Consider the following 69,712-nt stretch of genomic DNA (forward strand, 5'->3'; position numbering starts at 1 on the left):
CAAACACCTGAGCATCCCCTGCGGCCCTAGAGCAGCCACCCCTGCCCAGGCGCAGCGGTGAGGCAGGGAGCGGTGGCACAACGCGTCTCCCTCAGGGGTGCATCCATTGGTGCAGGGCTGACAGAACAAGCCCCGACAAGGAATACATCCCTCACACTGCAGAAGCTGGACCAGACTGGCCTACCTGACTGTTGTTACGCAGATCCTTATCTTCTCTTCTTTCTGCTTGCTACTAACTCCATCATCATTGGAAGACAGTTGAACTCACTTTTTCCGTTTACAGGAGATAGGTTAGGCAGTCCAAAAGTCTCTCAGCCTTACCCCTCATTTCTCAGTTTCAGACTCATTTTACCAGTTATGACAATCTCAGTTCCCAGAGGCAGATTACCATTTTGATTACCTAAAACTTAACTGATTCATTTGTAAATAGGCATAATTTTGTTTCAAAGTCATTAGTATTTCAGGCCATACTTCTACTGGAGACTCAGTCCTTCAGCTTCTGTACTGATCTGTACATTACTTGCTTTTTTGTACTAGAAAAATAATAGTGAGAAAAAATGCTTCATTATCTAGATCATACTTTTAAATATGTTGCATAACCACAAGATTATTGAAACCTTTTTTCATCTAGGTTTAAGTTCATAGCTACCATGTTTGCTTTTATTGTTTCCTTTTGCCTTCTTTCCTCACTCCTATCAGACATGTATCTGCATTCAGGATAATGTTAAAAGGCATCCACATACCAGCAGCACATTTTCATGGGAACCTTAGGCCAATTTCTTTGTTGTCTTGTGAGTAATTTGGATTGGTTCTGTTAGAGCATGGGAATCGTGAATCTTCTTGGGGAATGCTCCTAAATCCCTAAAAAGGCACATAGATATCAAAGGAGATTTGCTCCAATCTACCTAGTAATTTATCAAGCAGAGAGGACAGCTGAAGGCAACAATGGCTTTCTTGTGCTACAGCACCATATCCGAAATACTTGCTTTCCTTGTCAGCACAGGGCTTCAGACAGAAACCATACAGCTTATCGGGAATTATATTAGATATGTTTGGCAGAGTGGGAACCAAATCAGTGTCTCCCACATCGTATATATCATTCCTCCTGGCAGCTTGAATGGCTTTCTGAAACAGAGATGCAAATTCACCTGAAGGCACTCCTAACTATTCTGACCTGCTAAAGAGCTGATGTAACTGCCAGCTGATTCAAAACCAGATGAGTTTACCACTGACAGCCTTTCCCCTACACTCAGCTATTGAGTCCAGCATCAACAGAGTTTGCCCGTCTAAGAGATGCTAGAATGGTTAAACTGGAGTTTCCTCTTAAGCAATCCCAAAGCTGCTCTCAGAGATGTTGTATATGGACAGTGAACTTTTTCCACCAGTTGTTATCTGTTCATTGCTGTTTTCCTCACATGTATCACATGAGAACAAGAAAGGTCCCGGTCTAAAATTCTAGCCTGTTTCATATACAGTTTAGAAATGTGAACAATTTGGTAGTATAAATCATTATGTCAATTTAAAGAGGAATTCTTACAGAATGTCAAATCAACTGCTGCAGCATACATGGCCACAGGCTGAAAAATGCAATCCAGCAGATAGTCATTTGCTGTCTTAAGTGATATGACATAGGAAAAAATATATTATTCTGTTAAGGCTTCAGAAGTTCAGTAAAGCCAAAAATAGCATGCAGCTTTGCTTTGCAGATAAGAAAGCACAGTTATACACTTAAAGGTGAAGAAACTGACCTCCGATTTCCAAACTTTTTCACAGTATGGAGTAGGTTAACTGTAAATATTGTACTACGCACCTCTCAAGTTCTCCTATATTTCTTCCTTTTTCTTAAGTCCATAGTATCCTTCTAGCAATCACTTATCAGAAAGATGAATACAGAAGAGAAATTTCATGTATTTAAGCTTTCATCTAACGTGACAGTGACTTAATTCCTAGGAGATGGGGAGGTACACCTACTCTTCCCTGCAGTTTCATCTTGCCTAACAACTTTTCTCTTTCAGTGGAAAACAAATGCCAGTGCTGCCTAACTACAGAGCTCACTGTAACTCACCAGAACACAGTATTTCAATGCCACAGCCCATCCACAAACCTCATTTCAAGCTCTCATTTTGTAAGTTCCCTTGCAAATCCATTGGGTCAATGTCTTAAGTACTCTGCTATCACATCATCCCTAAGTGCAAAATCAGCTGGATAAAATAGGGACCTAACTAATCCCATTGTCACCCCTCTAAAATACAGACCAATCTGGTCTTTCTCATTTTCTCACAACCCAAAACCAAACTACTGATAGTTATTAAATAAGAGAAAACTGCAGGAAGCATATGACTCCTTGTGCTGCTACTGTAAATCATGTCTGTTTGAATACTTCCTTCCCCATCTGATCTAGAGCTCTACAGCTGCAGTCTGACCACACTGTCCAAAGTTGCTCTGTGTCTTGGATTATGTCTTGGCATAAAGTCTTGAAATTTAAATTGTTTCCTCTGCTATTCTTTTCTAGAATTTGGCAATGGGTCTTCTTAGTATTTGGAGACAAATACTTCTCAATTTTGAAGAAAAGGAGTCTCCAAAATGGTACACAGTGCAAACACACCATGACATGCTAAGAGTAAATAAAATTTAAAGAAATCTTCTGCTTTGGGCTACGAAATGAATAAAGTCCTTTGTATCTGTGCTCACTCACACATTCGCTATATAGCATTCCCACCAGATATATTATATGACTTAGCTAATTTACTAAGCAAGACATACAGTGGTGAGCGAACAGGCAGTAGCTGGTTTGTTGTATTTCACCTGTTCTGAGCACAGGGAAACAAATACTCTCCAGCACTTTACTGTCCACTAGGAGCAATTGATATTTTTAAAGCATAAAGATATTTGTGGGGGGTTAAATATAAAATAGGGGATAACAGTAGAACAGCTGTCCACTATATTATCAGTTTCACATGTATGCACACTGTCAGGAAAATTTTGAGGTTTTCCAAGAAGTTCTGCCCAAGTAAGGAGTAACAGATCAAGCCAAAATGTAAAAAATATTCTTTCATCTGTAAATCTCTCTCAGCTCTTTTTTTGGGTTTAGGCATCTCTTTTTAATGGTGTTGAAACTATTTTGAGCTATTTAGCAACTTTATAGCAAATATTGCAAGGAGAAGAATCTTCTGTTGGACCAACTGCCAAGTTTTCACACAAGGGCTTTTCCACATATTAATATTTGATAAGGAAACTATCCTAAAAAGTTGTAAACACAGCTGTTTCCATTCTAGGATTGATGTCTTCTATGTTGGGCAAGCTCAGTGCTCATAAAGTACCCTAATATTACTCCTTAGTAATTTTTACTTATTCATAAGCCTGCTTCCCTGTCTAATCATATTGTCTGATAACATACAATGTTCTTTCGGTCACTTCTGAGTCTCACCACTTTCCAGATTTTTAAAACAACCTCCACTATTGACATGCATCATTTGTTTGCAAGGACTTAACAACAGCTCTTCATAAACTGAGAGCAGCCTTTGCCTAATAGGTTGGCAAAAAAAAAAAATCAGTTACACTCTGTGTAAATGGCAAGAAAGGTATCCATGAAGTAAATTCAGAATTTACACCTGAAGATGCTGCAATTACCCTGTCAGGCTGTGTGGATTTCCTTCTAGCTCCGGCAGACTGTAACTGTTTACTTAACCTGGGTATTGATTGTAGTTAGACTGCTGGCTCACTTCCTTTGACTGCGATTCTCATTTTGGCAGTTTCACGTACATCACTTAAAATTCCTCTCTGCAGCCAAGTTGTTCACATTCTTTCCTCTGGGTCATAATCTACTATCCATGACCATATTTTAATTTCTGCATGATGATGATGATGGGGTTTTTGTTACATTTTCTGTTCTTTGTAGAAGAAAAAAGGGGCAGTTTTTAGCAAGAATGACCTTGAACCACTGTCCTCTACAATTAGTATCGTACTAAGTTTTGTTGGAAGAGAATAGCTCTGTGACACAAGATAAAAGTGAGAGACTGTGGCAGTGTAGCTGTAGAATGAATTTTCCACGTTTTATGAATGACTATATACATATCACTTTCTATCAATAAGTATTAAAGTGTTAATTAGGTCCCATGTAGATCCCAATTTATGTCAATAGTTCAAGTGTAAACTTGAGGACTAAAAAAACCTTTCATATGAAAACTTTCTTAATAGTCATCCTAGTAGTAATAAACTAAGGCAACAGGCACACAAAGTTTCTGTCTAAAAAAAAAAAAAAAAAAAAATATCTATCAATACAGATGTATTCATCCACGATGTGCCTCCTGAAAATTGGTTTAAGTAGGCTCACCAATCTGCTGGCTCCCTTTGGTAAAGTTTTTTAGGGTCACTGAAAGCGTGTGTGAACAATAAAAGATTGCTATGTCCTTATAAAGCAAGTCTGTAAAGGCTAATAATCCTTGAAATAATTGCAAGCCCTGTGCCTAAAAGGTCAAACAATGATCACAGGTTTGCACAGTATTTTCAGAGCCTGTACATTACACAGCTGAAATACAGAATTCTTCAGTTTAAATGGGTTATAAACAGACATCCATAAATGAGTAACATTCATATCAGCCACAGTCTTTTCAGTTATTTAACAAACAGGACCACTCCTGGTCACTGATAAACAGGTTAACTGAGGTCCAATATTAATTTCTTTCTTTTTACCTAAAGTTCAGAGTTCCCAAATTAGGCATCAAGAAAATTAAAAACAGAACTCAGATTCATGTATCAAATTAATTCAATAAGACTTTAAAGGTATGCTAAATATTAATATATTTGTTGCATACTTTTGGACTAGGAGATACTCTCATATTTCATGCCATGAAGTACAGATTGCTAAATATACTAATCATCAAAAAACAAGAACAGCAGCAACTATCTGGAAACACAAAGCCATTCCTTCAGCAGAAGAGGCAATGCGAGATTAGAACAGATGGACTCTATCTGACAACAGTGCAAAGTACTAAAAAAAAAAAAAAAAATCAATGCTTTCATATCCAATAAAGCTTGGCAACTGTTTTTAGATTTTGTAAAAATTATGAAACTCAGTAACGCTTCACCTGGAATATTCTCATGTCTAAAATTTGGCAGAGTCACATAACTTAAAAGGATAGCAAGTCTCTAGATATTGATCAGGGCTTTGTACATCTACAATGTCATAAAAATGATCTGCTGCTATAAAAGAGATAACATGATTATGAGTACACTACATTGTAATTTCCTTTGGGCAGTCAGAAAGCAAAGACAGTCTGATAGCCTCTGGAAAAAAAAAAAAGCTTGGAGGATATCCACTGTCTGACAGATAGATTATTTTACAATATTCCAATTAAAGCACCTTCCAAACATAAACTAATAACAACAAAAAAAATAACAGAAGAGGTTAACAGTTACCTTTCAACCAAAACACAACGGGCAGCTGAAAATCTAAGCAGCTCACAATTTATCTGAGAGCCTTAATGCTCTGACTCCTTTGCCAGCTCAGGCATGGAACACAAATAGTTAACCTTATTTTGAGCCATTATATGGAGCTTACTATAAAGCTTGCTCTAATAAATGGCATGATATGAAGGTCAGCCCTTAATTCACCATCAAAATATCTTCTGGGTGTAAACATAATGACTTCTGCTTATACACTATACAACCCTGACAAGAAGGCTACTTGACAATGCATTTCAGACCTAGAAAAATGTTCTCATTTGCGTCAAGGTGCCGAATGTCAGCAGATTCACTAATATGCTTATTATTTGCACTGCAGTGGTGGAACAGAGTAAAACACCATGAGCCCTCCATACCCTGCTACTGCCTGGCTAGGGAGCTGATGAAATAAAACAAGATTTAATCCTGTCCATATCACTGTGCAGTTGGTGAAACTCGACAAGTCAACATTAAGTATTCGAAGTGGTATTGTGGCCTAAAGGGATCACATGCAGCCTGCACATGAGAGCGAAGGAATAGCTTGGTTCTGCTTCGGTGTTTGTAAATTTAATTTGTTCAAGAAAAAGCAACTCTGGAAGGGATTACTAGCTAGGATCAACGCTCTTACCAAAGAAAAAGGGAAATGCAAGCAGGAATAATATTGACATTTTTGTAATAGCTTTTTGGGCTTAAGTGAATAAATAAAAGTTGGAGGCAATTGCAGCTCGGCCTTGGCATATGTGAATATTCCACTCGGTGTTCCTATGTAGGAGGGTCTGGAAAGGTTGAGTATTTAATGAAGATTGTATAAATATCTAGAAACCACCATATTTTACAAAATATTTATTTAGCGAAATATTGTCAAGTATTGTCTCAGTGCAATCGCTGTTTCTTAAAGAAGTGGAGCGATAATATTCATGGCATAGCAACATCTGACATATTGACTCTTAATTACTGCCAAGATCTAATTCCACAGGTTCAGGGAAGAAAATCTGGTTAAATGTGTAAATCCCAGGTGCCCAGGAAACATGGATCCTGTTGGCATACGTGTGCACATACACACATTGAAATGAAGAATAACCAAGACCTAAGCAACGCACTTTTGAAATAACAGTACAAGAGAAACCTGTAAATCCCCTCTGGTAAGGGTAGCTCTGTATTTACACTACCTGCAACATCTCTGAATAGCACAATTATTCAACTGTTTAAAGTCATCTCTGGTCCTAGAGCAGAAAATGAGCAACAAATTCTTGAGTCCATAAAAAGCTCTTTTTGCTAAATACCGCAGGGGGAGAGGTGCTGGAAATCCCACTGGGACTTGGCATGGGAGGGAAGTTGCCTGGAGTTACATTTACTCCCTGGGCCCTTTCAATAGAGATTAGACACAACTGGGTAGAGGGTGGGGAGGCAGGTGAAAGTGATGGCAGAACCGTCTCCTACTTTATTTTAGCATGGGTCCTTGCAATCTGTGATTAAAGCTCCAAATAACTCTTAAATGTAATGCATATTTTCCTAGAGAGAAGGACAATGAATACCTTTTCCTCACAGATCGGTACTTCAAATAAAAGGCACAGAAAGATAAGCACTGCCAGCGAGGAATCTAAAAATATGTCTTGTTAAGCTTGATTAATGAGCTAATAAAAAGCTATAATAAGAAAAAATCCAATTAAAGCATCTTGTGAGATTTCTCTCAAACAGAAATAAAGAACCCAAGAGAGTGGTAAAACTTTGAAAAATTAGTATGATCCAGATGACAGCCTTAGTATTCAAGCCTACAGTACATCAGTTTTATACTTTCTTTGACTGGCTGTCCTTTATTTATCATCTCTGATGTGTGCTGTCTGGAATTCTGATCCTCACTGAGTTTCCTTTTATTTTGTTATTGCCTTACAAGTATAACATCTGAATTTAAACACCGACGTATTAAAAATTCAGGCATTATATGCGTTGTAGGTGCTTACTCTATTCAGAAAACCTGTAGGCCTCTGGCACAATGCGTGGTACTTGGAAACAGTGAAAGAAAGGCAAAACCAGAGGAAACAAAACTCATCCATCACCTATATAAAGTCAGAAAACAAACTAGCTACAGTTGTCTTATCACTGATATACAAAAGATGGAGCAGAAACAGCAGAAAACTTATATTCTGATACTCACTTTTCGTCAGTATCTGGTACCTGAGGGTAACCAGAGGGTACAGAAGCAGCGAGGACACTGGAAGGAACTGTAAAAGGCACAGAAGTGGGGAGAGCTACAGATTTGGTGCTGGATGAGAAGCACCTGCACCACAAGAACTCTTGCCCGCACCTTGCAGAGCCTGGAGGTGAGCAGCACCCGGCCGCGGCAGGGCAGGGAGGGTCTACACGGGGTCGAAAGGAAAAGAAGCCCGAGGATCTCGTACCAGGGCCAGTCGTTATTTTAAAACTACAGAAACTTATTTGAACTTACTGAAACATACCGTGCCATCAGCGAGTATCCGAGCTCCCAGCAAAGGGGCGTCCCATCTCCCTCTGGTGGCTGGTCCACGGATGAGAGCAACCGACCACGGCGAACGCTGGTCTGGCAGCCAAAATGTGTGCCATCACTTCTGTGCAAGGGTCCACCGCCCCCCGACCCGCAGGTCCCTCGGAATTTTTGGTGATTTGGGTTTTTTTAAACAAACATGAAAATGTCTTAGTATACATTCTCTGCCTATTTTTTTTTCCCCCTCTTTGCACAGTTCAGTGAATATTTAGTGTTTATTTTCTTTTTCTTTCAAGTTGTGGCTCAAGACTTCATTGAAAAGCATGAAATACCAAATGAATTTCCTCATCAATTACCAGGAGCGTTTCACGAACGAACGCTTTTCAAAATACTTTCATTTTATTACGGGTTTTGCCTTTTCTAATTTGACGGCGAGGGAGCCAAGATTATGTTGTACCTGCGTTTAAGTACCCCCCCAGGACTCTTGAAGCCGACGTTAACAACGAAGTTCCCACTGACTTGGGCCGTTCCGGATGGAGCCTTCGGACCCCTGCGGGCACGGGCCTCGGGGCCCTGCGGGGGAGCTGCCTGCCCAGCGCGGCGGGTGGGTGCCCAAGGCAGCGCTGAGCCCCACTGCAGTGACACAGCCGCCCCCCTCCACCTGCCCGCTCCCTCCTACACTGCAACTACACCCCTTACTACTCCTGCGACCAGTAGCACTGCTCGGTACTTCCGCTTCAACACCGGCAACTTCAAAACCCCTCAATTCTGACGTTTCTATTTTCTGCAGCTTTACTATTTTTGAGTGCTTGAGGTCCCTCTCCCCACTCCTCTGCAGATGTGATGTGGTGTCAGTTTGTCCTCGCACGTAAACCTCTGGCCTCAATGTCAGACACTCCGCGGTGACGGAGGGAGCGAGTAAGCCTCCAGCTACAAAGGAGCGAGCGGCCGCCCAAGCCGCGCTCCCCGGCTGCTGCCCCGCCGCCTGGGCTGCCCCGGGAAGAGAGAGACCAGCCGGAGGAAGGGGGGACGCCGGGGCAGCCCGTCCCTGCGGGCACTCCCGGGGCCCCCGAGGACACAGGCCGGCGGCCGTTCGGCTGCCCCGGGCTCTCCGAGCCGAGGCACAGCTCACGCTTTTCCCAGCGACCCAGGCCAGCGGCGGCAAGGCTGCCCGAGCCCGCCCCGCGGGTGGCTAACCGAGGGCGGCTCGCCGCGGCCCCGGCCGCCCCGCCCAGTCCCTCCGCAGCCCTGGCGGCGGCCAAAGCGGGGAGCTGGCGACACGCGAACGAGCCCCACGCCCCCACGAGAACGTCTGTGGGCGTTGTGAGCAGCTGCCGCCGCCGCCTCCTCCCCCCTCACGGCCAGCCTCCGCGGAGAGGCTGCGGCCTCCGCCACACTCCCGCCGCCCTCTGAGGGGCCGGCCCGCCGCCGGGGCCTGCCGGGAGGCACGTCCCGTCCCGGCTCCGCTTCCCGCTTCCTCCCGGCCCGGCAGGGCAGTGCAGGGCAGCGCACGGGGACCCTCCCGCTCCCGCCGCCGCTGCCACCCCTGCGCACTGGGCGCGCCCCCGGGCCGGGCCGGGCGCGGGGAGCGGCGGGCGGCCGATTGCGGCCCCCCGGGGAGCGGCTCTGGCGGGGCCGCCGCCCGCGTGGGCAGGGAAGGATGGAGGCAGAGGGCCGGGTACCGGGGCCGCCGCTCCCCCCGCCTTCCCCCGGCGGCGGGGCAGAGGCCGAGGCTGAGGCCGACCCTCCCGCGGGTGTCCCCGGCGCGGCCCCGGGGCCGCTGCTCGCCGCCGCCGCCGCCGAGGTGCTGGCGTTGGACGATGAGGAGGACGACCTGGAGGTGTTCAGCAAGGTACGGCAGCGCCCTCCCCGGGCCGGGCCGCGCCGGGGGCGGCCGGGCTGCTGGCCGCTCCCTCGCTCGCCGGCGCCTTGCCCTGCCGTGCGCCGGGCCGGCCGGGGCGCCGCGGGGGGACGGGATGGGATGGGACGGGACGGGACGGGACTGCCCCGCCCGGGGCGGCGGCGATGGCGGCCTCGGCCCGGCTGCCCCGCGCTTGGCCGGGCAGGCTCCGCTCCCTGCGCCCGGACGCGGCAGCGCCAGGGCCGGGCAGGTCCGGCTGTCGGCCGCGGCCCGAGGAGAGGGCGCCCGCGGCCCCGGGGGCGACCGAGCGCGGCCCCAGCCGGCCCTGCGCCCGCAGGCAGCCCAGCCCGCTCAGCGGAGCCCCGGGCAACAAAGCGGGAGGGTTGCTGCTTCAGAGGAGCTGTGCGAGGCATGACTGCTCTTACCTTAAACTTACAAAGCAGTCTGGACGCGCTGTAACCTTTGTCATGTACCGTGTATGTATCTGCAAATTAAATAAACAGTCGATTTAGTAATTGCAGTTCTATTTAAATATAAATAAATATTTGCAAGTTTCAGTTTCAGTTTTCTTTTAAAAGATGAAAGGAAGTCTGGCACCTTCATATACGAGGTTCGAGAAGGTAACATCTGTATTTTGATGAAGGGAATAAACTGAATGTAACTGACAATATCTTAGGGTCCACCTGCTGAAAGCACCCAGAGTTAGCTAGGTACATGGGCACCAGTCTTGCCAGTATTGCTGATTTTAATTAAACCAATGCAGTACGGTATGGCTACCACCTGTATTGTTTCTCATTTTGTACTGATTTCGTTAAGATGAGACTTACTCTTGTCTCTCAACCATTAAAGAAGAGAGCATGTCATGGATCTATTGGTCTTAGCAAGGCAGCATTTATAATATAAGGACATGGAGATAGCTAAGGGGTGGGAAAAAATATATATAGGGGCTAAGGCCCTGCTCACCTTCTGAGACTTCTGAACTGCTGTGTGACACTGGAGAGAAACAGCAGATATGTTTCCTGTTTGAAAATTTGACATCAAATGTATTTTCAGTAGGACCAATTGTTGTATGAATTAAATGTGTATTTTTTATATTCCTGTAAATGAGATGCATTTTTTGGTATGCATGAATAAAAACATTGGAATAAGAGCTTCATTCTTGGGAGCTATGTATTTAAACTTCAACTGTAGTAAAATTCTTGAAATCCATTAATTTTAAGACCAGAAGGGACTATTAGGTGATTTAATGGTCAGTAACATGCAACAGGTCAGACTAAATTTCACCCAGTTATCTGTGTTTTTCTGAAGCGTAAATATGGTTTAGCTAAATCATATTTTCTAGAGAAGCACCAGTCTTGATTTGACATAAAGAGATGAATGAGTCACTGAACTTGCATGCAAAAGCAGTGCTGAAGCCTAATTTTAGTTGTTTGTTTCTTACTTTGAATCCTTTTGCTTTTACTAGGTAAGCTCAGTCAGTTCTGCATGCAGGTATCAATACAGTGTATCAACAGTTAACGCTGCTTGCTTGTCAGGAGCGATGATCCTTGGGAATAAAAAATAAAACCAAGCGTGGTTTACAAGTTACTGCTGCTATATGGCAAATACCTGTATCTTTAAATTTCTGCTGCCTAGATTCATGCCAAATATTTCTTACTTATGTTAAATCTTAACTACTATTAATGCATGCCACATGATAACTTACTCCTGCAAACAAGAAAATTTGTCATACTATGTGAAAATACAGCATTCTTTCCAAAGCTTGGACACCTGCATGTAGTGGTTATACATAGACCAGAAGTTCACAGTTTGCTTTCAGGTGCAGTTTGAGGGCTGACATTTTGAGGAGATGAAAATCTGTGAGGTTGATTGGGCTTTACATCCCATTTGTTCACGTTCCATAGATTCAAGGGAAACTGACAGGCTAAATGTAGCTTCAGACTAAGTTTTGTAAAACCAATTTTTCCATAATGTACTGTTCCAGGACCCCACCTAGTTTTAAATTGTATCTTAATGGGGTTTCTCATGTCACTCTCTTTAAGGTAGTGGTGTAGCATTTGCAGGCCAAGCAGGACAGCAGCGACAGTGCAGGGCTTGGTGCCTGACGCTGACATCGACTTCATCTTTCTCAGTTTAGTCAATGAAATGTACCAGCTACTAAAACAGTGAAAAATGAGATTCTTAAAAATTGTCAACCTTAATACCCTAAGTTATTACTCAAGATGTAAACACAGGGCTTTTATTTTATGAAAATTCATAGACGTTTAACCTGATAGTGTCATAAACCACTGACCCAGTATCCTGTGACATATCTCAAATATTACAGACTACCATCTTCTTTGGCAACTCTGATAAAGCATTTCATGATGTGACTTGCATTTCACTTTATCCTAGTTTCTGTTTCCATGGAAAAAGTTCTGAGGTCTTTTTAGCAGAGACAACTTCTGGGGGCTGAGTTATGAGTCAGACAAATACAATGTTTTCAACCTGCTTTCTTCCATTAGTTTCAAAGTATAGAGTACCACATGTATCACAATACCCATGCAGTTAATCTTTGCCTTCCTTGTTAACTGATATGGTGACCTAACACTGACAAAGCTGTCAGCACTGTGGTTAATACTTAAAATCTTTAGTAGTTCTTCCCTCAAGCTCTGTTTTACAGTGTTTGTCTCCATGTCATAATTACAGAAAACTTAATTAATGGTATTTCTGGAAAAGATGTACGTGCCACTTCAGAATTGCATGGAGGCTAATTTTTCTTCCAAAACAAGTTGATTAAGGACTTGAGACTGATCTATAAATGAGTTTCTTTGGCCAAGAAACTATTCTGTCTTCCTGAATCTCTTTGCTTCTTTGAAGAATGCTCCAACAACTAAGCTATTCGCTTACAAGACAAACTCTGCCACCGCGTCCTTTATCTCCAGACCTGCTTTGTATCCCTGGCCTCTGAAGATTGCAAGCTCTGGATCCTGCCTGGGAGGGAGGGATAGATGAGGCCTGGAGGCAATCCTGAGTCAAGGATCTATGCTCTGGGGAGGAGTGGTATTTAAGCAAACCCCTAGGCTTAATGTTTTCTACAGAGAGCTACAGGCTCAGCCTACTTTGAGGCTGCTCTTGCTTTGTAAGTGTTTTTTTTCCCTTATTGGAGTCTTACTGACCCGTTGCAGCCAATTGTGAGAGTGAGATTGGGTAGCTACAAGTATTAGAGGAAGGAGGCCCAGAACAAGGCTCTTATGCTGCCAGGAGCTCGTTGATTTTCTATCCATTTGGTCTCCTGGCCAGTAAATCAAAATGCATAAACCTATTTGCTGATCGGCACACACAATTCTGCCAACTGCTGTCAGTAGTGAAAGGGCTTGGAAGGGAGAAATGGGTTACTGCAGGTAGGTGGAGCTGGGGAAGGTGTGGGAAAGGACCTTGATTCTCTTTGCATGGATGACGAGGAAAAAAGTTTTTTTTTTAAAAAAAGTTATACAACCCAAGGGCTAGAAGAATTGTTTCTTTTTCCTGTTCCACAAAACTACTTTTGCCCTCATTTGTATGCACACAAAAACATAGTTCCAACCACAAAATTACAGCTGTATAGAAAATAGAAAATTATCATCTTTTTTTACCATATTTCTGTGATGACATCAGACTTATGTCACATGAACTTCAAGAACTGCTGGAAGCAAACCTGAAGTATCATGAGGATAAAGAAAGAGAAACGTGTTTGTTTAAAACTCACATGCATTTATTCATGTGCAGATGAACACTAGAGCTGTATTCAACAGAACCGAAGACCTGCTTATTCTATGGATTTTTATTGCCTGTGTTTTGTTTCACAAACCACATATTCATAAGACCTTCCATATAAAAAATATACTTTCAGAAACCTGTCTGTATAGAGCAGTTTTTAGTAGCAACCTAGAAGGAGGAATGAAACATTAAAGTATTAATGACCCATGGAAAATGAGAAAATATGAAACACATTTGCCTTGATCCAATTTAGGCTTTGCACAGTCGTTATTCCTCAAGTTATATGGCGTTCAAGCCCCTTACGTGCTCACATGTGTTTCTCTTTCCCTGGAAATTTCCCGTTGTCTCAGCACTTTGAATCGCATGGGCTGCTCTGAACTAGCGGTCCTCATTCTCCGTTGTAGGGCATGGCCAGCTAGTGCTAGCGGGCAGTGAAAACAGCTTCTCTGTTTATCCTCCACCACTCAGGACAGTGCTGGCTGGATACCAGTATAGAAATCATGCGTAGGAACACAATGAGTAAAAATAAAATGACTCACAGGTATACAAGGAAGCAACTATATAATATTTAAAGCATTGCCTTTAGTCTTCCATCCTGCTTTTTCCTCTCTGTTTGAAGAACTGTACCTAAGTGATGGGAGGAGAACTAGTGTATCAGTGCTTTCCGTGCATAATTCTCAATATAAATTTATATAAATATAAATTCAAAGCAGAGGGATGGCAGTAGGCAATGAGGTTTAAGGCAGGAAAAGAACAAGAGAGGAGAATGTGTTCCAGAGAAAGTTTTGATCCAGTTGAATCCAAAGGATAAAAAGCAACTCTCACCAAGCTCAGCAGCACTGCAGTGGTTTGTTCTTCCCTCCCACGAGATCGGCCTTGGGATGATGCTGTGACTCTAGTTTCTGTGGACTCTCACATTTCCACTCCTGCCATTTGAGCAGTTTTCTCTTTAGCAATATCCCTCTTCTCCTTGCTCCACAGTTAGTGGGGCACCAGAAAGGGCAACTCTTTGCCACTTGGTAGTTACCACAGCCTAATACACTCCTAGAAAACTTCCAGGAAACAGATTAATTTTGAAGTTTGTTATAAAAATACTTCTTGCATTGGATCTATTAGCAAAAGTGTATAAAATGTTTGATATTTAAAACATAGTGATTGATTTTAATTGTCCAGATTTATTATTTTTAGGGATTTCTTAATTTATTATGCTCTTTTATGGTGTTAGTGAATTTAATTTATTTTCCTAGTCACTGTATTCTTCAAGATTTTAGAGCAGTAGATCTTATCCAGACTTGCATCTAAGAAAGAAAATGAGATTTTTTTGCCTGTTTCTAATTTCCACTCAGTTTCTCAGAGTTTGAGTGATCACCATTGAATGCACTGAGCAGAAGCAGCTGCTATGGGAGCATATTCTTAGAGAGCTGTGGTGGAAGTGGTTGATGCTATCGGAAAGTGGTTTTCCACTTCAGCAAAACAGTGGTTTGACTTTTTTTATAAATTAAACAACAGATTTGTGCTGCATCCTTACTGTTTTTCATTTTTAAAAGATTAAATTTATGTCTCTAAAAGTTTTCCATTTCAAACTTTATTTTAAAATGTATGCAAACTGAAATATCCAGTTCCAATAAAAATTCTCATTTGGATTTTGTCTTGTTTTCTTTTAAAATCATCGGTTTTTATCTGCCCTGTTCAAGTTATTAGAAATAATTCAAACTTCGTAAGTCCAGAGTAACTGGCTTCTAACAATTTTAATTAAGATGGTAAGTATCCTACACAATTACTGAGTGCTTGGATTGGTAACTAATTTTAGCATTCATAGGCAAGTTCTCTTTCTACCTATGCATAACATTCTTCTCAAATGGTGGCATTTTGCTCTTCCATCAGTTTTAGAATAAGTCTTATTTCTTACATCCTCACTGAAGCAAATACTGAAAAGCATATTAGATATGCTGTGTACTATATAATTCCTTCATCTGCTCTATGTTTTATCTGGTTTACCAGACTATTTAAAAGCTTGACATTTTAGCCTCTGAGACATATGTGTTTGCATGTGTGTGTTTGTATATAAAGATGTATTGATATGGATGTTCTCATGTCTTATCTGTAGGATACGTCACTGGCTGAGGTAAACTCATTCAGTCCTTCAATGCCAATATCCCCCTCATCAATGATAAACCAGTATAAATTTGAAGATGAATCAGAATTAAGAGATCTCTTCATTACAGTCGATGATCCTGAAAGCCACATTACAGCTATTGAAACATTTATTACATACAGAGTAGTCACAAAGGTAAGCATCTACTCATGGCTATAGTGGCTTACATTGGTAACAGTAGCATTTTCACTCTTCTTGCATACTATTCTCTGGGATAGTACTAAATTTAAATTATACTCTGATTTTGCCATGAGTTATAGAACAGTAAAACCGTATGAAACTGTGCAGTCGATTCGGAAAAAAAAATCAGTATAAGTCTACACACATAGGTGTTTAGGTTTTTTATGCTGATAAAATAGCTAGTAATTCCTCAAGAGCCGTATCAGTTCTATACGAGAATAACATTTTCTATTGTGATCTTCAGCAGGACTATGAAACAGCAGAAAGACTCATTCAGTTCAAAGACACTGTATTAGCCCAAGTATTTATTACTTCTGAATCACTTGCAGGCGAGCAGTCTTTTGTCTTGCATAAACGTTACCTGCTACAAAGTCTTTCAATTCCATTCTTTTGTAATTACAGTGTCCACTATCACATGGACATTCGTTTCCCATTTGCAGTTGCATATGATTTCTGGGGAAATTGCCACAATTCTCCAATGAAAAAGTAATGTTAGGAACCAACTAAGTGAATTTTTAGCTGTCCTGAATACAAATTATTTACTGGAAATAAGGAAGAAACTTAGCCTTGTGAGACTAGTCAGCTCTTCTGGGATCACCAGCAAATATTCTGCAGGCTGCATTTTGAGAATTGCACTGTTAATTTATTTTACTTTGAGTTCTTTTTAAAAGATTCGTTTAAAACCAAATTTTCAAATGGGAATTATTCATCTTTAAATAAGAGGAGATAGCAATTCCTCATAAAATATTGAAACAGTAGGAAGAGAGCTATCTTTGTTAGGTTGCTAGCAATAATTTTCACTTTATGCATGTTTTTGTAGACGAGAGAACATTTTTTCTTCAGGCAAGTATGGAAGGGCTATAAGGTGGATTGCTTTTGCTTTTTTATCTGTTCTATCCTTTCTTATCGTATCTAATTTGAAGTGCTGGTTGTTGACGATAAAGTAATAGCATTCCTCCCACATACCTTGAAAAATTTTTATTCAACCCTCAAAAATGTTTAGATTACAAGAGCGTGTTTTGAGGTTTTTAGAATTTACTTGCATTGCATTATAAATCTCTGTGCAACAATGAATGCTAAGCAGCACGCATTACTTCAATGAAAACATGGGCTCTTTGTGTCTTGGTTCTAGAAGATAGAGCGGTGATAAAATAAATCTCATGGTCTGACAATTTTGCAACACTGTAATAAGCATTTTTTCTAGGCATTAGAGGTTTGTTGGCAAGTTCTAACAATGAGCTACAAAACTGGAATTGATGGAACGCAGAATCCATTAAGCAGCACAGGAAGTGTTATTGCTATGATATGCTGAAGTTTTCATGTTTTGAATGTGGGGATCATTGACTAGTGTCAGCAGGTCCCAAGGACATATGTCAGCTATTTGGGTTTTTTTTTCAGAATGCTAAAAAATGGACTTTCCCCACTCGTAGATTACTAATCACTGTAAAAGTGCCCTAAAAGTAACAAATATAACCGTGATTGCTGAAAGGAAGATGCCACACTAAAATAATGATTGAAATCTTTTGGAAACATTGTGGTCGGCTAATTATTATAAGTGGCTCTGTGTGCAGTTTAGTGCTTGCTATTTTTTTTTTTTTTACAATAGAACTTTGATTTCTCGCCAGAATGGGATGTGTTTTATCTCTTCAAGTAGCCACTTTAAAAAACAGCAAGCAAGTAACACAGGCAAAGTGGAATCATGCATGCATTCCCTTCAAGTACTCAGTTTTCTCCAAAATCTGAAACTATTTTGGTCTTTTTCTGGTATTCAAACCTGGCCTTGTTTTTTCTGCCTCTGGTTTTCAGACATCTCGTGGTGAATTTGACTCCAGTGAATATGAAGTTCGAAGACGATATCAGGATTTCCTTTGGTTGAAGAGCAGACTTGAAGAAGCACATCCGACCCTAATTATTCCTGTTCGTTTGCTAAAACTTAAGTTATTTTTATTTGTTTATAAGATGGCTTCAGTTTTATACAGAGATGTTTGAGGTCTTTCTTCAGTCTCAAAAACATTAAACCAACCTATTTCTTTAGCTTTATATGTATGTGATAATTAAAAATCCCATAAAGGTATTTCTGATATTTGTAATTGTGCCATTTGCAGTAATTTGCAGTAATTTATGTCCTTCTTTCTCAGTTGTACTTGTATTCTTCTGCACTGTGTGCTACAAGAACCACATTATACCACTGTTGAATATGGTAACTTTATAACAGTTTTTTGCATGGTGGATTTTACAAGGTATACCTATGTTTCTTAGTGAGTAGAAGAACTATTGTAATCCCCCTAATATTATGCAAATTATACAATATATTTCTTCATTTTTCCTTAGCCATTGCCTGAAAAATTCATAATGAAAGGAATGGTGGAACGATTTAGTGATGAATTCATTGAGACTCGAAGAAAAGCTTTACATAAATTTTTGAACCGTATTGCTGATCATCCAACTTTAACTTTTAATGAAGACTTCAAAATCTTTCTTACTGCGCAGGCCTGGGTAAAATGACTTTATTTTTATTTACAGTTATGTGAAACCATGTCTTCGTTTAGTAGAGTATATCAGGAGTCTCCCTAGTTCAGTATTCAATAGTGTCCTCCAACAGTTTCTAGTCAGTGTCTAGAAGTGTCAGAAGAAGGCAGAGGATTTATGTAATATTCATCCCCTGAGATAACCTTTTCTTCCATGCTTTTGGTAATCATGTGTGCAGCCATAAATTTTGCTGTACCTTCCAAAGCATTTTTTGTTGCTGCATTTTGGATTTTTGTGGCAAATTGACAATATTTCAACTCTGCATGCTTTTTGGTATATATATATATATATAAAAACTTCCACGATTATATGAAAAGTAGTATTTTAAATTAATTATTGTTTTGGAATGGCATTGTCTTTTTCATCTACTTTTTTAAAAAAAGTTGTTATACTAGTCTCATAAAAGAAAAATACAGCTTTTAAATTTCCTGTTGTACTTTTGCAAGATGTGTCCAGTTGAAAACTGAGGTATTGTACTCAGAAAAGCCTGCCTCTGAACTCCAGCAAAAGTTATTCTAGCAATATATAAAAAGAGTTACAAAAAATATAGATGGATTATTTATTCCAGTAGGAACACTGATTGCTTTTCTCAATGACTTACTTCTGCAATCATTACCTCTGCTTTCCTGTTCAAAAGGCTAATTTGCAAACTAGCTAACTCACCCGAAGGAATGAAAGGGTAAAGGTTCTCTGCCATCTTTAATCGTTCTTGTGAGAGCGTGATACACGGCACGCTTGTGTTTGCCCAGGAAGGCTTAGCTAGTAAATGCATGTGACAAGTTTGGTTCTGACACTGGTCTAATAATTGTAAAGTAAGATTTATACACTAAAAAGACACACAGGGGCTTATGTATGTAGTTTTGTTTAAAAAAAAAAAAAAAAGCTTTAAGTTATGTGTTGTTTTCAGAGAATTAAAAAAAGTACTTGGAAGTAAACATGGCTTGTTCTGTCTTTAGGAACTCTCCTCACACAAGAAGCAGGGTCCTGGTTTGCTGAGCAGGATGGGACAGACCGTCAGAGCTGTAGCATCCTCAGTAAGAGGAGGAGTTAAAAATCGTCCTGAAATGTTTACAGAAATGAACAGTTACATGGAAACATTTAGTCAGAAAATAAATGTGCTAGACAAAATAGCTCATAGAATTTACAAGGAAGAAAGGGGTAAGTAGAAAACAAGTATCAGTTTTTTGATTTAAGAAATTAATATATTGGAAAAGTACATTAATTTTCATTGTGCCAGGCAAAATACTCTTTCCAGCAAGCAGGGAAAAAGAGAGATTTGTGTTTATATTGTACTTTTCATAATGGTCACTGTTTTGGCAGGCCTTCAAGCTAGTTTGTAGGAAGACTTAACATGTCATTGAACTACTTGGTAAGAAACTTAGAAAGAAGAAAATGTAGCAAGTATGGCTGTCTTTTTACTTGTGCTTTTTGGAAAGTTACATGACCTTTTGTTTTGTGCTTTCAGTGGAATGTAAATAGTCACAGTTTTCTGTGCTGTCTAGTACTGACATAATGCTGTGTAGATTCCTAATCTGTAAACATCTCTTTTTCAGTTTCATTCTTCACCTTTTTTCTGTGTTGACCAAGTAGGGTGTTTTGTTTTTTTGTAATAGCTTTACTGTTGGCCATAATTTCTGTCATGAGAAACTGTGCCTGTTGGAGTTTTCTTAAGAGTGATGACTTAATCTCAGTTTTTTCCTTAAGTAACTGCAGTTTGCACACCTACTTGGAATGCTAAATTACTGACTTTCTGAGATTGACCCTGATCTCAGACTAGGCCTATTCAGTAGAATTTCCACTGATCAGCACTGGAGGTATTTTATTGTCTATATAATATAATTTGAGGGGCTGCACTGTGTTCTTTAATAACTGAGCCCTTGTGCTTTATTGTGCAGTACCAGATCTCAGTGTATTCTCACTAAATTGGAGGGGTCTTATAAAAGGAAAATACGTGTTGGTGAAAAGACTTCCTTTTGATATCATCCATTTCAGTGGCAATAGCTGGCTGAGGTCTGTAGGTTCAAGGCATCAGTGCCAAAATATTTCTTGGAAAACCTTAGGAATTTTGACATGCTCCCAGATGCTGTAGATTATATCTTCTTTCTAGATTTTCCAAATAGCACTTGGCAGAGCACTTGTGTGCAGGGCCACACTGTCCTGGATATGAACTGTTGATAGCTGTGATTCAGAGAACATTCCTGCTTGCAGTAGCTTAACATGGGATTCTTAATTACATCTTTCATGGAGGTTTTTTTTGTCCAATTAATCTCAAAGTAAGCATTACACTCTTCATGCCACATGGCTGCTTTGCATCTTTTCTTGGACATTTCTTCATTATAACTTCAGTTGTGATGAAATGGTGATTTCAGTCCACGACCATTGTGTTCACAGTATCCTCCTGTGAACATGCAGCTTCCCAGGTCATATCCAGCCTTGCCCAAGTTTAGCCCTACCACATGGTACAGTGAATTCTGGGCCTTCTTTCTGCTTACAGATTATCACTTGGCCTAGAGACCTAAGAGATAATTCATAAGACACCCTCGTATTTAGATTAATAAAAACTACTAAAGGACATTAACACCTGCAGAACTGAAGTGAACTTCAGTGTGTCCTCTGAAGCTTTTGGGACTTACCAAGGCTGCTAGTTTTAATAACTGAGACAAGGATTCGGAGCGTTACTGTAGCAGAGGAATTCAGGGCAGTAGAAGCAAGTCAGACTGAGTGCTGCCTGGGGCTGCTATGGCTCCTGTCCCTCTCTATGAAGACAGCATGAAGCAATTCAGGTCATTAGGTGATGTGAATACAACTCTTCAGGTCTTCCTGAGTATCTGTGTCCTTTTGAAATGACTGGAGTATTTTTGCTGATAGATTTCTAGGAACTACTTAATTGCAATACATTAATTGATTTATTTATAAACTAACAACTAATGCTAATATCTGCAGTTTACTTGGTCATTTGAGCAAATTTAAATATTAGCCTCAGTCTCTTACTTTATTTCCAGTGAATATGAGGTTGCAATTAGTATCACTTAGACATCTATTAATGAACAAAAGAGTAATATGCTTATATGTTCCTGTTAAGAGTATTTTAATGAAATGAAGGAATACGGCCCCATCCACACACTCTGGTCAGCATCGGAAGAAGATATAGCAGAGTCCCTAAAAGGTGTTGCCAGCTGCATCGACAAGTGTTGCAAGGCTACAGAGAAGCGAATGGCAGGGCTCTCAGAAAACCTGCTGCCGATTTTACATGAGTACGTTCTCTACAGTGAAATTCTGATGGTAAGGTTTCCTTAAGGATTGCTTATGGCTGTATATAAAATTTGGCTTAGTCCAGTGACAAGCTAGAAAAGAATTTGTAACTGATGAAAATGATTGAAAATGATTTTTCAGTCCCTCTATTTACTGTTGTTACTAAATGTGCACAGCATAGGATAACTGTCCATTAGCAGGCAATCCGGTTGGTCCTGTTTCCCTTGCTAATCAGGCAAGAGGCACCCCTTCCAGATGAGAAGAGCTTGATAGTTTTGCATGGCAGGCAGCCCTTGGTAGCAGTGCTACAGAGTGTCTGGTTTTGCCATCTTCAGAGAGCTCTGCATTGTAGCAGAGAGGTGGGAACACAGGGAAGAGCAGCTGAGAAAGATGTCCTCTGACACTGCTGAAATCTGAACTCATCGAGTAACAGATTGTGTGGGGGAAAAGCAGTGGAGAGGTTCTTCCCTTTCTAGGAGATGTACCTAAACTATGTTTTCTTTTTCCAGAACAGCAGGGAACTTCCAGTCCCTGTGCCATTACATAAGCATGTGTTAGTCTGCCATAAGCTGATGCTCTCGGTTCCCTTTAGAGTTGATAAACTCAGTGCTGATGGATAATCAACATAATTAAGTAACTGAATTCAGCATGTCATAATTCCTACTCTGCTGCCTCCAGAAACCAGAAAATGTGTACAAAACCCTCTTTGTCTAGGTTTTGAGCAATGCAAGCTGCAGTATCTGTTCTTGCCCTACTGCTGGGAACCAGCTCCTACTGCAGCGGTTTCTGAGTAGGGGCTGAGAGCGTGTTACAGGCCATGTGTAAGGCAAGAACCAAGTTAACTGAGCCTTTGCTGGCACTGTGCAGAGCATTGCCAGTTTCTCAGTAAGACTTAGCTACCGAGAGGTTAAGAATTAGTGCTGCAATGACTGCTGTCTAACAAGCTTCACTGAAAGAGGGGCCGTACAAAATGTCCTGTATCTCACAGGCCTCATTATTTACATGTACTTGTAGGTAGATGGGGGTAGGTACTGCTTTGCTTAAAGGTCTGAAGAGATTATTGTCCTAGCAATTGCAGGTCTTCTTCCTCTCCCCCACTTCCAGACTTATTTTTCAGAATTTCTGTTACCCACGGACGATCCTAGCCTTCATGCTAATTGAAGAGATGCTGCCTGCCCATTGCCTTCTAGTCTGCAGCCTGGCTCACCCTTCCTCAGGTGTTTTCTTTTGTCCAGAGCACAGCTTTCTGTGGACAAACCCCCGAGTGACTACCTGGCTCTTCACGCACACCTTACAAGTAGATGTTGCCCATTGCATTTTTTTCTGCTTGCAGTGTTCTTGATGCAACACTTGCAACACAGCTGCCATGAGGTCCTGTCCAGAGGAAAATCTTCCTCCACTAGCTCCTTGCTGTTCTACAACTGTTCCTTTCCTTTCATGTGCCGTGGATTTTTATTTTTTTCTGCAGCTTACTTCCCTCTCACAGTTAAGAGAGGGAACTACTAGTCAGGCTAAAATGCAATAGAGGAAGTCACACACTAGTAAAACCTGCTTTCAGAGGAATGTTTAACCCCTCATCACAGGGACCTTTGTGCGGTGCTGCCAGGATCATGCGCAAATGTGCAGAAGAGGGTGTGGTCAGTATAATACAATCCTTGTATTTTCCAGTCTTGGGAGTTCAGCCTTGAACTGGAGAAAGATGAATTCATAGCTAAAATACTTATATCTGGACTGACCCCTTCATAACTGACTCACAGAACAAACCTGGGGAGTGCAGAGCACTGCTGTGCCTCAGGGTACAAACTGCAACAATAAATTGGTAATGGGTCCACATACAATTATTTGAGGGTTTTGTGGCAGGGTACCATTAAATAATACACCAAAAAATTGTATAAGTATAGTAATATGTTTTAAAAACACAGTCCTGTTTGCCATTAGAAGTTGTAGAACATTAACATTAAAGTAATTGGTCTTATCTTGTAATTTAAGGAGTATTTGTGATGGAAGTTGTCAAATAGTCATTAGAACAGTTTTAAAAGAGGCAAAAGAAATAGTATAAAAGAGAAAGCATTTGTAATATGAAGGAAAGCTGTTCAGACATATTTGTTTTGCATTTATGCTTACAGCTAAACATTTTCTGTATTTATCTAAACAAAAGATATTCTGAGCTATTGAAACATAGATTTATGAGCATTAGTATGTATTGCTAATCTATTACTCAGAATTGTCCAAAGTCAGGTTTGCCAATTTTTTCTAGTGAGTACCTGTTCAAAAAGAAACATGGAAAAACTATTTGAAAATTAACTTCCTAAATTATTCTATTGTGTTTGTTAAAGTGACAAGATTTCTGATAACTCAGTCAAATAAGACAGCTTAGAGAAGGTAGAGCTGCTTGTGCCGTGTGCTGTTTCGACATGCCCTATGCTAGAGGTGAATACTGAAAATCTCTTTAGTATATGCAGAAGAAGCAGGAAAACCGGTTGTGGCAAGGTAATGTAAAAGAAGGTTTTGAGATTTGTAATTATATATGTCCTGCTTCTGATTTTTTTTTAAAAGGACTAAAGCCTTGCAATGTTTCTGTGATACAAGCACACATGAGTGTGCTTTTACAGATGAGGAAACTAAGGCAAAGAGAAATTCGTAAGGCTTCATCAAGGTCACAGAGCAAATGAGCATCAGAAATGGAAATTTGATCTGTAATACCATTCCTGTTTTGTAGTTTAACAAGTAACATTCCTACCCCTAATTATTTTTTGACATTATGCTAAAAATCCAATACCTGATAAGACAGTTTTACAGTAGGTAATAATTACATATTCTGAAAATAAGCACATATATCAATGTTAGAACATCTATCATTTTTACAATAATTTTATCTGATTTTTCTGACCTACATTGAGCACTTAAAAAATAATATTTAAGGTTAAAGTCACAATTTCAAGAATGCCTGGTATACCATTTTAGTAATTTATTCTACTTTATATTGTAACTTTTACTCAAATAAGATACTTTTGTTCATGAGATTTGGCAAACTCATGTTGCTGTTTTAAAATATGAATATATAATAAGAGCTGATATGAAGTAAACTGCTCTTGCAGTTTTTCTCATAAAACTAGCAGTGACACTGTGTATGGCAAATTCGTGCAGCACTGATCTTGGATTTACTAAGATTCTTGAAGAACATGTAAGATAGAATACAGGTATTGAAAAATAACTCTTCACGATTTTAAGATTTTTTTTTGAGGAAAGGACATGTATCGTGTCAAAATTATTAAATGGCATCATTCTATGATCTTGCTTAATTTATTAAATAGTCAAGCTGTTTGATGGTTTTCTGAATAAATGGCTAAAATTTGGTACAGTTTACTTCTTTTTTTTCTCTTCTATGTTAAGGGTGTTTTAAAAAGGAGAGACCAAATTCAAGGTGAGCTTGACTCCAGAGTTGATGCTTTAGCCAGTAAAAAGACAGAAAAGGATCTGGTGAGTATGTACAGAAAGCTGAAATCTTCCAGGCCTTATTCTAACAGCAAAAAACAATCCCATGAAGAAAGCGTGTCCTCTGAAGCCATGCTTTGTGACTGGATGGTGTCTCTAGAATTCTCATACTTACTCTGAAAAGGGCTGGTGCTTGTAGCTATGCATGCCAGGCAAAGGCAATCATGAGAAAGATGCAAAAGTTCAGTAGACAGGCTGCTGGAGCAAAGCACTGGTAAGAATGGGCAACCACTGTGTTTTGTCAACACAGACTGTACCACAGCTTATGTTTAGTATTTCTGTTTACTTCCACCCCAGGAGTTAAAAGAAAGTAAGACTTGCTGCAGTGCTCTTGTAGCTGCTGCTCCACTGATGTAGGAGAGGGAGAGAAGGTAGTTAGAATGAGCAAAGCTCTTCATTAAAGTTTTTATTTTAAGTTCTGGATTCTGTTCTTTCAGGTTTCTGTCTTATCTGGTTTGGCCCAGGGATGGTTTTTTACTCCCAGTATGACACTGTCATTCATTCTAGTGAAACCAGAGTGTAACTGGTAGCCCATGGGGGCAGGCATCCCTGAAGCCATCAGCAAGGCTCAGTGAGCCAATTAAAAGGAACTTCTGGGATGGGTATTGGCATTTTTAAAATTTTTGATTGTTTAACTCTCTCCATCCTAAATAATGGCCTTTTAGCACGGTGTTAACACAAAGTGTTATACAGTGTAAATAACATATAAAAATGACTAAATAATAACTTTTTAGTACATCAAAGGAAGAGTCCTTGACATTTCAGATGCTTTCTATTAGGGTTGTCTTAATTAGCTCCCATGTAAAGATGAGCTGTTTAGATTGGTTTTGGCACTTGAAACGCGTATTTTTATTTGATTTCTTGTCACTGAGCTGAATAAATAAGAATATATTACCACTGGGTGGTATCTACAATGGCTGTGGTATATTTTGTTAACAGTTTGCCTCTGCATACTGCAGTGGGACAGTAAGTAAATACCTCTGGTTTTGTTTTTTCCTGAAGAACTCTTGTTTCCTAGAAACTGTTTACTCATACTGTCCTCTCACTTCTCTGCTTTTGTGTTCTCTAATTTGTTTTTGTTTACTTCCTCTGCTGCTTCTCCTATCCTTTGTCCCTAGTTTACGTATAAAGTTTGACGCTCTTATAAAATGCAGGGAGGACAGTAAGTTGGAGAAGGCCCCCCGGCTGGGAGCTGGGGTGGCAATGGCAGGGCTGCAGGTCCCTGGGTTCCCATGCTGCCTGGTGAGGGCACTGGCAGACCCGCTGCGGGCTCCTCCCGTAGCCCACCCATGTCCCCAGCACCCCGTGCCGTGGGTGCCCTGTGTGCCCACAGCACGCGTTAGTGGCATTGCGTGTAAAAGCACAGTATATATTATGAATGATCTTTACGGGTCCCTTCCAACTGGAGATATTCTATGATTCTAAGAATTTATTCTGGCAGAAAGGAGTGTTATGCAATGAAGTATAAGTTAGTTGTATGCAGCTAGTTAACTTTTTAAAGTTGCATCCCTGTTAATGAGTTCTTCCCATTTGTATGGTTTGTTGCCAGCCTGCAAAAAACAGTTGCATTCAGTGATGAATTCCAATTTAATACAGCTTGTTTAGCAGGCAGTCTTATTGCTGTCCACCGCAGGGAAGTGAACATTGCGTGGCAGGACGTGGTCTTTTCAGAATGTATTTCTGTTATAATCCAATGGAGTTCTCAGACAAGGTGCATGCACTGTCTTTTCCTGAGCTGTTACAGACAAAAAGGAGTATTTTTCCTTTAGCATAGTATTGATCATACCATGTTGATTTGACAGTGGTTTACTCCATAATGAGATGTTTGTACTTGCTTCCAGTAAAATTTTGAGATCAGTTTGCAGAATCTGGTCCTTTTTCACTGTTTCTGTGTTTCCAAAACTGTAAACACAGTTTTGGTAAAAGCCTTTCGACAGTGTGATTACCCAGGTGTTCAGACCTTTGCTTTCTCTTTTCAACCCTTCTATTTCTTCTCAATTCAAAAAATCCCATTTCTGAGAGCCTGATTCTCCTTGCAGTCTCACGAGAGCAGTAAAACAGATGTCTGTTAGTCTGATCTGATCATAAAATCCTGTGTTCTCTGGTTGTGTGGCAGCTGTATCCTGAAGACTTTTTCTTAATTAGAAGTTGAATGCTTTTTCTATTAATGATAGTTTGGCCACAGAGGATGGTGTGCTGCTATTTTTAGCCATTCAAGTAACCTTTAACTGGTTTCTTAATCAGTTTTTTATTATGTTTTGATTTTTATTATGTGTTGAGATATTTTGCTGACATTTCTAACCAGACTGATTTCAGAATAGAAAGTGGTCATAACACAGGTACTGTTATTGGAATTGGTGTCAAACACTGAGTTTGGCTGTATTTGCACATTTCTATTCCTAAGCAGAACTCAGGTAGCTTCTAATGATCTCATAGATGTCAGATTGAACTTGTCAGTGCAATCTAGTAGCCAGAAATTCTGCTGACAATGAGTGGCATGAACTCTAATCTCATTTGAAGTACATTTCCACCATAGATAAGGAATCTCAGACTGTCATTAGAGCTGATAAAAGGCTGTGAGATCTTTAGCATTGGTCACGGCAAACATTAAATGATTTAACAAACAGGAGGTTATACAGCAGGAGAATGCAAAACATCCCCAAGGTCAGCACAGCAGAAATAGGCTGGAATCACATATTAAACCTTAGGAGATGTCAAGCTCATTGGCTGGGAAAAAATGTTTTCTTGAGCTGTTCTTTTGCCATTGGGCTTTTAGAAAGCTGCTTGGGGTGCTGCTAAAAAGCCAAACCCTTGTCTCCCACTCCAAAATTTAGTAGTCCACAAAGAAGGCAGTTGTTCAGGGTATGGAAGACTGTGATTTTGGATGCAGGCTCTGACAGAGATATTTGAGAGGACTTTGGTGTCCTCCTGCTTATGTAGACCTTTCTTACCTCCAGAGCTCTGGTTGTAAAGACGTTGGCGTTTGTGGCTCCGTTGCTCCCACGCTCCATTCTGAAGGCATACACAGCAATGCTAGTGCATCCCTCTGTTTTTAACAGTTTTAGTACTGCCACTAGTGGTGATAGTAATTCTGACAAAAGGTTGGTATGATGTGCTCTGACAGAACCAGAGAAGCATTAAACGCTAACTTAAGGATTCTAGTGTTCGGGCTTGAAACTGAGTAGTAAGGAAATTAAATGCTGAATCTTATCATGTTCTGAATATATCTTATGTTTAACTCCAGGCTAAAAAGGGTTAGTATCACCAAGCTGTAGGATTGATTCATGTAGCAGATAGAAATGCATGCTATTTTGCATAGGGAGATAGCGTAAAATGCTGTGTCACTTACCAGGTAATTTCGCTATTGGGCCAAGGCTACAGGCCACACTGTTCACATCTCTTCGGCTACAGGCCACACTGTTCACATCTGGTAGCGCTCTGCCCTAGCAGTGTCTGGCTCCCACCTTCCTATCCCATGGTCCGATGCCTGATCAGCACTGTGCTGTCCTTCTCTGGGGATCACTGATGTGAGATTTAATATGTCACACTAGCCGCCTCGGTGAGATCAATGTAAGAAAATGGATTCAGAATCATATTTAATTTGCAGGATAAATTGTAACAATTTACACCTTGTAAATGAGGAACACACTGGTAGATGTTTTTGTTGAGACCAAGCCATTCTTCTTTGATTTCTGCTGTCATGGCAGTGGAAGAGAGTGACATTTATGTTTCTTTTGAGTTGTGAAAAAGTAGATCTTAAACCTCTCTACTTGAGAGGATGAAGTGTGGCATAATGCTGTCTTTAGACCTTAAGTCCAACCCTTGCCTTGATACAACATACAGTTTCTTTTGGGTTTTAGAGGGTGATGTTTGTCACGTCCCGCTCAGACGAGGGGGACAAGTGACTCAGATTCACAAATCCCCAATGGAGCAGACAACAAGTCTCCAAGTCTAAACATTTATTAACTACTCACACTGTACTAATCGAACACACGATAGTTGGCCAAGTATATAGCAAGTTGTGGCAAGCAATATAATATGCCTTGCATTTCTTAATAGGAAAGGGAAAAGAGGGAGATAGAGGGAATGGGGAAATACAGATCACCGGTCTGGGTTTCTGCGCTGATCCTGCCGACGAGGGTTCCAGGAGGCACAGGAGACATCCGTCTTTTTCGCTGGCATCTGTCTTCTTCGCTTCACTGCACTCTCTCTCGGGCCCTGGCCCCCCCCCCCCCCCCCTTCTTGATTTATACCCACTTTCCTTGGGTCCATCCCCTAGGTCGACCCACATACCTACGTATCCCATGTACGGGGAGGGGTAAGGTGTTTCATGGGATGATGTAATTAGCATGATCATGTTAGCCCTCGTTAGCATATTGAGGGGTGTTAACTTTAATATGCATTTTGTGGATAATGAAGCAAAGGTCATTCACCGGACAGATGGCCCTTAAAGTTTTGGCCAGGTGCACCAGAGCAGAGCCGTCCTGTCTTCACAGGGCTCCCTCCTCCAGCCCCATCTTGTGTTATTCGGGCAGCCTTATCAGCTTCGACCTCCACAGAATGCACCTTGTGACTCATAGTTTTGTCTTGTGAGTGTTTGAGGCCTCAACTTTTGCTTTCTCAGGCTGTTTTTCTTAGTTTCTCGCAGGCCTGGTTTCTCGTCTCTCACAATGTTTAAACCACATATCCAGGCAGGGATGTAGAACAGACTCTGCCTGTCCACATCACATTGTGACTACACCATGGAGAAAATTCCTAGAAAAGGCAAGACAAAAACAAACTGTGAAATATCTTAATGATATGAAGAATGAGATAAGGGGAAGCTGCTGCAGCCATGACCTCTAAGTCAGGGAAGTTCTTTACATGTGTAGCCTAGCTTCATTCCCATATAGGGACTTTTTTCTTGCAAAAGCAGAAAATGGATTCAACTGTCTTTCCTACTCTAAATCACCTAAAAATATTCACTGTTTTCAGTACTCTGTGTGCATTCATTTTTGGTATTTGAAGGACAGGCAATTAACTTGGGACATGCCCAAGATACTGAATCCAACTGCCTCTAATTCCTTTAAAGGTAATTTCCCCACATTTAAACTTTCGATCAACCTTTTCATATTGAATACACTGTTGGTAGTTGAAATTACCCTTGTCCATGGATTGATTACTGGTCTGGCTAGATAATTGGAACTTGGGCTTTTCAGTAAAGTAGAAATAATATTTTGCATTTTGTTCTTGATTAATAACCAGTATTTCATTAATCTAGAAGTGTGGGAAGGAAAATCAGTGCAGAAATCAAGCCTAAGTAAAAATGTTTATTCATCTGTGTATTGTGGAATGTGGAGAAAATTAATTCAGATGAATTTTTCAGTTTTACTAGCTAAGGAGGTTTTGGCTACTTTAAGAGCTGAAGGATTCTAGTATGCCAAACTGAACTGGGATCTGTGGTTTGTGAACTGGGCTCAGGTTCTGTCACCATTTCGGGCAGTGCTGCTTAGTTCGTGTCTGATGGCGGCAGCACTGCCGGCTGTCGCACTGGAACACTGTCCTCCCTGCATGGTTCAAGCTGGAGGCTGTGCACCAAGCTTTTCCACATACTGCTCTGAATTTTGTCATTTCTGCATTCTGCCAATAGCATAAGCATTCCTTGAAAATCCTGGAAGTTAATCTAGGAATCCTGAAGTTCATATCCATGAAAGCAGTAGCTCTGCTGAGAGCACAAGGAGCTATCCAACCTTACAGGGGTGTTGTATAAGGAAAAATGAATTTGCCTGACAGCAGAATACAAGGAAGAAGGCAAAGGTGTATGGGACCTGAGTTGTAATGAAAACAATACAAGGAGATTAACTTTTCCTGCTGGATGTTCCTTATTGGTGGTGTTTGTGCCTGGCCTCCCTCCTGCTGCAGACAGTCGCTGTGCAGTCCCAGCAGATGAATTTGCACTGTAGCTGCAGAAGATGTAACTCATTCTGTGACTGGGTGCCAGCCAGAACTGACACAGCTGATTAGTAAATGACAATAGGTAATAAAATTATTGAGAGCACTAGAAGAGGGCTTCTGTCCACTTACTCATTCCCATTAGCTGAAAAGTCACTTTGTGCATCTACAGTAATTAGAAGCAAATAATGTCTGTAGAGTAGCCCTCAAGGTTTTTGATCTTGGATTGCTGTGAAAGAGTTTCTTCTCTGCAGAAGTCCTTTGGTTTAATTTTTTTTCTCTGCTGCTGTATTTCTCTCTCTCTTGTATGGTCACACAGGAGTTAGTTCCACAAGAAGAGATGGCAAGGTGACAGGCAAGAAATCAGGAAGTTTGTGCTTTTGATTTCTGTTGTCTTCTCCTCATTCTGGTTTCTCCTGAGTTCATCAAAGGTTCTGTCAGGGTTCTCTCAGTTTTTCTGGCCAAATCTAATTTGTGTAGTTGATTCTGCTTCAGTAAAGCTCTCTATATTTTCCTTTTTAGATGCATTACTGTCAAATGCTAGTGAAGAGGTGCCGAAGTCTGTAACTTCTCAGACCATAAAAATGTCTTCAGCAACACTTCAATTCTGGTCTAGAATTTCTCTCATTAATATTTCAGAAATTGTACTGTTATTCATTCAGAATAAAATTTAAATTTAGCCCTGGGAAATTATTTTCTGTGCTGAGTTAAATACCAACTTTGGTTCTGCAGCTCACTAATATTTTTTAACGTTTACAATTCATATTTAGTTCTCAGAAGAGATTGGGAAACTTGAAGACAAAGTTGAATGTGCCAATAATGCTCTGAAAGCAGACTGGGACAGGTGGAAGCAAAACATGCAGTGTGATATGAGATCAACATTCACTAACGTGGCTGAGAATAATCTCCGTTATTATGAAGAGGTAAAACACTTTCTCATAGCAATGTTATTTTTTCATTGATTATTTCAGTGAAGAATTCCATGGGTTGTCTGTAAAGAGGGATTTTTGCTTTTTAGTTCAAACCTGTGTTAACTTCAGAATCAGTTTTTGCAGGAAGAGGGAGGGAGTTACCCTTAATTTGACATGTTTCAAGCAAAAGGTATTTTACTTATGCCCAAGTGGTTGATCCCAAGTTCATCATCGACAGAGGGCACTCTTGTTTTACTAACCACAACAATTTGGAACATATTTTTCAGTTCAACATCAGCTACTCTGTTACAGTTTGGAAACCTTTTGCTGTAACTGCACGAAGAAGCCCTCTGGAAAGCTCAAACTTGTGTAAATGATCTTGTATGAGGAAAGCGTTTAAATGTGATTCCATTTCAGAGAGCACATTCAGGAAATCCTCATTATTTCTCTAAGGAATTGTCTTTCATGAAATAATCAGACTTTACAAGGATAAAGAAGAACAATACAATTTTGAGAAGTCAGTGTGAAAAGCTTATTGCACTTTTAAAAAAATACAAATGCAGCAAGTGTATACAATTAATAAATTGAATCTTCTTATAATTGGTACTTCAGAAATAAGAAAAGTGGTTGAAATTAGATTTTTATTTTCAACTCAAATGCCACAACTAATATTCTTGGTAAGAATTCCCTTTTATAATAATATATACTAAGAAAGAGAACTTGAAACATGTAACAAAATATGTTAAGCATTCTGTCAAGTTTCGTCATGGGGAACACATTGTTGATTGAAGTGCAGATTTTGAAAATATCCCAGATGTCTTGAATTTTTTTAAATAATTTCCTCTTATTTTGGGAAAAAATGGGAATACACTAAGCCATCTATTAATCATAAATTACTAATTTTCACAGATATATGTTAACATTTGTAACTTCCGGTCCTGTATTCTGGATTTTTATGGATTGCCCGTTAGCCAATGACAGTGTCCTGATTTTACAAATCATTTTGTTAAAACATAATTGAAAAGACAGAGCTCTTGATCATCAAGTCTAATTAATTAACATACAGTCTGTGAGATGCATGGACATTGACAATCTGTTGTTACATATTAAGATCAAAATATTTTCTGAAATCAGGCAGCAAGCTTTTGGCATCCTCTCACATTTTCATCAGTTATTGATGATCTCTGACTTCTATATCAACAGTACGTATGTTAGAATGATGCTAAATATATTGGAATATTTTGTTAATGAATTATTAGCTAAGTTAAAACACTAAAATAATTCTTTCGTTCTCCTTCCTGCCTAGAAATGCTTTTTGCTGAACTAGAATTCTAATTCAGAATGCCAAAGCTTGTACTGTTTATGAAATTACTATCATTAAGTCACAAACTGCAGAAAATGGTTCAGCTATCTCTGTAACTGCAAGTGGTTCTTCTTAAATAGTTTCTGAAATACTGGACAAATTGGTTTATACTGAGATTATTCTTTGTTGGTGCTTTTCTTGAATACTGAGATCTGCATAAAATGTTTTTGCCGTTGTATCTCGGTATATCTAGTTTTTAGAAAAAAACACCTTAACTTACTGCAGCACTGCAATAATAGAAAACATTGTGCTAACTATATAACTCCTTGTTTGCAAAGTGAAGGTTTACCAATTTTTTTTTGTTTTATCAGAAAATCATTCTCTTAATCCTGACATTCAAAATAATTTGATAAAATTAATCTTTGGATTGGGAGTTTTGATCTAAAATACGCATGTTTATTTGAGATCTGTTGTTAATGCTGAGGGTTAATTATTGGAGAAGTGATTACTGTCAGAGGCCCTTATATTACAAACTATAGGTGTGTAATACACTCCTGAAAACAGCAGAAAAAGAAGCCCTGGCATCTGCTTTCTACATCTGTTTGGAAGGGAAACTTCAGGAAGGGAGTCTCAGAATCCCAAGAATCAGAATATGATTTTTATGCTTTCAGTAGAAAAAATCCTATCTTAAAGATAATAGTTTGAGTCTCACTCATTAAACTCATGCACAAACACAGTGCCTGTTAGTGTTTTTCACTTGTTCAGTCATTACTTGCATCATTAACATTCTCTCACATGTCCAAAGTTAAATTACTCATTCATGCTTTTGATGCACCATTTGATGCTTACTAAGCCTTTTAGTGCTGTAGCATCCCTCATCTTATTTCTTGCCTTTTTTTTTTCACAAAGCATGTTTTGTGCATGCTCCCAGGCACCATGGATGCCATAGATATGATTCAGTTGCCCAGCTCTTCTGTCCATCTCCTGTGAGGAATCATCTCCTGCTTTCTAACTTAGTCACTACCTGCTTCTCCTCCTTTCCACAGCTTTTTTTACTCCCTGCCCAGTTAAACTCCTGTTCTTGCCTCTCCACGAGCAGTGTCCCATTCCCTTCTATATGGCAGCGTTTCACTGTGCTCGTCATCATTCCCCAGTCTTGCTCATTTCCCAGGCGCACAACCTAACCAGGAGTCATTCCTGTTAGTGACCATTCTCTGCATCCCTTAAATTTCTGAGAACTACAGAGTAAGAAGAGAGACATGTTTTCTGGTGGCTTCTGCAGTAGAGAATCCAGTCCTTCAAGACTGTATAAAACTAAAGCTGGTGTGATCAAGTACAACACAGCAGTGTGTCAAAGTATACTAGAATTTCTAAAATTTTATTTCCTCTTTGTCACAATAGGGGGAAGAGTATGATCTTACATTTGTTTGGATTTTTCCTTAATTTAGTTGCCTAAGGATTCTGCTGTCAACTTGTCAAGCATCACTTAGCTAGTGTAAAACAGTATGTCTCCCTTAAGCTGAATTAATGTTCATGTTACATGAAGTGCCACTTTAAAGTGTTACCTGTAATTATATTTCTCCAGATTTACTAATTCAAAACAAGTAGGGGTATTTCTGTAGCCTTCCAGTTTATTGACTGTCTACATTTAATATACTTGAAAAAGAAGTGTTCCTTTGTTTCTGCAGCTGTGGAATAGCTAGTCTCTTTGTGTCTCTCAATACTGTGGTAACAAAAACACTAATTAAAGCCCAGTGTTGCAAATTTACAGGGTGCTGCTATGCAGGCCCACGAGAATGAAGGCTTTCCTGGGATAATGTACAAGCTATGTTATAATACCTTTAAATAAAATGCATTTAGTAGCCAAGAATTACAAAGAGTTCATAGAGTTCTCTACTTCCTTTTCTTTGCTTCTGGAAAAGAGTTGAATACATGCTTAAGTCTCTATTCCACAAAGGCTTAAAGCCAATAACATACCGTATCAATAATGGCTGTAAGTGCACTGCTAAAACAGGGAGGATTTTCTGAAACAATACCAAATTTATTTTATTCCTTTTCCGCATGCCTTAGGTGTGACACTGAAATAGCACACCTTAGTTCAGAAGAGGTATTTGCCAAACAGTTGAAATAACAAATTGTCCACAGGGTAGAGCTTACAGTTGAGAAAGCTGATTGTCACTAGGAGTATTTTTATTGAGTTAGGTATAGATAGTCTGCAGAGCCCTAAGGATGCAGCATTACTCCAACCAAAACAAGATACAAAGTTAGTGGTGGTGGTGGTACTGTTATTTAGCTAGCATGTCTGAAGTGTTCCTGGTACAAATTAGCAAAGCCAAACCAGGCCGTGTTGAACTCTGGCTTCAAAGAGCAATAACAATTAAACATTTTCTAAATTTTTCCTTTTGTTTTTCTCATCTGTTTACTATAGTCGCTAGGATATTTACAGCATCAGAGTAAAAGAAACACTTTAATTTTTCTCAGCAAAGAACTTTGTTAACCTATTCTATTCAGAAGAAACACTGGAATAAGTGGCTAGATTTTGCAGCTTGATCCAAAGATGTTGTAAATCCAGCAAATATACCAGAGTTTGGTTTTCCACTGCTCATGAGGTACTCTAGTAAATGCTGAAAAATTGGGTTTTTTTCATAATGTAGGATGATATTAATTTAGTTTTGGCATTGAAAGAACATGTTTTTTCTTATGCATGGATGAGTCTTTGTTTTAAAGTGTAGCCTCTAATTTTATTTTTCTGATGTCAAACTAATCCTGTTAAACCTTTACAGCTTAATCAGATAAAAAGCTAAAGTTATCTTTGATATAGTGAGATTCTTGTTGGTATTGACACAGCTTACTCTTTTCCAAAAATATAATTTCTTGATTTTCTTAACTATTTCAAGCATAATTTAGTTTATTTTTTGACCTACATGTTGTACAGGCATAAATTGATCCAAACAATTCATCAGGGCAAAGCAATACTTCTTCCCCATTACAGCAACTTCCCTCTAACTCCAAAGCCCTTATGTACCTCTTTATCTAGTAAAAGCTGTAGAAAACTAGATGAGATTTGTTGTTTGCCCTAGAGGCCTCTGTAGTGATGCATTTAACTAGTTATTTGGTTGTGTAGCAAAATGTCAGCTGCTCATGCATGTTGATCGCATTCTACCTTAGCAGTGCCTGGGCATTTAGCTAACAAACTTCATGTGGTTTTCAAAAGCTCCCACATGGCTTAGCCAGTTTGTCTCTGAATGTCGCCTCAAAGCCAGGATCCATCTTTGAATGCTTATTCACTTCAACCATAAACATTTCCTTAAAAACTTTTAGGAAGGCATTTTGTATAGTTGGAATCACTATTTCTTTGCACTCTAATTTTTGTTTCTTTGCACCTAGAAACTATGGAGGTATTTTTTGTCTCTCTCTTGGATGTACACAAGACATCATTTTCAGATTCTACTCCAGGAAATGCAATCATAAATTATATTTTTAAAGTATCCACCATGGAAAACAGGGAACAGAAACACACATGGCATGTGACACACTGTTATCATCCCTACTACACGTTCTATTTTTATATCTCCTTTTTAGTTAGATACACAATTGTACTATATGAAAATTTGCTGTTTTTTCTAAAAATGATGGTGCAGAATAGGTGTGTGACCTGCAGTAGTAATCTGAATATTTAGGTAAAGTAGCCTCATTTAAGCTCTTGCTATTTCATTTTATGTATTTAGGCTTTTTTATGTCTTCCACCAGGCTTTTACAAGTAATTGGATTATGAATTTCAATCCTATGCATGCACATTTAATTTCCTGGGTTTGGTTTTTCTCTTTTTTTCCTTTCGTCTCCTTTGTGAAAGCTGGCTGATCCTCTATTTAGATCTCCGTTTTCAGCCTCCCAGGAGAATGAAGTAAAATCATTCTGTAATAATGTTGAAGTATACATCACTAACAAAATGTCGTTTATGCAGTTCATGCGGCACAATATAAAAAGCTTAAGCCTAAGGCACAGAGACCTAGTTTTGTTTTGGTATGATTAATTATAAAACTTGTCAGCTGTAGTGGCACTGTGATGTCTGACAGTGAAATGAGCCACCATTGCTCTTACATTTTGGAAAATGTGTTTTGATTACATAAATGAGGATATATTAAAAACTGAATAACTTGTGTAACTGAAAAAAATGCTTTGCATCTTTGTCTGGAAAGACTTCAGTAGATTGTATCTATCTGGTTAAGCAACATACTGTGACTGCATTTTGACATGTGCAGTTTGGCTCAGTGTTGCAAAGATAACAGAAAGCCATTTTTACATTCCAGCCAGTGCTGATATATGTATTTACTGAAATTACAGAATGACAAACATGAAGTTACATAATATAAATTAAACTGTGGTTCAGAAGCTAAAGGTCATTGCAAACAAAAGGCTCTTCAAGAAACATCATTTCTTGTCCCACACCTAGGAGAAGCCTAGGAAAACAGATGTGCCTTGCAGCTTTCTAGGACGGTAATCCAGGCTGGGCTCTAGCAACCAGAAATCTTGAGTCCGAGCGCCAAAGTGAAGACACATTGCTAGCAGCTGCCTCACTGACATTTTAAAACCAAGATGCCACCTTCCAGCTCAAGCATCTCAGATAGACTCAGCTGCCACAGTGTCACATGAAGTAGGGGAGAATTAATGATCAAAGCTTAAAGGCTTTATACGAAAAGTCAAAAAGACCTTTTAGACGAGACCTCTCAGAAATCAGTTTGCAACACTTGCATATCACTGTTTCTGCTAGCGCTATTTTTCACCGTTTCTCCCTGATTTTGTACTTAGCATTTGAAAATAACAGTTCTCCAAAAAGTCCATGAAGAAAGCAGATTTCAACATTAATCTTTCCGTTATTCCCCTTTACACAGTAATTCAAACCTTAGGTGTGCTCTAACAGCAGCATAATGTTGTTGTGTGCAAAAGCAACAGAAGCTAGTTGGGGATTTTGTCAGCAAGATAGAAAAGAAAGACTGGGCGAGTAGATCCATGATTTCCATAGTATAGGGACAATATATGAATAACAGGAACAGTCTCTAATGTGCCTGATAATGACCAAAAACTTATACAGAAATAAGCTTCCACATACCTTTTTCTTTGTGATGCCTTAGGTCAGTCGGCTGTTTTAACCTCTCTCATCTTGCAGACCCACATCATCTACTTTTTTATGTCTACAGAGACATAATCGCTGCTGACTTTTGTTTGCTTCTTCTTGTTACTTTTGCCACGCATAATTTTATGGTATCCCATGTTCTGCGTCCCTGTGTCATCATGGATTCCCCCACCTCTGGTCACCCTCTGTGTCTTCTTCATTTTGCTCTTTGAGCTTATATTTCAACATTATTTGTGACTATTAGATCCTCCTACTCGTCTGCTTGCACATAGATATGCAATAATACCAGGACCTAGGCTCTTTAATTTAATACAATTAAATCTACATATTTAATGGCAGAGTTCTGAAGTCATTCACTAGAAGTGTCTAATAAAACAGACTTAGGTGGCTGTAAGTTCAAGCAGCATGAATGCTAGCATATTTTCCATGTCTTCTAAGCAATGACAAATGGATGCTAGACATTTCATTGTAGCTGGGCATAGAAAATTACTGTGGCTTGAATAGCTTGTGGCAAAAGTTTTCACTTAGGAAATGATGCTGTTTTCAGGGTACTGACTTAAAGGTTCAGATAAATGGAGTATGCTGTCCAGGTTTTAATATAAAAGAAGGTATTTCCTGAGAAATTTCAGAAGACTTGTTTATTGTGACTATTTCAGATTCTTCATGAAAAAAACTGTGTACAGTAACTAGTGAGTAAGCTGCATTGTCAAGAGCAATAGGTGTGAGCATATAAGTCAAAATTTTATTCAAATATTTCCATTTCAAGGGGTTTTTTTCAGTAGCATCAAAACAATAAAATTATTGCATGAATTTGCCTGCCCTCTTCTATTGACAGACTTGAAATAGTAGAAACCTGGTACTTTGGGTAACAAGTATCAGCACACTACAGGTTACCTCATGATAGCCTTGCCATGACTCTCAACACTAATCTTATGATTTACCATGGTTTGCCAAGCTGCCAAGACTCATTTAAGCCAAACTGAACCAAAGTTGGTTTAGTTTTTTTTTTTTTTTTTTTTTTTTTCCATTTTACTGCCTACAGGCTTGGAGCTTCAAATAAAAAAATTAGTTTATACGATTACAAATACATTTTTCCATGAGGAGAAAAATGCCACTTGTAAGGATGACAGTTTTCCCTCCCACCCCACCACTACCTTTCTGGTCCCATTTCTTTCCCATTACTCAGGGGAAAAATGAATTCTCTCTGTATTTAGAAAAAAACAGGTTTCATTTAACTTGGAAAGAAAATTGGGCATATGATAGGAATCTATACAGATTACAAGGGAACTGTGCGTGACAGTGAGCTTTGTATTTAGAAGAGATCTTTGCCTGTAACTAAAGGGAGAGATTAAAGAAGAGCATAATTAATGTTAGCATCTTCCATGCTAACACATACAGTTACGATGCTCACACTGTGCGCTTGTCATTATGTAAAAGTGACCTTTATAGCTCACTCAGCATGTTGACTAACATTTTGCATATCACTGAACTGCCTAGGAAACCATATTTTGCTCTTACCATAGTCCCACCAAAGGAGCTTGTGACAATGTGTATGTATTCTGCTTTTTAAAAAAAATTCTTGTTGGCTACCAGTTTTATAGAAATCTATCTGCTGTATTCATATGTATCTGGGTTTTTTTTTAAGTGCCTTGCTACATGGGAGTCCTTCCTGGCATCTCAAACAGTGGATCTTCATGTGGAAGAAGATTCTGAAGATAGGCCTTGAGTAATATCTCTGCTTGATCTCTGCCTTTTCCATGCAGTTTCTCCCAACCAAAGAAGTGCTTTATATGAGATCAGATACATTATTAAATTTAACTGTTAAAAATCAGTGAAATGCAGGAAACCAGCTTATTGAAAACTCAGGTATTCTAATCCTGAAATACATTTTGGAACATGCTATATATTGCTTTATATTGCTTAGCTGTGATTTTACATATTTTTATGCAAGTGTTTGCATACAATTCTTTTCATAAATATTGCATAATTTGGATATAAAGTATTTTAAATATGTAAAAATAGCTCCATTTTAATAAAAACTTTAATAAGGAAAGCTTGTCTTCATTCTGTATCCTAATCTTTAAGAAGTATTTTGGTATGCTTGTTACACTCTCTTTGTTGAATAATTTCCTGTACTTGTAAAATTGCCTAGTGTATCAAGGAGCTCTTTAGGATTATTTTAATAGATTGTGCTAGTCACCTGATGGCAACATGGTACAGAAAGATGCTGAACATGTTCTGTGAAATTAATGCTGCTTTAAAGTACTGATAATTCAGGTTTCAGTTTGCGGTACTTCAATGTCTATTAAACATCTTCAATTTGACATTTTTTAAAGGATAAAGAAAAAACTGACAGTTCATGAAATAGATTTTCTACAAGGATACAGTGTTAGTCGCATCACTGATCCTGCCAACCCAAGAGCTTCCATCTGGAGTTTGTACAATCAAACTTTTTACTCCCATGGCTGACCTTCCTGTAATCCTTAACTTCCTCCCTCTTTGGACAGCCAGCGTGGAAGAGAAAGGGATAAGAAAGGAAAAGAGAGTCTTGCATTAAAATGATTCGTTGATTCACTCATGCAATATGCATTAAAGTGTTCTAGTCATTGAATTATTCCACCCAAAAGTTCTGTCAGGCTGCACTTGTAATTCCTGAAATTGTTCTCCCTGGTAGTTAAGGTCTAAGCAAGCCTGTCTGAATATGGAAAGAATGAGGTGCAGGAATTGGGGACAAATAAACCGCGGCTCTGGCCTTGCAGAACAGTCTGGCTTCAGCTGTCACCTTCACCTTTTGTGGTGGTACTTTGTGAGCTTGCTCTTGTCCATCACATATACGGGGGGGGGGGGGGTGGGGGGTGGGGGGGGTGTCAGTTCCTGAGCACACAGCTGCACCTGGGTGGCAGTGGACCTGTCCAAGCTGGATGAGCCATTTTGTGACTTTGATCTTAAGAAATTTAGATTGCAAGTGAGACTTGGAATACCAGCATGGCCTTTTCAACAATGCAAAGAAGACTGCTCTTAATGCTGCCCCATGAAGTATTAATGAAAGCTCAGCTTGTTTTCAGCTATAAAATAGCAGTTAAGATGCTTCTGAAATACTGCAGGAAGCATGCATCTCTTCCACTTTGGACAATTTATAGATGAGAGGCGAGTCCGTGTTAAGAAGAAGGCGGTGCGGTGCCAAAGGGCGGTGCCACGCAGTGTCATGTCCAGCAGCACTGGCAGCAGATGCTGGCAGGAGGCATGAAAGAACAACATGGCTGGATTACAATCTTTTCCCACAATTTGCAGGAAAATTCAATCCATTTTGTGATGACCAGCTACCCAATAATTTCAGGTAATGCTCTCTGCCTCTTAAATTGTGAGAAGAGATGAACAATTGTTTCCTATTTATCTTCCCTGTGCCACTCAAGAATTTACAAACTGCTAGTGTGTCTTCCAGGGCTGCCTCTTTTCCCAGAAAAAAAAAAAAAAAGCCATAGCTTAATACCATCTTGTACAAAAGGCACTTCACATATGTGCTCATTGTTATTGCTTTTCTCCGTATTTTCTAGTTCTGCTGCAACCAATGTTCAAAATGCAGGCATACCAGATATGTACATGTTGTCATAATTATGCTTTGATTTTTTTCATCATTCTTTCCTACTAATTCCTAATTTTTTTTTAAAAGACCACTGAATGCTGAGCTGCCATTCCATAGAACTGTCCACTAACATTAAGAACTATTCTGAAGGTTATTAAATAATTTAATTTCCATCAGTGTGTATATATAGGAGAATTGGCTTTTTCCCAGTGAGCATTAATTTGCATTTATTAATACTCAGTTTTGCCTGCTGTTTTTAGCTCCTAATCTCTCAGTAGTGTACAGTCCTATAAACAGGATTCCAACAAGACAGACAGCAGTAATACTCTGAATACCAGATAAGCGAAAGTTCAAGAAACTGAGCTTGAACAGGCTTACCTGGAGTGTAACCAAATACCATGCCTCTAATTTAGGCTCCTCTAAGAAAATGTAATGTCTGGTTAGCTGAGATGGGAAATACCAATGTGTGCTGCATTGATTTTACCTGCATGTTCTGCTGGAGTAGAAAGCTGCTCTCTGAGGCGTTTGGAAATCAGAAACACCATTGGAGATTTTGCGTCCTTGGTAAAAAGGTGGGCTGCGGCTCATTATGTTCAGGATTTATTTTTAGTTTATTTTCCTCTTTAGCTAGGCCATAACTTATGGGGGGAAAGACTTCAGTAATCAGATATATAGAGGTTTTCTTGAGACCATGTTATTTTTCTGATTTTCTAGTAGCACTGTCATGCAAAACCAAGGTCTATTGTTAAGTACAATCAAATGTTATCCTTTTTGCATCATACAAATACTTCTAAAACTTAAAATTTTAGAAAGTCTATTGTGTATTTAGACCTATTTCCAAAGATTTTTCTTTTATGGAGTCTCGCCTTTCTTAGGCTAATGCTTAGAAATTGCTCAAACTATTTGATTACTCAAAATCAATCTGCCTATTCTTACTGGATTTTCTTTCTGCTGTGTTCAGATAGTTTTGTACAGCTTGTTAGAGCCCAACCACTTTAAATAATTTCTGAAGTGCCAGAAGTCTGACTAGAAATTCAGCTTTCAGCTGCTTACATCTAAGAGCTTCTGTCTGCAGTCCCCAACTTCCTTCTGCAGATTTGCAGACTGAAATTAATTAAACACTTAAAAGGCAAATCTGATCTTCCAGAAAAGAAAACAGTGTAAAAACAGTGCGATGTTTTAGTATGTCTGACTGCAGAGAGCACAAAACCACAGCTCTGAGTGGTAGAAAGTTTTGCATCCAGTTCTGTGTGGTTTTTGTTCTCAAATTTATGTGAGATCACTTTAAAAACAACATTAGTGTTTTATTGTAAAATAGACAATTCAAACTGTACCTGCAATTTCCTAGATAGATAATCACCACGTGTAAGAACTGGCACAGCTTCTCAGCTTCCTCAGGCAGCCAGAGAAAATGTGACCAAGTATATTTTCTTGGCCCAACAACTCCATTTTTTGCAGTGATGCCCTTTCTGCCCAGTGTCGGAGACGGGACCATTGGCAGGTAGTTGCAAGTTACTGGTCAAATACATTCAAAGTGCCCATTACAGTGCTCTGAATTTATGTGCAGGGACTTGGAAAACACAACTCAGATAAATATTTAAAAGAAAGAAAAGAGGCCTCCTTTTGCTGGGAGTTCAGTGTGCAAAGCTCCTGGCTAACCACAACCAGCTTCCTCAGAGAGAAGTATGATTGCACAGTTTGTAGGGCTGCAAGGTTTAGTCATCGTGGTCTGTGTCTTGGCCATAAAGAGGAAACAATTCCAAGACAAGAAAAGGTCAGTTGTTGAGAACATGCTGCCTCTTTATATGTTAGTGGTTCATACCTAGGGCCTGTAAACAATGCATTTCTCTCTCTTCTTAGACTGGGAACACATACAAAGACAAGCACAAAAAGCTTCTCGGCTACCTAACAGAAGAGCTGTCACCAGTGCAAATTGCCAGTAATAAAGGTAAAATAGAGATGGCTTGTATGGGTGAGACATCAGTGGCTCTCAGCACTGAATGATTTTATGGTTGCCTGGTGCAGGCTCCGTCACTTGACAAGTGATCTGTGGCAAGACACATGTCCCAGAGAAAAAGGAAATAAATATGGGCATAAAAAAAGAGCTGCTGGCCCCTTCTGCTGTCAACCTGCACCCAAAATAGTGACTTTTCAAAAAGATTTGTGCTTTATATATTGAAATTCTTTCAGCGGATTTGGGAGGTTTTGGGGACCTGAAAAGTGAAGGTACATCCTGTTTTAGGTAAGATCACAATTGAAGAAGTGCAGAAGTGTAAAAGGATGTCCTTGTTTAAAATATAATTAGAAAAATTATCAAAAAACATTGTATTAGTTTTCCTACAGGCAAAAAGCCATACTTAGAGGTTTAAAATTTTTGATCTAGACTGATGTGATACTGAGTTTTCAGCAGGAATAATTCCTTTGATAATTGTATTGCTTAGAAGGTTAGTTAAGGAATAAGCATTATTATGTCTGCATTAATAATTAACCAGGAGTTGCCAGTAAGCCATTAACTGTCAAAGCCAAACTAAGAAAATTCCTTGGAATCACGGCAATGTTGACTACATGGTGTGGGGAAGACTCACTGTTCTTTAAATAATTGTTATAACACTATGTCAGCTTAAAGACCAACTGAATTGCCTTTTTGAATTAACTTCTTTAATCAAAAAATAAGTGGTTGCAATGTTATAATGTGATTATTTTTTTTTTAACAGAAGTAAAGCATCTCACCAGGCTCTTTGGCAAATGAAAATAAATAAGATGTTTATTTTTTTGTTTGTACTCTGGAATTGTGTTCATTTAAATAATTAAGCTTTCACCAGGAGGTAAAAAAAACAGTATGTAAAATGAGAGCTGATCAAGAAGCTCCATAAGCGTACAACTATCACAAAGCTCCTTAGCTTCTAAAGTGGAGAACTGTTTTTTCACTTGGGGACTGCATTATTTGGCTATTGGGTTACAAGACAAGGCCAGAGTTGCCCTGAACATCAGCACCTCCTGTCCAGGAGCCTGTAAGAATTGCTTGCGCCCCACAAAGCTGGTACTGAGCCCTTAAGACTGGCAGGGACTACCTAGGTGAGCAATGCTTTTGCATCTCCTTTTACTGCACAAGAGTCTAAAGTTTCTATCTAATAAGAAGTTTATGAGGGTCCCTTTCAACCTAAAAAGTATTCTGAGTCTGTGAAATAAAGTGAAAATTGAGAGTAATTCTATGAAGAGAAGTATTACAGGAATTTAGGACATCCTCTCCTCCTTTTGTCCACCAGCTATACCTTTTGAAGTAAACAAAAAAACCTGGCAGATACTCTGCTGACATAAAAGCCAGTCTAAAGCAAGGTTAGAGAAAGATCTGTAATTGGGTTTGAGAGAAAATAGCTAAGTGAGAATAGCTCTTTGGAGACTATGTGTTCACTCACTGACAGGACAGAACAAATTTTATAAGCAAATTAATTGTGACAGCTTAACATAAGTAAGTTGTTCAGTATTTATTGGTGCCTTCCACCATGTTGCTTTATTCCTGTGATTGCATATATTTTGTTACCATCTCACTGTGGGGAAGAAAAATAATGGGAGAAATATAAGAGGGGACATGCAAAAGTAAAAAAAGCAACTAATTTATAATCTTATGTGATGAAGATTGTACACTATGGCTAACAATTGCTAAATGAATTTTAAAATATTATACAAATACAGTTGTGCCTCATTTTGTCACATATGAGTGCAGCAAATGAAGAAATACACTTCTGCTGAAGACTAAACCTAGAACCTTTTTTTATATTAGCATTTTCTTCATTTCTGAGTTTTTGCTGAAGCAGAGAGACTCTCAGTACAGACCAGCATCAGCTCTATCCTGAATATCTAATACAGAAAGGCAGTACTGGATCAAATCCGCAAGTCCCTATCTCACTAAAATGCAAAGACGCCAATAGAAGACATTCTCAGATTTCTTTTTTTTTTCCATAAGAACTGCAAAGCCACTTGCTAGAAGTCTCACACTGGTTCCTGCTCACCCACTGAGCACCTCACCCAGGTTTAGTCAGGGCTTTTACAGCCACGTTAGGACAGGATCCACAGTCCTGTGATGGAGGAGCTGGTGAAGAGCAGAGCGCAGAGGGCTGGGAGGCAGGCACACCCTGGGTCAAGGCACCCTGGTTCTCTGAGCCACAGTGCTGCCCCAGTGCTGAGGGACATGCTGAGGAGCAGAAGGAGCTACTGTACTTTGTCTCATTACTCAACAGAGTTTCTGGGAGTGGTACAAAGATAATTGTCATCTGTCACTTGGATTGCAGTCTATACATAGATTTCAGAATATAGAAGATCAAAAAATAGTACGGAAGGAAAAAAATACGTTGGCTACAATTAGAAGGAAATTTGCTTTCATGATTTAAATTATATTTAGCTTAGTTTTTAACCCTTAACTCAAAACGTTCCTGTTCCTACTTTATATGGCTTGCTACCCACACCGAATCTGTGTTGCGTCTGAAGCTTGTGAGGGTTGCCATGGGAATTCTGGCTTCACTGCTCAGAAAGTCATTGTCTGCAATTTGACAAAGCTGATCAATGTTATTGCTATATATGTTCATCTGCCCTTAGAAGCATTTGTCTTATGGATGACCTTTATGGAAAACAATATTATTCTATATCTGATTTTTAATATGTCATCTCATTTATCAAAAGTATTTTTTCAGAACAAATAAATTGCAAGGCTGTGAAGATTTTCCTTGGTAGTCCCTCTCCAATAACACAGATCCAGATGTTTGATTGTTCTAATTCATTATCTATGGTACAGCTATTTTATAGCAAGGATGTAGGATCACATATATAGCTCCATAAAATGCCCAGTACAGTGTCACATGGCATGGCCATGTGCCCATAAAGCTGGCAGCTGACATTTAGCTCACTCATCTGTGTGGAGAGCTGCTCAGTGCAAGGAACATTTCAGTATTTATTTTAGTTTGTCAAAAATATGAGATCAGTTCAGAGCAGAATTGAGTTCCCTGAGTAATTTTAGCCATGCAAATGTATTTACATGGTGCCTCTTGGTTTTTGGTCTGTTCATTCATTCTGGGATATGTGAATATTCCCGATGTGATTGTCGACCACTCCATCACCATGCTGTGATCCAGAATCCATGAAAATGAATGAAAAGACCAAAGACTGGGTTCAGCTGTTCTAATATGAAATCTCCTAATTAAGCCACATTCAAATTATTAATATTTGGGGAAAATTTGCTCATTAAAAAGAAACTGGAGCAGAAAAATATAATCAGTATCTTGACTTACTCTTATATTCGGTAGTGACCACAGCGTTTCTGCCATTTGTTTCTAAAAGGTTGGGTGGTGATGGGGGGGAGCATCTTCCATTGTCTCATCTTAAGTATCTCAGCTGTTGTCCAGCAGCAGCCACATGTGTTCAGAAGGGAAGCAATAAAGCCTTAATTATAGGGCAGTGTAACAGCTACAAATGCATATTCCACTGCTACATGTTCTTCAGAAGGATGTAATCAATTCACACTGTTTTTGAATGATGTTTCATATTGTGATCTTGTAAACAGAACTTAAAATAGCCAGTTTATAACGGAAAGCTAAATCTCTATAATTAGGAGAGCTTTATTTTTTCCAAATTAATCCTAAAAGAAAAGTGGGAGGATGGAGGTACCGCAGCTTTGATTTTGAACCCCCTACTGAAGTAAAAGAATGCTAATAATTTGAAAGTTGGTTTTGTTTTTTTAAGAAAAATGTACAGCCATTAAACATACACAACAACTAAATGTGGTGTGTCAGAGATGAATTTAAAATGGTGTTTCTGTAATGCTGAATCACCATGAATTAGTTCAGATAGTGAACAGTTTGACACATTGTTTTGGATTTAAGTATGAAAACAAGAAAACAAAACAGAGTTGACAGAATCCAGCATTTTCAGAATTTGTTTTGCACCATATCATTTAACTAGTGGCCAGTGGCTTCTGCTTCATACCATGATGGTGAAGTCCTGCTGAAAGCTCAAATCTCTTGTGAATTGATTTTAATTTGGGGTTTTAAATATGCCACCAACTGAGGCTGATAACGTACCATCCAGGAAAAAACTAAACCAATGTTTCATTACAGCTGATTTTGATAACAGCTGCAAACTCCTTGCCATGGAGAGGGAAGTATAGTGTATCCAGAGCACATTTCATCCTTTGGGGTTAACTTTGAAGAAGCTAGGATTAATGGATAAATCATAGTATAACAGTTCTATTCCAGTATCTATAGCCTTGAACTATGGTGTCATAAGAAAGAGGTGCTTAATATGAATGCAAGGTAATTAACGCTGCTTAGTGAAAAAGCAAATTTTAGAGGATCCTGTAGCTGAGTAAAGTCCAAAGGAGTTACACCAGCCCTCTGCTTGGCCCTTTTTTGGAGATGTCGCCACTGAACGCAGGGGCTGAATGTTGGTGAATGCTCTATCCACGAGACAAAGTAGCCTGAAGATGCCATTGAACCAACTTCTGGTTGCTAAGGCATTTTGGATTGTAGGCCCTATCTCCTTTGCCACCTGCCAGCAAAATTGAGCACAGCTGTCAAAAAGCTGATGAACAAGCTTATAGTTTCCATATTTTCTACATATGAGTGTCATTTTGTGTAGCAAGAGCTTTTCATTTGGATCTCCCATGTCATAAAACTTCAGATGAGGATTCCTGTCCATCTTATTTATCATTTCTTTGCAAGGACAAGTTTATAAGTATGTTAATAACCAGGGAAAGAAGGTATATCTATTTGGGGGAATATTATGTCTTTTTACAGTATAAATGATTGTTCTCAAGTGAACAGAACCAAAAGTATTAGAATAAATCATAAATTGCTTTTGCCTAATCTCTTGAAGTTGCTTAGGACACAGTGATATTCCTACCCTGTGGCAGAGGGCAAGAAGAGCTTCTCACTTTTCTAACTTTTCAACAAAATACACATAGTAGGAAGGAGGAAGGCTGTCAAGTCTCTTGGCCTTTACTGTTTCTTAAGTTTTATCATGTACTTCTGCAGCATATGGGTATAACTAATTACATTTTCTGAGCAGATGTGCAAAAGATGGATTGATATGCCAAGGCTGGTAAACGTCCAATGAAGAGGAGACTGGTGTGCCCATGACAGATTTTGTAAATGAGACATTTACGGAAATGACAAACATAAAACATTTCATTTTAATATGTTATTCCTGAGGTTAAAAGAAGCCCAAGTCCATTGTCAATGGGGATAAAATGTGTAATATAACTGTTGCCAGTTTTAGAAAAATTAGTTTTTTCAAAATCTGTTTGGAATATGTTGGAGTTTTTAAACTTGTTTCCTCTCTTCTCTCCTATTTTCTACTTACTGTTCAAAAGGAAGGTAAATAGGAAGGGAGATGGAAGGAAAAAAAAGGTTAAATCCCTCTCTCACACAAAAGTAAGATTAAAAAAGTATTACTTTTTCAAATGTGTCAACTGATAGGACTACTCAGAATCTGTACACACTACACCTGAGCAAAACAGCAAACAAGGAATTAATGACCTTGTTACCTGATGCAGTATGTCAGAACAGATTTGACTGACCACTCAGACATGCTTAATGGCACAGCAGCTACTGCTGCTGAATGTGCCCACCCGAAGCACAACAGAAGCTTTATGGATTCTATCCTTAAGAAATACACCATCCTATTGTCCTAATTCAATATTAAGCTGGTAAGAAAAGTCATTTTGCAAAATAAAAGTAACACATTATTCGATAATCAAAATAGTATTTTCCCCCAAATGTTATGGCCCTTTTGTAAATCAGTACTTCTGATCATGTAATTCCCTTTAGCCAGGTCTAGGTATGTTCCCACCTGGCTAACTCTAGGGGGTCTTCTTTTGTTTTCTTTGGGTTTTTTTTAAACAGAGCTGAAGGAAGTTTGAGAAGTTTGTATATTCTCTGGAGAGAAAGAACTAAAGGGGAAGAGTATTTTGCCTCTCAAAGTGATTTATAGTTGACATCCTTTTTATTTTCTCTCATTAGTCTCTTCATTATTATTCACATATCTCAAATCTGTGTATTCACCTTCTCCAATTTTCAGGTACTCTTCCTTCATAGTTAATTTCTTTCTTCATTTCAAAATCCTTCATTTCCCTCTGACACCATGTAATATTTATTACATTAGTGCTAAAGCTGCATGAATAATTTATCAACTATTTTGCCTCTCTTCCTATTCAAGTATGGTCCATAATGATTTACTTGAAATATTCATTATTTGAAATGTGTTGCTGAATAATTTTTGCAAATAATTCTTGGCCTGTGTATTGTTCAGAGGTGCAACCAAAAACCCACATGGCAATGACTTGACACTTTCACCCAACTGTCCCCTGGGAAGCTCTTCTGATCCAGTGTTTGGTGCACCTGCTGAAAATGTCCCCACTTGAAACTGGCTTCCTGAAAATACTCCTCAATGTTCACTTAAAAGTTCTGATAGAGAAAAAAAATACCACCAAATAGGTGCATATTTCTAGACTACCTGGAAAGGAAGGACATGAGAGCCAGTGGTCAAAACAAACTCATTCAGCAGTGAGAGTCCTATCTACAGGGAGCTTGCTGCTTGTTCAACTAGCCGATGGGCTGCCCATGCTGTCTTCATTCAGTCACTCCCTTCACTCCTCAGCACCATCAGACAGCACAGGTTACCCCAAGTGACAAGTTTCTTAAAAGTGAAATGTCATACATATTATTTACATATCCAACCTTCAGGAAGCCTGAAAGAGGTGATGCTGATACTAAGAGCAATGACAGTGCTGTGGAGTTTCCCTTGCAGCATCAATGCTGGGAGTGGCAAAGAGGTCAGCATTGATCCTGGAGTGGAGGGATACAAACAAGAGGCTTCACTTATATTCAGCCACATATTTTTCAGCCACCAGTGGTAGCCAGGGTATGGGTACTGTGTTTACATGGATGAGGGATGCCACACTTTGGGGAGTGAGGGGCTGGGTTTCCAGGAGTCTGAAACCTGGTGGGATCAGCAGATCCTGTGCCCTGTTCGCCACCTGCAAACAGATGGGTTTGCAGTCACTGCCCCCTCTCACTGGGGGAACAGCTGTTTCAAAGTGAGCATCCTAGACTATAAATCCCTCTGTTAATGAGATCATCAGGGGAAGATCCTTGGACAAACCCATCCCTTGTATCCCCAGCTTCCAGCTTGTTTCAGCACCTTATTAACAGGTGGCAGTACTTTCTTGGCTAATTTGGCTTCTTTGATGAGTAAACTGGTGATATAAATAAAAAGTGACAACAAATTTTAGTAGTAGCATGGTTATTTTTTCCAGGCATTTGTGTAAACATCTATGTAAATATTGCAATTCCTTAGACTGTCAGCTTTCAAGGCTGGCGTGTGTTTCAGTTTTGTTCATAAAGCACCTAACACAGCAGTTTCTGCTCTGAAGTTGGGACTTCTACTTGCTTCTACAGTGGAATTACTATTTACCTCTGCACATGTATTTTTGGTGTGTCCTAGGGATGCAAACTATTCACGTTTGTAGTAGAAGCAAGTAGTCATCACAAACCCAGGGCTAGGCCCCAGAAAAGTGTCACGTATAAAATGCAGTAAAGCTGTTTGCAAAATACTGTCAGCTATAAAGTTAGTTCTCAATGACATTTCTCTTGCAGTGAGGAGGCTGCTTTTAATTTAATTGCTAATTAAAAGTTCAATCATTTACTGCTTAATATTCCCAATTTAGCAGTAAATGAACATTAAGTGATATAATTGCTGCTGAAGTCCTTGACTAAATTGGAAAAGGAGGGGTGGGGGGCAATCTTTCAAAGCATCAGGGCTCGCTCTGTGCTTATGCCAATTTTCCACCTCCTCCTTTTGTTAGCAATGCTAAGTGGGGAGCACTGACCCTCAGGGTTAGCTTCTCTTGAATGAAAAACTGGAAGTTAAATCAGTGTGGCTATCTGCTTCGGTCTGTGAGAGCTGCCAGATGTACCTGTGCTCTGCAGAGGCTCTGGGAGTGTGTCCAGGGCAGCAGGGAGTGAAACACTGAGAGGGAGAGACAGCATGGATCAAATGGAACTGTGCTTTGAAGAGGACAGAGGGAAGGTGCTCTGTTACATACCAAAGCAAACAAGTGGGACTAACTTGGAAGACAGTGAGGAAAACAAATATATTTTTTTCTTCCTGAACTTCTAATAAAACCTTGATACATAGAAATATAGAATCACACAGAATCACAGAATCATCTCGGTTGGAAAAGACCTTGAAGATCATCTAGTCCAACCATTAACCTAACACTGACAGTTCCCAACCACACCGTATCCCTCAGCGCTATGTCGACCCGACTCTTAAACACCTCCAGGGATGGAGACTCCACCACCTCCCTGGGCAGCCCATTCCAACTCCTAACAACCCGTTCTGTAAAGAAATGCTTCCTAATATCCAGTCTAAACCTTCCCTGGAGCAGCTTAAGCCCACTCCCTCTTGTCCTATTGCTTGTTACTTCATTAAAGAGGCTCATCCCCAGCTCTCTGCAACCTCCTTTCAGGTAGTTGTAGAGGGCGATGAGGTCTCCCCTCAGCCTCCTCTTCTCCAGACTAAACACCCCCAGTTCCCTCAGCCGCTCCTCGTACGACCTGTGCTCCAGACCCTTCACCAGCTTCGTTGCCCTTCTCTGGACACACTCGAGTAATTCAATGTCCTTTTTGTAGTGAGGGGCCCAAAACTGAACACAGTAATCGAGGTGCAGCCTCACCAGTGCCGTGTACAGGGGTAAGATCACTTCCCTGTCCTTCCTTATATACATAAGGAAGACCACAAAGTCGACAACTGGTACTGAGAAGTAGTCTGTAAATGATTGACTTTTTGGAATCATGTCATTTTTTTCTGTTAGGCTGAGCTGTCACCCATCATAGCCAGATTCTGTGGATTAATGTGTATCCTGCAATTAATTATTACTTATTGTTTTTCTGTCTGACCCCTGGAGTTGTTTTTTATAAACTGCAAATTATCAGAATCTGATTCGCATTCAGTGCTACTGACAGTGAGAATGATCAGAAGAATTCACTTAACAAATATAGATGATAAAATAAAATGTCACATTTTATTACATACTTTTGTTCCATCTGTCTGAGCAATTTTAAATGCCAGATTTAAAGAAGTGCCAGGAGGCCACATCTTTCAGAGGTGCTTGCACATAGCTGCACTGGCTTTTAGCATTTTCTTTGTATTAACTGGATAATTCAGTGGTACGGTAAACTCCTGGAAGGGGGTGAGAGCATGTGTGTTTGCAATGGGACACTCACCTGTGCTCCTGACCCTATGCCACGTCCCAACTCTCCCCTCCCTAGCTCACACAACTGCTTTTCGAGGTGCTGCCCCAGCTGGGAAGCTGCATCATTGTTCCCATGCAGCTTTTGAAGGTCACCATCGCTCACCTCCCTGCCGCTTGCTAGTAAGACCCTACAAAAGTATCTCTGTTACCGTGGGCTTTTTCTATCACTCACAGCATTTCTCTTGTTTGCGTACCAAATACTGAGGCTTCGGAAAATTTCAGATTATCTTTAAAGTACTTGTGTTTCCATCAATGAGGCAGAGCAATGGTGGCAGTGGTTAGGTGGCAGGTTGTGGTGCTTTTTTCGTGCGGGTGAGCAGCTCCCATCAGACTGCTCCTATTTTCTTCTGGTCCTTGCTGGGGAGAGATGGTACCTGCCCTGCCTGCCAGGGCTGCCTGACCAGCCCGACACACTGGGCCCACCCTGTCCTCCTCACTAAATAAGGAAGTGAATCCACCTCAGCTCTGAAGTGCCTCAAAGACTGTGGGTTTTAAAGTGCAGCTCATACTTGAAGCATCTTTGATGCATTTTCTGCTTCAAAAATGCTGTGAAAAAATGAACAGTAAAAAGACCTAGAGGAAATAACTCAGTGCAGAAAAGAGATTGGGAAATGGAGCACAAAGAGGTAGAATAAAAAATGTAGAGAGTCTCTGATCAAAGAGTAGAGAGGAGAAGAGAAAAAAGAGATAATGAATAAGGAAGTAAATGCTACATACTCCATGTCCCACTGCTGCTTTCTGGGCCAGCTCAGTGGCACTCTGGCTCTGATGCACAGAACTGGTGCTGCAACAAGGGAGGAGAGGTTTCTCCTCCTTGGTAAAATCTGACTGGCTTTCAAGGGGGACAACAGTATTATACAGGACAACCTGTTACTGCCCCAGCATTAGTGCATGTAAGGTACGAAAATGAGCTGCCAGGAGTACTTCTGTTGCTGCGTCCACCTCATGAAAAAGAATTCTCATTCCACACTCCATCCTTTGCCATCCTGTTTGTATTCCCTTTGAGAAGCTGGCAACTTGTTGAAACATGTGAAAAACCCAGCCATGTTTAGGACTGAAGAACAGCTAGACAGTTCCCTCTACATGCACACATGCGTTTCACACAGAGAGACCTTAAAAGGTGCAAAATTTCAGCCACACATCCTTAGCACTTACTGAAAAAAATATTATCTTCTTTTATCGCAAATTACCAACTACTTGGAAATATAGGTGATAAGTTTTCGTGTGGTCTTCCATGGAAATTCAAATTGCATTTCAAAGTTGAAATTTGCACTTATTTTCAGGCATTCACAGTATCTTGCCTTTTTTTTTTTTTTTTTAAAAAGTGTTATGTCAGCTCATTTTAGGTGCAAATGTGGAGATAGGCAAAAGTATGAAGGCACAACTGAAGCCCTTTATTTCTCTTGGGCCTTAATTTTCTATATAGAATTAATTAGAGTTGGACTTCCCAATAGCTAGAAGTTAAACTTTCATATCTGTTTCTGTGAACTGGAAAGCAAGATGGTAAATTGCTTTGGCTGCCTTTGAGGCACCTAGTGTATTTTTAAGCCTTTCATTTAAAAGCTGGCTGTGCAATGGTAATGGTCAGAGGAGAAGCTGCCAAACTTTAATCAAGTTAAGGGTCATTTAAAAAAATATACCAGGAAATATGTATACTGGAGCCAAATATGCCACATATTTTAACAACCATTGAACATGGTTTTGCTGAAAGAGAAGACACTGAATTTAACACATACTCCATCTTTCCATACTAAACTTTTGAGAAGACATTGAATTTTTTTCCTTGGTTAAACTTTTATCTTCATGCTTGATCACTGCAAATACCAGAATCGCGGCCCTTGTTCCTGAAATAATGTAGGTTATAAGGGGAGGTAACTTGAGTATTGGGATTTGAATGCAAAAACTTTGCTAACTCCAGGCTACTATTAGTTTTGCACCCTGCCAGTGAGTAAAGTATGGAGTAGACTCGCAGAAATACCCCCAGCTGTGCTCATGCCTCAGGGTGGATTTAGATCAGACTGATTGTTCCATTAAACTCCCAATCTGGTGAGAAGTCACACTAGTAATTTGCATCTTCATAAAAGAATTAGCAGAGCTGTTGCTTTGAAGTTCAATTATCCATGTGCATGTTTAAAGCAGAATATTGAAAATGCACTGTGCTGTTTGCACAGCTGCAGAGAACTAAATACATGGGATGTTTGCAGGTTTGCTATCAAACTTTCCGTGCAGCCAGGGAAACACAGGGCTATTGTGAAGTCTGCAGAAGGTCTAAAACCATGGGCAAGCATTGAAGCAGAAATGAAGCTCTAAAGAAAGATTATAACTTCATTTGTGGACAGTGAGGATAAATTCAACAGGCCACTTAAGTGTTTATATTATGAGGTGCCGGCTGCAGCTCTATAGCGAAGGCTGAACTGAGCTTTGAATTTAAATCAGGGGTTCAACTTCATTATTTATGTGGATGATGTGGTTTCCTTTCTTTTCTTCCTCTTGTCTTGAAATCTACAGTACTTGCTCTTTGAGTACATGATGGATTTCACTAAATCAAGCAGTTAAGGGTTAAAAATAAACTTTAAAATAGATCCCTTATGAAATTAGCTTTTGTTCAGAACACTACTCATTTTTTCACATTGTTATCACTGTTAAAGCTCAGTTATACAATATAGAAAATAGCTTAAAATGACTATGAAAATAATTAATCAGTGTTTATATAATTGCTATGATCAACAGCTCATTTATACTTATAGGCATTATTACAACATCAAAGCTTATGCAGCCTATCATCCCTCCTTGCCAACGCAGTCATTCATTGCCACAATACTCCAGGTTATAGCTTTCCATGCCACACTGCTCCAACTCCGAGGAAGGCAGTAGTCCATTTAAACAGACATCTTGGCCCAGCTATTACGGCCCTCACACTTTGGGGATCTCCTACCTGCGTGGCTGCTTAGGTGTGATTGACCCTGCAAGGCTCTGTAAGACTCCCTGCACCGGTGCGGCCCTGCACAAGACCCAGGCGTGTTCCCCAGAGGGCTGGGGGTGGACAGTGGCTGGTAGTTTGGCACTTTAAAGCCTCTTCCTATGGACCTGCCTCAGCACTCCGTGTGGGAGCACCTTCTGCACCAGCCAGGGCAGTGCTAGGGGAAGCCTGGAGCTGCAGCTCCCACCTGGCATACCCCCACGCACCACCTGTGCGGCTGGCAGCAATGAGATCACTTGCAAAAACATCTGAAAAATACACTGATATTGGCCTGCACACCCCATTGAGAGAGATTCCATGGCTGAATCGGGCTTTGGAGAAGCCACATAGACTAGATTATCCATTATGAAACAGTATACACTGTGAGAAAAATTAATATTAAACAGATTGGCCCAGGTAAACTGCAGCTACTGCTGTCTACACAAGGCACTTGATATATATATTATTTTATGTCCTTCATCTTTACATAATTGACGTAATATTTCATGGACCACTCTACTGCTTGCTGCCACTATGCCACATTTTGGTTGCTGGTCATTTTTACAGAGAACAGGAGGGATCGCTGCAAGAGAGTCAGGCATGACACATAATATTTATCTATGAGTGAGAAAGATATTTTGATATGACTTTTATATTTATTGCTAGTGACTAATCAAAGTTCCAGCTCGGCATCTGAGGATCAGCATTTCTAATTTGTTGGCTGCCTATCTCTTAATCAGAGCAACATCTTAACATCAAGGATTCTGCAGCCTGTGGCATTTGTTATGGGAATGTACTTTGTTGAAAACCTAAGAGAAACAGACAGATCTGATCGAAAGGAAACAAAGCTATTACAGCTGTGTTTGAACACACTACTATTCCTATAGCAAAGACAACTACAAAGGGAAATACAAGTGAGGAAGGTTTTTTGAAATGCATTAAGTAACTAAGGAAATCTCATGTATGAAAATCCAGGACATTTTGTACAATTTCATGCACTGATGAATCTTTGCCAAAAGCAACAGAATTCCTTAAGGTTACAACTGTACGTGTAATTAACCACATCCAAATGATAACCCACAGGAATTCAAGAGGTTGCCCCAAAACATCTTCCTCTTGGGTGTTGTGGCAAACTATTTGTTATACAATAAGCCTAAAATGTTAGAGAGTCAGATCTGCTCAGTTCACACATAGTATATTCAGATAGCTGTGTCTTTCCAAATGAAAAACCCCAATGGAAGAGATAAGAATGTATTTATTTTATTGAAATACTACTGATCCTCCTATAACTAAGTCTGGGGTTAATCAGATTTACTGCAGTTTATTACTTTTTGTTTATGAATTACTGGAAAAGCATCAGATACTGGTGCAGTCAAAACCTCTGAGTACACTGCAGATCAATATAAAAATTGATCCAGTCTCTTTCCACAGCACACACCTTCCTTTTGGAGCAAGTGTAAATGTTATACAACTTAAACTAAACACTGAAAAGAATATTAAGATTATAGCTGATTTCTAGCAACTGCTAAACGCCTCTAGCCCTGAAACCACACTTCCACTCACTGCACCAGTCTTGATACATTCCTTTTCAGTGATTCATGTTCTTGTAATCTATAGAATTGTTTATTGTCTGTGTTTAACACTGCAACAAAAGACAAATAATGTCTTTTCACTGTATTGTAATTTCTTTAATATTCAATACTGTTCACCCTCCTATTGAAAAAAAAAAATCCAAGAAAAAGTTTTCCATAGTTTTTAATAGTGGAAGGAATTCTGTCTGGCAAAGAAAACAAATCCTAAGAAGTAGCAATGCTAAACAAAAAAAGAGTTCAAAGTAATTCAAAGTCCATCTCAAGCCTGCAGCCCACTGCCACACTTGCTTATCCCAGTGGACAGAGATAGAAGGTTTTGCAACATATGCAAAGGACTAATAGATCAAACTATTGTTGAATGTGATACTATAGAAAGATCAGGCAATGCTCATATCCAATTTCTTTACAGGTTCATTCCTGACCTGTCATATTTAAATTAATAATTTCCTGTTATTACTTATGAAAATAATACTTGAATTCTCTCTTAAACAGAAAACAAGAGGGGCATTTGCATGCCTTGTTACTACACATAGAGCAAATGTATCTTGTCTACTTTAACAGTTGCAAAAGTCAAGGGGAAGGGTACTGAAACACCATGGGAATGACTCCAACATCCACTCCTTACATTATGGCCTTACATTGAGTTATGTTATTTTCCTCAGCCATTTTATGATCTACACACTATTTGCTAGCTACACAAATCATGTCTGTCAAACCTGCAACATTATTGGCCCATTACAATCTGACTTCACCTTGTATTTTATTACTAACCAAAACTATTTCAACATAACAACCCAAACCAAGGGTCTGTCTTTATGAAGTGTTTGTATATTTAGCCAGGCAGAAAGCGGACATGTTGCCACATCACTGTTCTGATCTGAACAGTTCAAACTGTAAATACTAAACATTTTTATTAAGTCATTTGTAGCCAATTCAGATATAAAATAGCTGAGAGAGGATTTGTAAGTTTAGACTTGACCTGAGATCCATTTAGTCTAGTATGTGGTCTCTGGTGGGTATCAGCACCGGATTTTTCACAAGAGGTTGGGTAAGAGCAAATATGAAGTAACAATCCTATAGCAGAATTCCTCTCTTCAGGGCTAAGACTGCTTCCTTAGCCTAATGGTTTAATTATACTGTAAATAGCTTGAAAAACCTATCTACAATAACCATGAATATTTCCATCATCTATACATCTAATTCTTTTTTCTGAATTTTACTAAGCTCTTAGCTTCAGCAAAACCCTATGGTAATAGATGCCTGGAGTTCATTTAAAAAGTTATCAGTTTTAAGCTTGTCTCACAGAAAAAATGCTTTGTACACATGGTAACAGCTCCCAAGGAGCTGGAGCTTCTTTCCTCACTTGCTTACTTTCAGCGTGGCCTCTTTTACTTGTTGCCATACTGAACCAGATTCAGGCTTCCTTTGGAAGAAAATATCGATTTTGCAAAATTACTACTACTCTACACATATTATCTGTCTCTCAATATTTTTCCTTTTCTTTGATAAAGATATATTCAGTTTTCTCAATGAAATGTTTTGCTTCTGTTTCCTTGAATTAAAGCCCAAACACCCTAATGAGGATGACTTTTTTTTTCTATAGCCTCATTTATTGAGCAAGGCATGCACATCAAAAGACAGGTAACAACACAGTCATACTACAGCTGTGAAACTGAGCACAGTCCTGCTAAAAGCCTGGCTTTAACACTGGGGGTTTCCAGTGGCTGGAAACCTGCTTCAACACAGTTCTGCTCTTTCTGTTTTCACTTAGGCCAAGTTCCAGTGTCAGCCAGTGCACTGTGCAAAGCCATGGGATAAAATGTCTGATGTACCTGACTACTCATCTATCAGAAATCAGGGACACAGAAGATGCCGCTGCTCATGAGGAAAAAATATATTTCAATGGTATTGTCTAACCTGTCTAAAGGAAATGCAGTTACTAGAAAATATGCAAAGTGCCAAGCTCCTCACTGTGTGCTAAACATCAAAATCAGCCCCTAGTGAGAAAAGCCTCAGAGTGCAAAGATGTATGCCCTGAAATGCACACAAAGGGGAGTGGCAGCTATAAAGAGCTCAGTTCCACGTACAGAAATTAAAGGGCGACCCTCAACTTGCAATACCATCAGAAACTTTTCTGAACCATCCTGCTTCCCAACAGAATGTGACTTCTGCAAGTATTTCAGATCTTCCCAATAAAATGTCTAATGAACACTGCGAGGGCCACAAATCCTGCTGAAATGATAACTCCTCCTTCAGAACTGTCGGTGCCAGGACTGCTCCAAGCCCAGAAGAGCAGTCGGAGGGTGTCCTTTGAATGGCACTCCTTGCGCTGCTGTGGATGGGTGACAGCTTGAGTCATGGCTCACAGCTGCTTCCAAACCCAGCAGGAGGGAAGGGGAGGCAGAGGGAAATCACCAGGGTGGAAAAATTAGCTCTCAGAAGCCCAAAATGACCTGCGCAGAAGAGAGAAGTCTGCTGTAACACCCATGGACACACAGGGCGCACTGCAGGCATAGTTTGACTGGTACACAGTACTCACAAGTGTCCACAATAACCATTAAAATAAATACTCAGTAATATATAGGAAATAGCTGTAAAAAGTATGCAAGGTGCATGACTGAGTGAGGATAATTCCCCCATTTAATTTCTTGCACATAGGTTCTTTTTATTTCCAGACCCCTTAAAAAGTGAATTTTGTTTTCTAACTTCTGAATGGAAAGAGGAAAAAAGAAAAAATAGAAAGAAAGAATTATTCAGTTGGCAGCAGTTTGGTACCAGAGAGAATTTTTTGACACTGAGTCAATAGAAACAAAACCTCCACATGCTCTGTTTGGTTTCTCACCCACCAGACTGTTTCAGGGAGGTGATGTGTGGAGGGAAACTATATAGTTTAATTGTGTATTATTATCTATAAACTACTGGGTAGGCCCTGAGGTGTTCTGAAATAACCTGTAAAAGGAAAAAGCATCTGCAGTAAAGAGCATGAAGTACATCATTCTTTGCTTATTTACTACTTAGAAGTATTTTAAATCTTGTTTTTATTTTCAAGTAATCTCAGCCTGCAAATGTACAATGCACCACTATAACAGCTGCAGATGATATTAAGAGAACTGAATTGCAAGTACACTTTGGAGCACTGAATCATCAATGAGTGCTGGAGAACTGTTCTTCCATTATTTCAAAAGCGTACACATTACCAAATAAAATAAAAACATCTTGTATTATTGATATATTACAGCACAGTGGGTAGGTCGCATAGAAGCCAGAAACGGATAACCAGAATAACTCTGTAGTTAAAATATTTTAATAAAGTTTATAGAGTTTAATTTGTTACCTGTAAAAATAATAAAAATGACATATAGATACAGGATCTACCCTTGATCTCAGAAGGAAATTCATTATATTAATAGCACTACAGAAGATGCTCAGCTTTTGCATGATTTTTTTTTTTATCGTTTAATCATTGTAGGTTTCTCTAAATTATATAAAATGATCAATTGTTTGGACAAAGAAGCATAAATTATCACAAATACATTCAAAAGTATTTTTAATAAAAGCCTGCTAGGCTTTACGAAGCAATGGTGGTAAGGGCTGTAAAATTTTATTTTAAAATGAACTCTTGAACATCAGAGTAACATTCTCATGCTTAAATGCAAGCACACAGATTTTTCTCTAACACTGCAATATTATTCTGCAATGGAATGATGGAAATGCCATAATATGTCATAAACACAATTTAATACTTTTTTTTCCATTAGAAGACTGCTTGTAGGCAGAAAAATAAATTTATTACAGCAGAACCATTAGTGCTTTCACAGTTAATGCCTGAGAGCATTTTCATTTAAAATTCGTTTTTTCCGTGGTTTGTAACTTGATAAATATGCCCTGGACCAAAACATGGTTTTCAAGAACTAATAGTAGGGACCTCATTTAACTCAACTACATTTAGGTATGTATTTTAAAAATAGTGGAAAAACATTTTCTGCGACTGAATTGTGACAACATGTGACAACCACTCAGGATGCACGGGAAACTGAGAGCATGGTCAAAATCCAGTTCGTGTTTAGCTCAGGTTAAATAATTAACTTTTCAGCAGCATCGTGAGAGTTACCAGTCTGGCCCCGAAAATCACCATCCCTGCATGTAGGAGCCATTGCTTTATTTCACCCCTAAGAAAAATTATTGGCACTGGGAAAACATGAATGATCATCCATGCTGCAATGTGTGAGCAATTAAGACACAAAGGGCTCTCTGTCCTCTGAAGAGCCATCCGTCCTCCAGTAACTCTGCTTAGATGCCTGCTCACTAGCTGTGGAATAAGTCATGGGCTTTCACTTCTCAGTGACCTGCCCAGGTTTCCACAGATAACTCATGTTAAAAATTCAAAACCTCCAGCCCTCAGCCTACATGCCAAACAACAATTCAGCTCTCTAAACTTCTTCTTCTCTCTTCTCTCCTTCCAAAATAATGTTCATTGAAACTGGAAGTTTTGAGTCAACATCAGAGGTACTGGCAAATTAAGCCTTGTGCTGTTTTCTTTCTGGTTTATTCAAAGACAAGCAGGGGCAGAAATATTACCAAATAACACATGCTAAGTGCATGATGGCTGTATGCTGCAGAGCTGGGTTTCCCAGCTTGAACTTTGCATAGATCTTTCCTGCTGCCCTGTAAGCGTGGGAAATCTCTTAATACACAGTAGAGGCAAAATGAGTATTTCTTTGCTTCAGAAGCAATATTCCAATATGGATCTTAAGAGATTTAAAAAATCCAGAAACTATGATTTCAAGAAAGGGCTCTTCAGAATCCACGAATCTGCCACTTAAAATTCTCAAATGAATAGCACAGACTGTGCTTTTCAAAGGCACCCAAAAGTTAATCCACTGAACTCTCACTGCAATCTAAAGCATCTGACATTTGATTTGTACAGAATCTTTAGCAAATCCCTCAGCTATGGCATATAAGCACCTTTTCTTGGCCCAAAGAGATTGCCTCCCGCAGAGACAATTTATGGCCTAGCAGGAGCTGGCTGGGCTCCAGCAGGAAGAAGCAAGGCCATTCCATGGGGGAGAACACTTCTTGCCATGTCTCAGGGTGCACACTAGAAGGGTGAACTTGTGGCCTGTTTTTTCCAACGCCCTGCTGGAATGAGGCATAATCTCTGCTTTTATACTATTCATTCCTGGGAATCTTTCCAGGCAAATCCGTTCTGCACTGACTGTTTGGGCTGCCCCTGCCCCCACTAAGTCAGTGATGAGGCACTCATTGCTTTCAGTCCCTGCTGGCTATGTCCAATGAGCTCATCAAGAGCTTTAGACAAATCCAAAATCTCAAGTTGAGCTCCTCAGCATGTCTGGAAGCCCTTTGCTGTGTCTTCCCACAGTAATGTATTTCCACAGCTCAGCATCCTCTGCAATCGTATTTATCTGCATAGAGCCAAAAAACTAAGACTTTCAAGCTGACCACTGTAGGGTCATTCCAGCATCAGCTCATAACTGCTAGTACATTAAGCCTGAATCCAAGTGTTCAGTCTAATATTAGACTGCTTCATCCAGACATAGGCACATTCATGTAGATGTGGGCAGTTAATACCTTTGAAAAAATACTAACATTTAAAAGTTAAAATTAATTTGAAAACTTTGGCTCAAGGACACAGAGAAGTAAAATTGCTACCAACATTTTGGAAAAGCCCAAGTCAGCTACAGCTCTACTAAGCTAGCTCTACTAGCATCTGTTCAAGCCTAAATACAATATTGCAGTAATCAAAAAGAGATCCATTAGTATAAAAATAGCTATCAAATAAAATGATACACTTTTAGAAGTAATGTAACTTCTAATAAGCATTTAGAGAACTTGAGTTTACAAAATAATAAAGAAAAACTCCACACAAAATACAAACTAGGATGTGATTTTTCCGTGAAGAATGACTTTTAAAGCACAGGCTACTAATTCTTATATTCAGTGCTTTCCAGACTGAATGTCCTGCTTGAAACACACTTTCCATGTTCCCAACTCTGCACTCCTCATCTCTCCCCTTGTGCTTTCACACTTTACAGAATCATAGAATCACAGAATCGTCTAGGTTGGAAAAGACCTTGAAGATCATCCAGTCCAACCATCAACCCAACATTAACAGTTCCCAACTACACCATATCCCCAAGCGCTATGTCAACCCGACTCTTAAACACCTCCAGGGATGGGGACTCCACCACCTCCCTGGGCAGCCCATTCCAATGCCTAACAACCCCTTCTGGAAAGAAATACTTCCTAATATCCAGTCTAAACCTTCCCTGGCACAACTTGAGGCCATTACCTCTTGTTCTATTGCTTATTACTTTGTTAAAGAGACTCATCCCCAGCTCTCTGCAACCTCCTTTCAGGTAGTTGTAGAGGGCGATGAGGTCTCCCCTCAGCCTCCTCTTCTCCAGACTAAACAACGCCAGTTCCCTCAGCTGCTCTTCGTACGACATTTACGATAGTATGTTTCATATATTTATTTCACTATCCTTCAGACGCATACCAAGGTGTGAGAAATCTTAGCCATCAATCTCTGCCACAGACTTCAACCGAACCCTGAAAGGCACTGCTAAGTAGGCTACAGAATATGCAAATATGAAACCTAGTAAACTACTAGCTGCCTTTCAAAATGAATTTATGGCTCTCCTTGCCCACAGATGGAGCTTTCCTTGTAATATTTCTCCTCACAGTTCTCCTTCATGGTTCATGAAAGTGTTTCTGAACAGGGTAAACATGAGGCAAATTTCATGCTCAAAAAAGTGTCTGGACACAGTTTATGCATCTATCATTCCTGTCAAAATTGTCTGAGGACCTTGGTAACAACATTCCCTAAGCTAGCGAGCCCAGACCACCATCCAGCACTCGTCACTGGGTGTTGACTGCCTGGCCCCAGGACAGACAGCCTCTTCAGCCACTACCATTTTTACCCAGTGACTACCTTGGACCGGCTGTTTTAGTGGTGCACAGCAACGCTATACCAAATTGAAGACAGGCAGTGAAAACTCTTATCAGTCTGTTGGTGGCACTGAGTAAATTAAGCCAGTCAGAATATACTTGGAGGTTAGCCAGAATACAGAATGTACTACAGATCTCATCAAAATGGCTAAGCTCTTGGACTACAACTCAGACTAAACTCCCTTTAGAAAAGGAAACCAGACATAGCTACAAAATTATATCTGCACCAAAGGTGACCTTTACAATACCATTTTTGAAGAATAGCGGAAGAGAAAGATGGGCCCAGATCTTGCTTTTGCTGTTGTCTGAAACATCCTGCTTCTTTGATACTGCTGAGACATGAAGACCAGGAGACCAGAGAAATGGAAACAAGAGCAATGCTCACTTCTAACAGCTGCTTCTTTGCTGCTGAAAAGAGCAAATTTCCTGAGGAGTGGATTCCCCAGGGCGGTAAGCAGTTTTTAATTAGAGTCAGGGAAGACCAGCCAAGGGACCAGGCCCTTTTCTATCAAAATTAATGAATAAGAACCAAATTGGCTGTTTTGGCTGAAAAACTAGTCAAACTGCAATGTGTTCTAATACTTGGGTGACCACGTTGGTCGACATCCAGCAAGCCAAAATTATCTGCTTTTTTTACACATCTATTTAAGCATCTTATAAGCAAGCATGTATTTGAGGGTTTATTTCATTGTTTTAGGATTGTGTCAGGTGAAAGAAACAAGAACACAGGAAAATAAAACAACTATTAAATGGTAATTTTGTTTTGTCAAAAGTAACTCAAAGGGAATCAAAACAAAACTCCCTTCTGTGGAGTCTCCCAAGTGCTTCAGAAATATCCATGAGCTGGGCAGGTGCAGCAGGGAGCAGGTGACTATACTAGGGTGAAAAAAGGTCTCTTACCATGATTTTGCTTTTAGATAGCACAACGACCAATTGCTTTAATAGATGACAACTGTGAATCCTTCTACAGCACCTCACAGCTACAGAGTCCTTTAAGGCAGAGTACCTTTGATAAATGGAGTCCTACATCATTACTCAAAATGCTGAGTTTGCACTCATGCAGTTGCAGAGCTACTTCCCTCACGTCCCCTCAAGCCTCTGCCTGACAAATCCTTCTCCTAGACCTCTCCAGAAATAAATGAGCAGCAAGAAACGTCAGGATTCTGATACCTTATGTCAAACTGCATCCAAATTTTTTGTTTGTCTAGAAGCCTCTCAACTGCTGTAATTAGAAACTGTAATGCTATTACCAACAGTGGCAGTTTCTATTGCTAAGGTCATAAATTGAGTGATTTGGTTATAATCACTCTTTGTAGGAGCATGGGTGTGTGATAAGGGAATCAGTGAATGATGGATTCAGTAGCCATCACCTCCAGCTCCTAAGCTGCTTTTTATCTAGCGGATATCAGAAGTCCTGGCTGCACACCCATATTCAGCAAAACTCCACTTGATCGCACATAGTGATCATGATGAGCTCTATTCAGGGAACAGCAGGTCAGAAAACAAATCCCTGTTACATAAATATAGTCAATTTATACTTTTGTACACTGATCATAGACTGCAATTTCCTGCATAGGATGGCACAGCAAAAGGCTTAGTCTCAGAAAAAAAGTCAGAAATCAGTTTGCATTTCTTTGTGTTTACATGGTTTCACCGATAAAGTACTGGGAAAGCTCCCTTTTCAGTGGAGATTTTTTTTTGGTAATTTTTCATCTGATATGCTTAGCTACTTCTGTAAGCAACTCTTCCCATTCAGAATCTTAATATCTAAATAGCTCTTAAAATCTTTAGATAAATTTCTCTCTCCCTTTTTCATTTTCATGCCTTCCCCCTTTCTTAGTAATCTCAATTTTAAGTCAGCAGCAGCATAGTTCAGAAGCATAAAAGATGCTCACATATCCTGCCTGTTCTTTTATGTTCACAGGCTGGCTTGGAGCATCTCAGTGCTATGTCCACTGTTTCAGGTCTGCAGATACTGTGCTCAGCAGTGGGATCCCAAATGTCTCCTAGACAGATACAAGTGTCTACAGAAGATTATGGATGACATTTAAAGGTCCCATTTGGGATGAAAGCTCCATTTGATGCACTGCCTTGCAGACCCAGATACAGACAATTCATAGTGCAAAGAATCTACAGTCTGATAGATATAAATCACATCACAGTTGTAGCCAGATATGTGGTAAGAAAGCAAATACAGTCATAAGCAGTGCTACTTCTGTTGTGTATTGGTTTGTTAAAATAGAACCAAAGTCAAAGGGACTAACAGTAGTGGGGGAGTCACTGGAGGAAGGCAGTAAAGACGAAGGAAGAGAATCAGTATATGTTGCTTCCTTGGTAAACACATGGTCAGTTGTATCTGAAGGATGGATGTGAAAACAGATGAAGTGATACTTGCACTGATATATCAGCATGTTTGCATGTTTGCATGAAGAGGTAGACAACAGAAAATTAAAAAGTGCCAGGGAGCCTGTGCATTTCTGGCATTACTTAATCTGCTCTGACCCTGCTGATACAGAAACAGAAGTGCATGGGCAAAACAGCAAAATACAGCTGTTATTGTGACACAGTACTGAACATAAGAGCGGGGCTCCAAAAGGACCACACCTGCCTGTGACAGAGCTTCCTCAGCCTCATGAGTGACAGTGCCAGGAGAGCCACGAGGACACCACTGCCTGGACAAGGAGGTCTCCCTGCTTTTGAAAAGTCTTACATTTCTCCTTGCCTGTACCTCTGCACTGAAACCAGCACTCATGTCCAATAACGCACAAATTGGCAGAACACCATAGTTCCACCACTGCCACAGGGAGATCGGAGCCTAGGTGTTGAAAAGTGCAAAGCAAACCTATCTATTAGTCTGTGATATATCCTAAGCCAAATGCTAAATTGCAAACCAGCATCAAACAATGAGGAAGATGACATGCTTAAATGCTGCTGAAGTGTAAAACTCAGTAGAGAGGAATGGCACTGCAGAGAAATGGAAAATTTTTTTAGATAGATTTAATGTATGCTGCAAAGTTCTTCATCCCACCTGGTAATAAGAACAATAAAAGACCAATATGGAAGAGTGAGTGAGTTCAAAAAGTAATCAAGAATAAGAAGCTGGCATATGAAAAAAAAGACAGCATCTGTTACAGAGAATGAATGGAAATCACATCTATCTCATACTCAAGGAATAAGAAATGACGAACTGAAAGCCTATTCTGATAACATACTATCCTGGAAAAGGGCTATGCCAGGATGTCTTAAAGCTTCTGGGAGACACAGCTGATAAATTCACATGATAATTCCAGTCTCCACCTGGCAGGTGAAAGAGCCTTTTCCCTGTTCCAGGGTTAACCACTGATCTATGCGAGCTTGGAGCCTCCTGTCACAACTAAGTCTGTCGGGAAGAATGATACCAACGTAACAATACAAATGTGCAAATACTCATCAGCAGCTAAGACCATGGCCCGGTTTCCCACAGTATGCTGTCCTGTCAAAGACATGTGGCATTCTTTTGCCCTAGTAGGAGGGAACATGGCTGTGTATCTCAGCTCTAGCTGCAGAACAGCAGTGACAGGGGAAGCTGCAGCTCTCCTGCAGCCAACCCACAGCTAATGCAAAAGCTGTGTTTGAAGCCTTGTTAATGGTCTGTGAGTGCAGGCTGGAGTGGGGGCAAGAGCAGAGAAGAGATGTGCAGGAGAGGAGGTGCTGGATTCACATCGGGTGGTCTATATTTGAGGTCTAATTCAAAGCCTGATCAGGGTGCAGTATGAGTTTCAGAAAGGGGACCTCAAAGCAGGAAAACACCAGGTGGCTGAAAGGGAATGATGATGATTGGGATTTTCCTGTTGTCTCCCATACATCTTTGTTGGTGATTTTCTTTGAATGGCTCCACATGAGAAGCTTGCTTTGGAAAGGGCCATTTGTCATATCTGGAGTGCTACTCCCAAATACCACATGCATTTGAAAGAATTAACAAACATATGGTCTGATTTGTAAATGATAAAAAGATACAAAACCACCCCTCCCACCCTCTGCTATGTCTCCTATTTAAACCTGGAACAAGTCCCCTGACTCCCACCCAGAGTTACACAAACCAGCATACACAAGAGCAGTATCTAGTCCCTTCTTGACTGATTTTCTTTCCTGGTATATTGCAGAAGGCATGATACACACAGACCTGCACATCTTTGACTTCCCATTAGTTTGTGACTCGTCACAAATTCAGGCCATACTTGTGCCTGTAAACATGACTGTCAGACCACTATCTGTAGGATCTGCAGTGTCATGAATTAACCTAGTATGATCTGTTTGCTTTACCAGCTGTATAGGAAATTCTCATCCACTGTCTATAGTCATTGCACATTACATCCTTTGAAATTCCACTTGTATTCAGATTTAAGCCTTTAACTTAGATTATCTCACTCATGTTTATTACCAAATTTTCCTTACCCCTCTGTTTTTTCTGAAACAATCTCATTTTCTGCTGTTGCTCTACTCCCATTAAATAATTGGTACCCCACCACATTTTTCTACTTTCATATTCATATCTGGACCTGAGAAATCCATTTTATGTTGGCAAAGGCCCAAGTCCAACTACACTTGCTGGTTATTACACAACGTGACACAGTAGTACGAAACATCTAATAAGAAAGACAAACACCAGAAGCAGAGTGAAAAAGTGCAGAGAACAGAGCCATGTAACAAAAGGAGCAGGTATACTAAAGGCCAGTGAGGATGAAAAGGAAAGTTTTAGTACTGTTCTCCTTTGTGTTGACATGTATGTTTCTCAGCAATCTTCCCTCCAATTGAAAGCACAACCATACTGAAGTGAGTGGTACATTTGAAAATCAAATTACACATTTGAGATCAACCAGGTCATAAAGAGCCTTGTAGGTGACCAAAACCTTGTGGTATCTCCCACTGCAGT

At 39.7% G+C, this 69,712-nt stretch overlaps 1 protein-coding gene across 1 annotated transcript; it reads left to right on the forward strand.

Annotated features, from left to right (window-relative positions):
- The first annotated feature begins 9,302 nt into the window (after nt 1–9,302).
- Nucleotides 9,303–40,445, forward strand: SNX7 (sorting nexin 7). The gene is made up of 9 exons (XM_074876573.1): nt 9,303–9,755; nt 15,610–15,792; nt 17,644–17,754; nt 18,169–18,333; nt 19,323–19,524; nt 21,449–21,648; nt 25,012–25,098; nt 31,815–31,967; nt 40,038–40,445. The coding sequence occupies exons 1-9, from the start codon at nt 9,564–9,566 to the stop codon at nt 40,116–40,118; spliced, it is 1,374 nt and encodes a 457-aa protein (XP_074732674.1). The 5' UTR covers nt 9,303–9,563; the 3' UTR covers nt 40,119–40,445.
- Nucleotides 40,446–69,712: the final 29,267 nt, after the last annotated feature.

This window comes from Strix uralensis, chromosome 8, assembly GCF_047716275.1.
Source record: "Strix uralensis isolate ZFMK-TIS-50842 chromosome 8, bStrUra1, whole genome shotgun sequence".
Lineage (NCBI taxonomy): Eukaryota > Metazoa > Chordata > Aves > Strigiformes > Strigidae > Strix > Strix uralensis.

Bases quoted from the DNA above. Each gene is read 5' to 3' on its own strand.
- SNX7 (XM_074876573.1), top strand. From the start codon at position 9,564: ATGGAGGCAGAGGGCCGGGTACCGGGGCCGCCGCTCCCCCCGCCTTCC. The intron at 17,755-18,168 runs GTTCGTTTGCTA...ATTTTTCCTTAG, and splicing joins ATCCGACCCTAATTATTCCT to CCATTGCCTGAAAAATTCAT. The intron at 19,525-21,448 runs GTAAGTAGAAAA...GTTCCTGTTAAG, and splicing joins AATTTACAAGGAAGAAAGGG to AGTATTTTAATGAAATGAAG.